Raw genomic sequence first — 72,089 nt, 5'->3', positions numbered from 1 at the left:
CAATGTAATTCGTATCTTTGAATAAAAGTGACATTTCTCTTCGACTCATTGCGTACTTAGTTAAAATGTGCACTGTACTGTAGCAGTTTTTTCTATGTGTGGTCCAGGTTTCGTCAGATATGTTATTTGGCAGTGACACATCACGCGAAAGTTACTTGTGTCCGTATAAGCTTCGCATACTAGTGTGCTCGTATTTATGTTGACGTCATAGCCCGAATGACGAGATGAAAGCTGCCATAACAGTTTTTTGAAACCGGATGATGAGTGTTCCGACTTAAATTGGTAGCAATGAGAGATCAGCTACCGCGTCTTATACATCATGACGCGGTACCATACCCAGAAAACTTTTATGTCGAAAGAGAGATTTGTCAGCGCAGCTGTTCGGACGTAAGTATGAATCTCTGTGAATTGATTGTATCCTTTGCCTTCACTGCGCTCAGATCTGGAATGTAAAAGGGCCTTTAAAGCAGTAACTGATGATCAGAAACAGTACTCAACAACTTCCCCTCCTCTTTTTCTGGAAAATAGTGGTGTTAAAAGTTAATTCCTCTTCTTCAAGTATTTAAACAGGCTACTTCTGAGTGGGAAACTACAGCCGGAATTTTTCCCGAGGGCATGCAGCTTTACTGTATGGTTAAATTAAGATGGCGACCTCTTGCCTAAAACATTCCGGAGGTAAAATAGTCCCCCATGCGGATCTCAGGGCGGGGAATATTCAAGAGGACGTCGTTATCAAGAGAAACAAAACTGGCGTTCAACGGATCGGAGCATGGAATGTCAGATCCCTTAATCGGGCAGGTAGGTTAGAAAATGTAAAAAGCGAAACGGATAGGTTAAAGTTAGATATTGTGGGAATTAGTGAAGTTCGGTGGCAGGAGGAACAAGACTTTTGGTCAAGTGAACACAGGGTTATAAATACAAAATCAAATAGAGGTAATGCAGGAGTAGGTTGAATAAAAAAAATAGGAGTGCGGGAAACCTGCTACAAACAGCATAGTGAACGCATTATTGTGGCCAAAATAGACACGAAGCCCACGCCTACTACAGTAGTACAAGTTTATATGCCAACTGCCGGCCGCGGTGGTCTAGCGGTTCTAGGCGCTCAGTCCGGAGCCGCGCGACTGCTACGGTCGCAGGTTCGAATCCTGCCTCGCGCATGGATGTGTGTGATGTCCTTAGGTTAGTTAGGTTTAAGTAGTTCTAAGTTCTAGGGGACTGATGACCGTAGATGTTAAGTCCCATAGTGCTCAGAGCCATTTTTTTTTTATATGCCAACTAGCTCTGCAGATGATGAAGAAATTGATGAAATGTTGTTGTTGTTGTGGTCTTCAGTCCTGAGACTGGTTTGATGCAGCTCTCCATGCTACTCTATCCTGTGCAAGCTTCTTCATCTCCCAGTACCTACTGCAACCTACATCCTTCTGAATCTGCTTGGTGTATTCATTTCTTGGTCTCCCTCTACGATTTCTACCCTCCACACTGCCCTCCAAATCTAAATTGGTGATCCCTTGATGCCTCGGAACATGTCCTACAAACCGATCCCTTCTTCTAGTCAAGTTGTGCCACACACTTCTCTTCTCCCCAATCCTATTCAACACCTCCTCATTAGTTATATGATCTACCCATCTAATCTTCAGCATTCTTCTGTAGCACCACATTTCGAAAGCTTCTATTCTCTTCTTGTCTAAACTGTTTGTCGTCGATGTTTTACTTCCATACATGGCTACACTCCATACAAATACTTTCAGAAACGACTTCCTAACACTTAAATAAATACTCGATGTTAACAAATTTCTCTTCTTCAGAAACGCTTTCCTTCCAATTGCCAGTCTACATTTTATGTCCTCTCTACTTCGACCATCATCAGTTATTTTGCCCCCAAATAGCAAAACTCCTTTACTACTTTAACTGTCTCGATTCCTAATCTATTTCCCTCAGCATCACCCGACTTAATTCGACTACATTCCATTATCCTCGTTTTGCTTTTGTTGATGTTCATCTTATATCCTCCCTTCGAGACACCATCCATTCCGTTCAACTGCTCTTCCAAGTCCTTTGCTGTCTCTGACAGAATTACAATGTCATCGGCGAACCTCAAAGTTTTTATTTCTGCACCATGGATTTTAATACCTACTCCGAATTTTTCTTTTGATTCCTTCACTGCTTGCTCAATATACAGATTCAATAACATCGGGGAGAGGCTACAACCCTGTCTCACTCCCTTCCCAATCACTGCTTCCCTTTCATGTCCCTCGACTCTTTTAACTGCCATCTGGTTTCTGTACAAATTGTAAATAGCCTTTCGCTCCCTGTATTTTACCCCTGCCACCTTCAGAATTTGAAAGAGAGTATTCCAGTGAACATTGTCAAAAGCTTTCTCTAAGTCTACAAATGCTAGAAACGTACGTTTGCCTTTCCTTAATCTAGTTTTTAAGATAAGCCGTAGGGTCAGTATTGCCTCACTTGTTCCAACATTTCTACGGAATCCAAACTGATCTTCCCCTACGTCGGCTTCTACCAGTTTTTCCATTCGTCTGTAAAGAATTCGCGTTAGTGTTTTGCAGCTGTGGCTCATTAAGCTGACAGTTCGGTAATTTTCACATCTGTCAACTTCTGCTTTCTTTGGGATTGGGATTATTACATTCTTCTTGAAGTCTGAGGGTATTTCGCCTGTCTCATACATCTGGCTCACCAGATGGTAGAGTTTTGTCAGGACTGGCTCTCCCAATGTCGTCAGTAGTTCTAATGGAATGTTGTCTACTCCCGGGGCCTTGTTTCGACTCAGGTCTTTCAGTGCTCTGTCGAACTCTTCACGCAGTATCATATCTCCCATTTCATCTTCATCTAAATCCTCTTCCATTTCCATAATATTGCCCTCAAGTACATCGCCCTTGTATAGACCCTCTATATACTCCTTCCACCTTTCTGCTTTCCCTTCTTTGCTTAGAACTGGGTTTCCATCTGAGCTCTTGATATTAATACAAGTGGTTTTCTTTTCTCATAAGGTCTCTTTAATTTTCCTGTAGGCAGTATCTATCTTACTCCTAGTGATATATGCCTCTACATCCTTACATTTATCCTCTAGCCACCCCTGCTTACCCATTTTGCACTTCCTGTCAATCTCATTTTTGAGACGTTTGTATTCCTTTTTGCCTGCTTCATTTACTACATTTTTATATTTTTCTCCTTTCATCAATTAAATTCAATATTTCTTCTGTTACCCAAGGATTTCTACTAGCCCTCGTTCTTTTACCTACTTGATCCTCTCCTGCCTTCACTACTTCATCCCTCAAAGTTACCCATTCTTCTTCTACAGTAGTTCTTTCCCCCATTCCGGTGAATTGTTCCTTTCTGCTCTCCCTGAAACTCTGTACAACCTCTGGTTCAGTCAGTTTATCCAGGTCCCATGTCCTGAAATTCCCACCTTTTTGCAGTTTCTTCAGTTTTAATCTAAGAATCATAACCAATAAATTGTGGTCAGAGTCCACATCTGCCCCTGGAAATGTCTTACATTTTAAGACCTGGATCCTAAATCTTTGTCTAACCATTATATAATCTATCTGATACCTTCTAGTATCTTTAGGCTTCTTCCATGTATACAAGCTTCTTTCATGATTATTGAACCAAGTGTTAGCTATGGTTAAGTTATGCTCTGCACAAAATTCTACCTGGCGGCTTCCTCTTTCATTTCGTACCCCCAATCCATATACACCTACTACGTTTCCTTCTCTCCCTTTTCCTACTACCGAATTCCAGTCACCCATGACTATTAAATTTTCGTCTCCCTTTACTATCTGAATAATTTCTTTTATTTCATCGTACGTTTCTTCAATTTCTTCGTCATCTTCTGAGCTAGTTGGCATATAAACTTGTTCTACTGTAGTAGGCGTGGGCTTCGTGTTTATCTTGACCACAATAATGCGTTCACTATGCTGTTTGTAGTAGCTTACCCGCATTCCTACTTTTTTTATTCATTATTAATCCTACTCCTGCATTACCACTATTTGACTTTGTATTTACAACCCTGTATTCGCCTGACCAAGAGTCTTGTTCCTCCTGCCACCGAACTTCACTAATTCCCACTATATCTAACTTTAACCTATCCATTTCCCTTTTTAAATTTTCTAACCTACCTGCCCGATTAAGGGATCTGACATTCCACTCTCCGATCCGTAGAACGCCAGTTTTCTTTTACCTGATAACGACGTCCTCTTGAGTAGTCCCCGCCCGGAGATCCGAATGAGGGACTATTTTACCTCCGGAATATTTTACCCAAGAGGACGCCATCATCATTAACCATACAGTAAAGCTGCATGCCATCGGAAAAAATTACGGCTGTAGTTTCCCCTTGCTTTCAACCGTTCGCAGTACCAGCACAGCAAGGCCGTTTTGGTTAATGTTGCAAGGCCAGATCAGTCAATCATCCAGACTGTTGTCCCTGCAACTACTGAAAAGGCTACTGCCCCTCTTCAGCAACCACGCGTTTGTCTGACCTCTCAACAGATACCCCTCCATTGTGGTTGCACCTACGGTACGGCTATCTGTATCACTGAGGCACGCAAGCCTCCCCACCAACGGCAAGATCCATGGTTCATGGAATGTATGATGAGATAAAAGACATTATTCAGGTAGTGAAGGAGACGAAAATTTAATAGTCATGGGTGACTGGAATTTGATTGTAGGGAAAGGAAGAGAATGAAATGTAGTAGGTGTATATGGATTGGGGGTACGAAATGAAAGAGGAAGCCACTTGGTAGAATTTTGCGCAGAGCATAATTTAATCATAGCTAACACATGGTTCAAGAATCATGAAAGAAGCTTGTATACATGGAAGAAGCCTAGAGATAGTAGAAGGTATCAGATAGATTATATAATGGTTAGACAACGATTTAGGAACCAGGTCTTAAATTGTAAGACATCTCCAGGGGCAGATGTGGACTCTGACCACAATTTATTGGCTATGAACTGTAGATTAAAACTGAAGAAACTGCAAAAAGGTGGGAATTTCAGGACATGGGACCTGGATAAACTGACTGAACCAGAGGTTGTACAGAGTTTCAGGGAGAGCAGAAGGGAACAATTCACAGGAATGTGGCAAAGAACTACTGTAGAAGAAGAATGGGTAGCTTTGAGGGATGAAGTAGTGACGGCAGGAGAGGATCAAGTAGGTAAAAGAACGAGGGCTAGTAGAAATCCTTGGGTAACAGAAGAAATATTGAATTTAATTGATGAAAGGAGAAAATATAAAAATGTAGTAAATGAAGCAGGCAAAAAGGAATACAAACGTCTCAAAAATGAGATTGACAGGAAGTGCAAAATGGGTAAGCAGGGATGGATAGAGGATAAATGTAAGGATGTAGAGGCATATATCACTAGGGGTAAGATAGATACTGCCTACAGGAAAATTAAAGAGACCTTAGGAGAAAAGAGAACCATTTGTATGAATATCAAGAGCTCAGATGGAAACCCAGTTCTAAGCAAAGAAGGGAAAGCAGAAAGGTGGAAGGAGTATATAGAGGGTCTATACAAGGGCGATGTACTTGAGGGCAATATTATGGAAATGGAAGAGGATTTAGATGAAGATGAAATGGGAGATATGATACTGCGTGAAGAGTTCGACAGAGCACTGAAAGACCTGAGTCGAAACAAGGCCCCGGGAGTAGACAACATTCCATTAGAACTACTGACGACATTGGGAGAGCCAGTCCTGACAAAACTCTACCATCTGGTGAGCCAGATGTATGAGACAGGCGAAATACCCTCAGACTTCAAGAAGAATGTAATAATCCCAATCCCAAAGAAAGCAGAAGTTGACAGATGTGAAAATTACCGAACTGTCAGCTTAATGAGCCACAGCTGCAAAACACTAACGCGAATTCTTTACAGACGAATGGAAAAACTGGTAGAAGCCGACGTAGGGGAAGATCAGTTTGGATTCCGTAGAAATGTTGGAACAAGTGAGGCAATACTGACCCTACGGCTTATCTTAAAAACTAGATTAAGGAAAGGCAAACGTACGTTTCTAGCATTTGTAGACTTAGAGAAAGCTTTTGACAATGTTCACTGGAATACTCTCTTTCAAATTCTGAAGGTGGCAGGGGTAAAATACAGGGAGCGAAAGGCTATTTACAATTTGTACAGACAGAGTCGAGGGACATGAAAGGGAAGCAGTGATTGGGAAGGGAGTGAGACAGGGTTGTAGCCCCTCGCCAATGTTATTCAATCTGTATATTGAGCAAGCAGTGAAGGAAACAAAAGGAAAATTTGGAGTAGGTATTAAAATCCATGGGGCCCGCATCTCGTGGTCGTGCGGTAGCGTTCTCGCTTCCCACGCCCGGCTTCCCGGGTTCGATTCCCGGCGGGGTCAGGGATTTTCTCTGCCTCGTGATGGCTGGGTGTTGTGTGATGTCCTTAGGTTAGTTAGGTTTAAGTAGTTCTAAGGTCTAGGGGACTGATGACCATAGATGTTAAGTCCCATAGTGCTCAGAGCCATTAAAATCCATGGAGAAGAAATAAAATCTATGAGGTTCGCCGATGACATTGTAATTCTGTCAGAGACAGCAAAGGACTTGGAAAAGTGGTTGAACAGAATGGACAGCGTCTTGAAAGGATGATATATGATGAACATCAACTAAAGCAAAACGAGGATAATGGAATGTAGTCGAATTAAGTCGGATGATGCTGAGGGGATTAGATTAGGAAATGAGACACTTAAAGTAGTAAAGGACTTTTGCTATTTCGGGAGCAAAATAACTGATGATGGTCGAATTAGAGAGTATATAAAACTTAGACTGGCGATGGCAAGGAAAGCGTTTCCGAAGAAGTGAAATTTGTTAGCAACGAGTATAGATTTAAATGTACGGAATTCGTTTCTGAAAGTATTTGTATGGAGTGTAGCCATGTATGGAAGTGAAACATGGACGATAAACAGTTTGGACAAGAAGAGAATAGAAGCTTTCGAAATGTGGTATACAGAAGGATGATGAAGATTCGATGGGTAGATCACATGACTAATGAGGAGATACTGAATAGAACTGGGGAGGAGTTTGTGGCACAACTTGACTAGAAGAAGTGAGGCATCAAGGGATCACCAGTTTTAGTATTGGAGGGCAGCGTTGAGGGTAAAAATCGTAGAGGGAGACCAAGAGATGACTACACTAAGCAGATTCAGAAGGATGTAGGTTGCAGTAGCTATTGGGAGATGAAGAAGTTTGCACAGGATAGAGTAGCATGGAGAACTGCATCAAACCAGTCTCAGGACTGACGACCACAACTACAACAACTTCTGAGTGAAGCATCACTACTTCAGTTGTTGTGGTTACCCACACGGACAGCTGCAACACACCAAAACTATACACATTGTTTCTAAACAACGTCCAATAATTGAAACAGAACGAAATCAGTTAGTTTGGTAATGAACGAGGACGTACTGAATCGAACTAGTGGGAACAGAAATTATGGCACAACTTAATTAAAGTTTGGTAAGGGAAGAAAGTGTGAAGGGTGTATATTGTAGAACGAGACCAAGGCTTCCCTACATAAGCAGGTTTCTATGGACGTAGGTTGCAATAATTGAAAGGATATGAAGAGACCTGCACAGGGTAACTAGGCTGGAGAACTGTACCAAACCGATGTTGATTGAAGGCCACAACAACAACAGTGAGATACGAGCTCTATTAAATCTATGCCAGTGCAGTTTTTGGAAGACCGATTATCGCTAATACGCATATGAGCATCGTTGTAACAGCAATAGATCTTCTGGTTACTTGATGAAAAGGTAGTGAGCTGTGGTACCACATCCGTTTCAGGCCGCGCCCATTGGCATACATCGCCATCATTGTGATCGACACCGTCCGTTTTCCACTTTCCGGGAAATAAAAGGTTGAAGTTCCCTTAACGCAGCTAAAAGTTGAAGGTCTGCCCCGACCCTGTTGTTTCTAAAGGAGTGATCACCACGGGATGGCCAGTGTTTTCCTGACGCCCACTGGAAATGAAACTCCTCAGAGGGTAAAAGGAGTGGCTTATTGAGAATGAAACACTCTATCCTGCGGCAGAACTGCCACGTAAAAGGGGTAGCTTTTTATGTTTTTAATCAGTTCTCTTTCTCGATAGGAACTACAAGTTTCTTTCCTGTATTTAACCCCTACCGATCCAATTCCTGAATTAACAGTATGCAAAGTCTTATTGCATCCCAGTTCCACCGTGTGCAATGTCATGAAAGGTCCCGATGAAAATTTACTTACATTTGTCAGAATAAGTTATTTAAGAAAATAATGTAACGGAAATTAATATTGAGACTACAGCATGACGATCCAGGTAATAGTTTTCAGCAAGCATTCATATTACTTGTCTCAAGCACGGCTCTTTCCGTCAGTCATTTCAGAGGGGAGGAACGAATATTGCGGAAATAAAATACAGGGAAGACGAAAAGTGGAATATATATTCATGAGACAGTAATTTATTAACTCGTAAGAATTCATGCATCGTATGTGAAAACAAGACAAACTTATTAATACAATTCCCTTAAGAGTGAGCTCGCTCTCCAACAGACCTTAGTAACATTTTTGTATCAGTAAGGGGCCCTTATATGAAGACGCCGGAATGCGGATACTCTTGTAAACGCAATAAGCTCCGAAACTCGCAGCACCGGACAGTCACACGAGCTAAGAGAAGGTAACACACGAATCACATAGCAGCATGCACAATTATTGCTGATGGATCCCACGTTGACCATTTTTCTAATGATTCCGGCCAATTCCAGCCCGTTAACACCTTCTCTGGCTTGTAAGTACCCATCTTGATCAGGAGCTTGACCATGGTATAGTTCCTCATCAATGCAATGGTATAGTTCTACTTTGGATGGACACTGCAGTTCGTCAGACACATGGTAAAGCTGATAAATTCGGCACACACACACACACACACACACACACACACACACACACACACACACACACACACATATATATATATATATATATATATATATATATATATATATATATATATCTTTACATAGATCTAGATATTCTTACTACTTAGAAAAGCTTTTATTGATTATTAGACTGGTTATTTGATCCAGAGATCGTATTCATGTCTCGAAAACAGGAAAACAACGAATCTAAGTGCCTATTCACTTGGGAAGACGCCAAATGGCGTTAGCTCTCTTGATTGTAAATTTAAGTAAACGTGGTGACCTTCAATGAAAAGTGAAATAACTACTGGATCCACCGGCCTCCGTGGCCGAGGTCCCTGACACACGCTTTTGCGGTGGTGCTTGACACATTAGTATATGTGGTTCGAATCCTGGTTGTGGAAGAAAAGTTCATTGCCAGTATTTGGCCGGCAAGGGGAAGAGAGGTGGTGGAGTGAAGTGCCTGATCAGCAGACTTTGTGATGATGTACTGGGTGGTGGTGGTGGTTGTAGTTAGTGTTTAACGTCCCGTCGACAACGAGGTCATTAGAGACGGAGCGCAAGCTCGGGTTAGGGAAGGATTGGGAAGGAAATCGACCGTGCCCTTTCAAAGGAACCATCCCGGCATTTGCCTGACACGATTTAGGGAAATCACGGAAAACCTAAATCAGGATGGCCGGAGACGGGATTGAACCGTCGTCCTCCCGAATGCGAGTCCAGTGTGATGATGTACTGGGTTCGATATCAAACCTCTCCGCAGTTTATCATGGAAGGAGGGCATGGTACACTGTTTATCGGATGGCGGCATTAAACTTGGCGGCCCCCTTGGTGGTATCAGCGAGGGTTAGGCTTCGTGCCCGCATCGGCTTTCACCTCTCCCTTCTCTCATGTTCATCATCGTCATCGTCATCATCATCATACAACAAAAACATTACACTACATTTGACAAGCATGAAAACACACACACACACACACACACACACAGTGCATACAGGTAGTATTATAAACACTTGCAATGGAGCATGCTGCACATTAACAAACAAGAAGCTGTGCCATGTGGCCGCGCGGTTTGAGGCGCCATGTCACGGACTGCGCGGCCCCTCGTGTCCGAGGTTCGAGTCCTCCCTCGGGGACGGGTGTGTGTGTGTTGTTCTTAGTATAAGTTAGTTTAAGTAGTGTGTAAGTCTAGTGACCGATGATCTCAGCAGTTTGGTCTCTTAGGAATTCACACACGAACAAACAAGTAAACAACCTAATGGATCTCAACCAAAACTGAACTTACATCAAGTGCACTTCTACGAGCACTCTCCACTCACCTCACCACCACTGGGAAGAGTGTATCTGTAAAATTTTTCGGACACACTCGTTGGACGCCTTTGGCTGGTGTGACTTTACAGGGTGTGTGTGGAGGCTGGCCAGTCGCTAAACTCCTTGGGAGGCGTCAGGCGCTTACCAAACAGTGAGGATTTTAACACATGGGCGGAAAGACCTGAACCCGCATGAGTGTACCAGAAATATTTTTGAACAGACTTCCGTGGAAATTTCCATGACTTGGCGCGTTGATTTGCTTGCCTAATCGCAAGGAGTCCTTTTTAAAACGAGCGAGACGTATTTGGCCCCCGACACCTCAGACCACAAGCCAGATTTGTAACATGATTCAACGGAAAGTTCTCACCACTCCACAAAGAGAAGAAGAAGAAGCTAACCTGATTATTAGTGGTTCGTGTGCACATCCAGTTTTACACACAAATCCACAAATTGCAGAGCGTATTCACTGTGGGGATTATGGAAAAGGAATAAGATAGGTTGCTGACATCAAAAACAAAAATCAATAAAGAGGTGGTTCCCTGCGCAATCCTTCCCTCAGCTAGGTAATATAAAGGTATCCCATAAATGTTGTGGCAGACTTCGAGGGACGGCAGTGGGTGCTCGAGGAACAAATTGAGAATAGGTTCAAATGGTTCAAATCGCTCCAAGCACTATGGTACTTAACATCTGACGTCACCAGTCCCCTAGACTTACAACTACTTAAGCCTAAATAAAGACACCACACACATCCATGCCCGAGGCAGGATTCGAACATGCGACCGTAACAGTCGCGCGGTTCCGGACTGAAGCGAATAGAACCGCTCGGCCACCGCGGCCGGCTGAGAATAGGAACCCGTGTCTAGGAACGTGAGCCATCGATGCTAGAGACAGTTGAAGTTACAGGTCCTGGTACCCGCCACTGGGCCACCCATACGGCAGCATACGTGACTTCGACACTGACGCACCATAGCTGGAATATCTAGCAATGTTCTCAGCTATTTGGTGATCGCGACTGATTCCTACTATCGCCAACGGGCAAAATGGAGCTAGCTGCTACATAGACAAGCCTTGTCTTCTATGAGTGCATTACTCTGTTGCCTCGGTGAATGGCGTTTCGGACCAGGGCTTCCATCCACATTTTATTTTTCTCCGGCAAGTCTCTAAAATCAGCAGTGTTTTTCGTTGAGGGAAAAATAAACTGCAGCTGGAATCCCGGTTCCAAAACCAAGGCAACAGAGCACCGCATTCATAGGAGTCAACGCGGTAGCTGACGCCAGCTTCTCCACTGGCGATCGTGGCAATTAGTCGCGATTGCTGAGTAACAAATAACATTGCGAGTCGTTCCACCTACTGTCCCTCAGCGTAAAAATCTGCTGCCGAAGGACGGTGTAGTGGCAGGAGCCGGTGTAGCTTCGACGCTCTGTAATGTGCAGAAACGGGTTTCTATACTCGATTTGTTGCTAAAGACGTGCCCTTCAACCTATCGAAGCTTGTCCTAACAGATGAGTGACGTGCTAGACTAACTGAAAGTAAGCTGGATGTTTGAGATAATTTACAAGAAAGGGTGCTGAAACAGCCTCCTTTCGAGGGTTAACAACATCTTACAGCAAGTACCATGAGACTTAGTAATAAATGGCCAGTTGAAGTGGCTACACTCAGCTGCGAATGTGGCCTGGCCAACAGGTCTGTGTCAGGTCGGTAGTGACTGATCCTAAATGACGAGTAGTGTTCTTCTGCTACGGAAAACTGAAAGAGCCGGCGAGTGCACTTCCTGTCGTGGGCATGAATGGCTCAGCTGTCTGCCGGTTTTTGTGAGAATGGGTGTGACGTAATATGCGAGCAGCAGAAAATTATAACTTAGAGACATCAGATAGCTAGAGGTAGTATTTGATAACAATGAGACGAATAACAATGAGACGAACTTAACGTGGTCTCAAAGAAGACAAATTCCATTTGTTCAAGTGGAAATGCGTGGAGATTTTGCGTGGGTTCTTCTTCTTCTTCTTCTTCTTCTCTCTCTCTCTCTCTCTCTCTCTCTCAATCTCTCTCTTTCTCCCTTCTCCGTTATTACGTACATGGAGGATGACAGAAAACGATTGGGCACGTTGAAGTGACTGTTTGCAGTGCTCGTTTTCCAATTGACCGGTCGGACCTGAGTGTCTTTTGAAACGGTGTTGATTAGTAGCAGGGAAGAGGTTACTATTTCAACCCTGTTTTGTAGGTAAAAGCAAAGATGATGACCATTATTTAGCAGGATAATTTGGAGACAGGAAGTAAAGCCGGGTATACAGATTAATAGAAACAAATACACAAACCGAAAAAAGTTTTGCATCACCACGGTTCCCAGAATTCCTGAAGACAGACGTTTATTGTGGATATTGTATCACAGACAGAGTCCCGTTGACTGTTCAGAGATGTCAGTAAACCCGCCCAAAGATGTAAACAACCATGCATGAGCAGCGCTTACTAAACGCAGGGGGTCCGACAGCCGGTCAGTTCCAGTCATTCCACCGCGAAGGAGGTTCACGGCTCGTGTTGTTTGCAGTTCATCCATGCCTAGACGGTCAATACCGTAGTACGATCAAGTCCACATTGTTACTTTCTGCCAGGAAGGGCTCTCAACAATGAAATGTCCAGGCGTCTTGGAGTGAACCAAAACCATGTTGTTCGGACATGGAGAAGATACAGAGAGACGAGGACTGTCGATGACATGCCTCGCTCAGGCCGCCCAAGGGCTACTACTGCAATGGATGACCGCTACCTGAGGATTATGGCTCGGAGGAAACCTGACAGCAACGCCACCATGTCGCATAATGCTTTTCGTGCAGCCACAGGACGTCGTGCTACGACTCAAACTGTGTGCAATACGTTGCATGATGCGCAACTTCACTCCCGACGTTCATGGCGGGATCCATCTTTGCAACCATGACACCATGCAGCGCAGTACAGATGCGCCCAAAAACATGCCGAATGGACGGCTCAGGATTGGCGTCAAGTTCTCTTCACCGATGAGTGTCGCATATGACGAAAATTCGCGTCCCCAACGTGCACATCTTGCGAATGACTTATTTCGGGATAACGACATCGCTCGACTAGAGTGGTCAGCATGTTCTCCAGTCATGAACCCTATTGAACATGCCTGGAATAGACTGACAAGGGCTGTTTATGGACGACGTGACGCACCAACCACTCTGAGGCATCTACGCCGAATCGCCGTTGAGGTGTGGGACAATCTGGACCAACAGTGCCTTGATGAACTTGTGGATAGTATGCCACGACGAATACAGACATGCATCAATCCAAGAGGACGTGCTACTGGGTATTATAGGTACCGGTGTGTACAGCAATCTGGACCACCACCTGTGAAGGTCTCGCTGTATGGTGGTACAACATGCAATGTGTGGTTTTCATGAGCAATAAAAAGGATGGAAATGATGTTTATGTTGATCCCTATTCCAATTTTCTGTATAGGTCCCGGAACTCTCGGAACCGAGGTGATGCAAAACTTTTTTTGATGTGTGTATATTAATATCCTTATACAAGGATATGACGTAACTGTTTTGGAAAAAATTTAATGTGAGCTACAAAAATTCAGTGTAAACTATATGAGTTAGGGAAATGAGAATTTAGCCTTCGTATATCAATGAGGAAATCTAAAATCACTGCCGATCATGGGAATACCCCAATCACTAGAAAACAAAGGTAGATTATACCGTACTGAGCAGATATCCAGCTTCAGTTTCTTGGGATATGATATAAGGTATGATGAGCACAGATCAGTGGCATTCATTCCTTATGCTGTGGGCATTTGGTTTAATATTGGAAGAATTTTAAAGAAGAGTGTGTTCCGTCCACCTTCCGAGATTAGCGCACTCCTCGGATATGTGAAAGATGACTCGGGGCTTAGGAAGACCCGTAGAGAATACAGAATTCCGTGTCAATGTGGGAAGGGTTACATCGGCCTTTCGATTCGCACATTCATAAAAGGTGCGTGATACATCGCCGTCATACGAGGCTACAATAACAGGAAAATTTGCGGTAGCAGAGCATTGCTTAAACGAGGGACACGGTATGAAATTTTACTAAACTGTGATACTTGCCAACACTTCCAGTTTTTGGAACAGCGTCAATGAAAAGGGAATTGAAATTAGGTTGGAGGGTAGTTTAATTAATAGAGCAATGGGTTTCCTCTTAGCAGGACGTGGAATCCTGTACTTTCCCATATCAATACGGGACATTCTTCGGTGCGCCCAGTCCGAGTGTTCCAAAATCGTCTCATAGTGCGGTATATCGTAGCCGCCGGTGTTCTACTAAGGACGGCAGACTTGGAGAGCAGCAACTATGAGGGGCGGCGCATGCGCCGTGTACGCTACGGAGGACTATATAGGACGTCGGTTTGCAGCCTGGCATCAGTTCTCAGCGTGACTCGTCAGGAGAAGCAGCGTTCTGCAGAAGATGACCAACAGTTGGATTGCCGAAATACTGTAGCGAGTTGACTCTAGGATCCGGCAGCAAATACGAAGAGACGTTCAAGGAGAAATAATACTTCCCTGGAAAGTTAGAGGTGTTACCAAGGAAGACCATGTACGTATAAAGAACGATCTAGATATTTATAATATGAACGGAAAGACAAAAGAAAACGAAACCTTTCAGAAACATCAGCTACAAAAAATGAGTGTAGAGAGAATGCCACGTCACATAATGTTTTACCAGCCAACAGGAAGACCTATAACGAGGTGGCGTGGAAAGTGAAGATGGAACAGATACAAGAGCCTTTAACTTGAAGTGCAGAAGAAGAAGAAGGCGTGTGTGCGTGTGTGTGTAGCAGTTAACAGAATAATCCGCAACTTCTCCGAGGAAGTCTACGGAGTAATACGTCGTGTGATTTGTCTCGAGCTCCGCGTGGCTCTGGCCCTGAATGCGAGTGTTTTCTTGCGACGCCACGGAAGCCTCGAGGCGCAAATGAAACCAACGTTTCACAGTATCACAATTTTAACTCGTAATTTTTATCAGGTGGGAACGTTACAACCTGCCGTGCGAGCCCTATGAAACGTCCTGGTGTATTTGGACTACGAGTTGGACCTGAATTCGTATACGCGACTTTATTTCCTCTTACTTACAGACCTATCCACTCACGGTTCCCGACTCTCCCTCACATCCGCCATTTTCTGTCTCTCGCTTTCTGAACGTCCTAGAAGCTCTTCTGCTTACCTTGCTGGCCTACCATTCCTGGAAAAAGTGTGTTTCAGAAGAATGGCTTAGCCACGGGATGAAGATTGTTAAGGGGCACTTCGGTATCAAGGACAAAGAAACTGTCGGCGCTGTAACTAGGAGTGCCATGAATCATAGGACAAAGACGTCTGTACACTTGACAGCAAAAAAAGTGGGTCACCCCTGAATTCCAACGTGTAGGCTGCACCTGAATGTATGCAACCAACATAGCATATCTGTGTTGCACATAGTCGCAACCCTCCACAGTACAGTCGTTGTAAGATACACAATGTGTACCGCTAGAGACTACTAGAGCACACCGGTCTTTATGACAGTCCGTCCAGATGTAAAGTAACACCACGATAGTACAGAAGAGATCAGACAGTTTGTAAACTAAACTTAATTACAATAAGTGACATTTCAAATGTTTTGGGACAACTAGTTTTGTCACATAAATCGTTCAGTAATCCTTATGCGCAATTAAATATTTGAGACAGTATATGGATTTATAAAGTTGTATGGCAATTGGTAACAAGTTCTTTGCTGTCTGAAAGGTTTACGCAACACATGCTGAACGTCGTTGAACGTTCAACGGGGAGTGGTTTCGCGTCAACTTTATGTAATACCAAGCAGTTAAAAGAAAACGTGATTAACGGCGGCAACCACTCTACGGAAATCCCAACATTAACAGCGAATCACAAGTAATATCATTGTTCACATTACTCATCAACAGTTACTTGTACACGAAGCTGTACTTTAAATGACATGACCAACGTCTTCGTTCTGGATCCGGATGCAAATCCAGAACGTAAAGCCATTGTTAACCAAGCAAAGCTTTGTGCCTTATCGAGACTCGATCACTAGGCAGAAAGAGACGTCAAATATTGACGTTTGCACCAGTATCAGTTATCAGTTCTCAACTTGAACGTAAATGACGATAATGTTTGTACGAAAGCAGAAACCCTAACATGACAGTTACCTTCTTGGTAATTAACCTCGAAAGACGTTGTATAGTGTTGCATTGTCAAGGAATAAAGGATGCACATGTTTAAAATTGAAAAGCCATCATGTAATTCTGGGGACAAGGATGCGAACCCAGCACCTAATCGTATTGTTGAATAAGTACGTAAAATCAGAATGTAGATATCACAGTTTGTCACCAGTAGTGGGGTTGAAACCTTAAATGACGGCTGAAGCTGCATTGCCTTACTCATCCCTAGTAACGTGTTGCCTAATATCTGCGATATCATGATGTTAATTTACGGGTGGATTGACTGCCGTAAAGAGCAATGTTCCCTAGTAGTCGTGTATCATTGAGATGTAAATGAAGTGCCTCAGCAGAAAGTAATTTCCGTCGTGCAGCACATATTGTTTCAGAGACACTGAGTACATGTTATAAGTGCACAAAACGTGTATTATATACTAAGTATATACTATTAATTGGAGAAGCTGCCTCCAAACCTGTTTACTTTTACATTCCGCTTAGTTGTCGTGGTTGAATACAGGTTTTCTTAGGGCTACATCTAATGCACAGCGCTTACAAAAAAGTATAGTTTCCTGCGTCATGCTATTGCTAGCTAGGTGAAATATTTTGTGGTAGCTATGTTTAAAATGAATGTATTTTTGAAAGTATTGTTCGTCAAATATTTGAATAAATCGTCAACTGTAGGTGTGCCTGCACATGTTATAGCATAATAGCTGTAGCTGCGTTAGTTTGTACTACAGACTTGGGTGGGTTAGGTGTAACTTTTGATCCTTCAAGGGGTGATCGTGGCCATGCGGCCCGGGTCTGTACTAGCCGCGGCTCGCAAACTACGGGCCAGCCAGGCTGGCCGAGGCGAGACGCAAGTGAGCGAGCTGGTGGGCCAACAGCCCGGGACGAGCGAGCACGGCTGCGCCGCATGCCTCTGCCTCTGCCGCTCCGTTTGACGTAAATATGTTTACCTCCTCTCCTGGAATCAGTATAAGAGCGGCAATCAGAAATACACATCAGGCTATCTGCCGTAATGGCTCACTGGGAGAGGTCTATTCGAGGTAGAGTCAAAAAATGGTTCAAATGGTTCTGAGCACTATAGGACTTGACATCTGAGGTAATCAGTCCCCTAGAACTTAGAACGCGGTTCCAGACCGAAGCGCCTAGAACCGCTCGGCCACTCCGGCCGGCCGAGGTAGAGTCGTCGCTCTCATTGAGGAAGGAGGATGTTCCATCAGAGAAGCTGGCAGACGGTAAGGCGTACCACATACCACTGCAACGAGATGGTGGACGATCTGCCTTGAAAGAGGCACCACCAACAGGGCTTCTGGCTCAGGCAGGAAGAGAGTGATCTCACAGCAGGAAGACAGGGACCTAGTGTCTAGGAGCAGAGAAAATCCCTTTCTGAACGGGAAGCAGTTGCGACGGGAGACCAACTTCCCCGGCTCCAGTGACACGATTCGCCGAAGGCTGAGGGACGCTGGACTGCATGTACGACGATCCGCCGTGAAACAAGAGCTCAGCGAAGACAACGTTTTATACCGGCTAACATTTTCGGAGCTCCATCTGAGAGCGTTGTGGGACAACGTCATTTCCACTGATGAGGAGGTGTTTTCCACCAATAACGACGGTCCACGAATCGTTTACAGGCCGCAAAGGGGCTCGCCATCGACGCGAATATGTAACCACGACGAGAAGAGGTGGCCGGCTATCTGTTACCTGCTGGGGTTGGAATTCTGCGAGAGGGGCGGGAATTATTCACAGGATAGAAGGAACTCTGGACAGCGCGCAGTATGCCCACATATTGGAAAATGTGATGCTTCCGTCAGTGTGAATGCTGTACGCAGAAGAGGACGTCACATTGGAAGAAGACCATTCTCCCATTCACAAGTCTGCATTTGTTCAGCAGCGGCTCTCCACGATGGGCGTCAACGTCATGGACTGGCCGCCACGGGCGGCTGATATGAACTCCATGGAAAACATGTGGGCTGAGGTCGCCAGAACATTAACAGAGAACTGGCCACAAAAGCAACCAACTACTGGGGACGCTCTTTGGGACTGCGTCCTGGAAGCCTGGGAGGAAGTTGCTTCTTCAGGCTTTTACGTCCGACGGCTTATACATTCTATGCCAAGACGCGTGATAGAAGTACAAAATAATGAAGGATTCTGGATAAAATATTAGCGTTCTTAAAATGTTTTGTTATGTCTTCTTTCTCGTCATTTTTCCTCATTGGGAGCCAGTGGAAGATCGCGTGGCAACAGAAAAGATACAATATGGGTTAGCTTTCCTTTGAGTTGCCCTTTTAATTCAAGTGGGTTTCTTTTGAATATACAGTTTGTTAAGTATTCTATTTTGATTTCATTTATACCCTGTCTACATACTTACAAACTAATCAGCGTAGATGGACTCCGTCACAGTAGTTTTTGTTATTTCAAATACGTCTCTCTCTTCCCCTCCATCCATAAATACTCCCTCCGTCCTCCACACAATACGCCAACGATTTCATATTATGTTTATTCGCCGCGCGGGATTAGCCGAGCGGTCTCGGGCGCTGCAGTCATGGACTGTGAGGCTGGTCCCGGCGGAGGTTCGAGACCTCCCTCGGGATGGGTGTGTATGTTTGTCCTTAGGATAATTTAGGTTAAGTAGTGTGTAAGATTAGGGACTGATGACCTTAGCAGTTAAGTCCCATAAGATTTCACACACATTTGAACATTTATGTTTACTCGTTGTTAATATCTCTTCTATTCTCTCTCACACTCTCTCTCTCTCTAACACTATCGCCGCAAGTGCCCTTCTATTACACTCCCCCAAAACTTTGTAAACAAATCTAGCGGTTTCCACTGACGCTACATTTTCTCTTTTAATTGCTGCTGTCTTTACTCTCTATCATTCCTCTCACCACCTATGAAATCGTATTCTTTGATCTCCCCTTCCCTATAACCCATTCTTCGTTCTGAGAACAGTCCTTCCTTACCTCTCGGTCCTAAGATAAAACGAATCGTAGCACACATCTAAGTAAGCGATACTTTGCAAGCATTTCACGCTTATATTTTGCACTTCTGCACTTCTATCCATTCCCGGATCCCGCCCTCCTTCCTGTTACGCGTCCCTTGACATCTGCATCTACATCTAAATGAATACTCTGCAATTCATAATTATGTGCTTGGCCGGGGGTTCTATGGTCTGGCGGATTAATCTTGTATCGATGTGTAAAACGTGTAGGTTCACGTCTCACGTCAGGCGTAGATTTTTAACAGACACAAGTAGCTCTCCTTCACCCCCAGTAATGCCAACTGCAGAACGCCAGTAAGCTCCGTAGTTCAATATCCGCAGTAAAGGTAACATCCTTCGCTGCCTACTGTGGCAGAGTGGCATTCGTTTGAGCTGTGACAGATGGAGAAACCCCGTAAGGCAAAGACTCTGTCACCATCAAGACCTCGTAAACTAGAAAACGTATTTCATTTAATGAACTAATGGCCACCTAAGCTCACAAGGCTCTTACTTTATTTGAAACTGAGACGTTGAAAATTGTGGTGCAGGACTGGGATTAGAATTCGATTTCACTGTGTTCCCGAATTTGCAAACTCTTCTAGGCGTCCTCGAAAGGCACCTATCTGGTTTCGAATCCCGATCAGCACAAAATATTCATTATTTCATTTCAAGCCCTAGCATGTGCACTCCGAACTACTGGTCGTGTGGCTAGGGCCTCCCGTCGGGTAGACCGTTCGCCTGGTGCAGGTCTTTCGATTTGACGCCACTTCGGCGACCTGCGCGTCGATGGGGATGAAATGATGGTGATTAGGACAACACAACACCCAATCCCTGCGCGGAGGAAATCTCCGATCCAGCCGGGAATCGAACCCGGGACCTTAGGATTGACAATCCGTCACGCTGACCACTCAGCTACCGGGGCCGGACCGAACTACTGGTGAAAAATAGTTGCAACTTCAACGTCTCTTCGTGCGTTGTCAGCTGTAACGTGTTCGTTTCAACTGACAGCCACATGATGAGCTTTTTATCACAACATTACAAGATCAAACTTTTCCTTACATCTTTCCACGTTTAAACATTCCTCTCCATCCTACTGGTGAAAACGGATTTGGGTTTAACGTTGTGTTCGTTGTGATCACCAACGACAACATGTTGTGGATTCAACTTCTAGCCAGCAGAGTATTTTCCATCACATCATTGAAAGTACAAACATGCCATTCCTAGCTATTATTGGAAAAGAATTTGATAGTTAAAGTTTCTTCATGACCACGTGTGCGGGGTTTGAATTCCATTCAGCACAGAACTTTTCGTCGCCTGATGTCTAGCTAAACATGCGCCCATCTCGCTACTGGTGAACCAACAATAGCTATTTATCGTCTGTTCCTGGCTAGAAAACTACGGAGCTAGATGCTGGGTTTCAATCCCAGTCAGGCAAAAACAATTCTATCGTCATTTAGGTACCAGCATTTCGCTATTGGTGAAAACATTTGAGTCCGCACCTCGTGGTCGTGCGGTAGCGTTCTCGCTTCCCACGCCCGGGTTCCCGAGTTCGATTCCCGGCGGGGTCAGGGATTCTTTCTGCCTCGTGGTGACTGGGTGTTGTGTGATATCCTTAGGTTAGTTAGGTTTAAGTAGTTTTAAGTTCTAGGGGACTGATAACCATAGATGTTAAGTCCCATAGCGCTCAGAGCCATTTGAACCATTTTTTTTTTAAACATTTGATATTTAACTTCTGATTTTATGTACAGTCGTGCTCAAAAGTATCCGAACGACCTGAATCGCATTTCACCTGATTCCCATGAGACCTACGTAACGCAGCTGTCTAGCAGGTCCTCCAATCGCTCCTTGGTACAGTCGTTTGACTATTGAAAATGATTCCAACAAATCACCACTAGAAAACACTGCTCTGTATCGCAATAACTCAAGATGTAAAGTAATACCACGATACTACAAATATCAGAGAACACGTCATCACAGATAAGACTGTCCTCAAGGCTTGTAAGCTCACATTTATTGCAATAAATGACATACCTGAAATGTTAGCACTCTCATTATTACGTCACATAGGTAATGCACGTAGTACGTTCGTCGTATTCATGATTTCCAATTCAAAGTAACATACCATACTTGTTATTTAATACAAAATGACATTAAAAAATTACGTTATTCACGAGCAGCTACTTGAGAGTATGTATGAACTTCAAATGACACGACGAACCGCCTCGTTCTGCATATGGATTCAAACCCAGGTCATGCAGGCCAGGCCGCGGTGGTCGTGCGGTTCTAGGCACTTCAGCCCGGAACCGCGTGACTGCTACGGTCGCAGGTTCAAATCCTGCCTCAGGAATGGATGTGTGTGATATCCTTAGGTTAGTTAGGTTTAAGTAGTTCTAGGTTCTAGGGGACTGATGACCTCAGATGTTGAGTCCCATAGTGCTCAGAGCCATTTGAATCAATCATGCAGGCTAAGATTTCGTGGCTGACGGAAATTAACAGTCATTCCTGACTAGGCATAAAGAGAGTGATATACCTCATTTTTGGAGAGTATCAGTTAGCAAATATCAACTTTAAATTACATAACGTAACATTTATAACGGACGCGAATTCCTACCCAGCATCTATTGTCCCTGTTGACGAACAACGAGAGATGTTAAATATTGCTACTTCAGAAGTAACTTACTTGAAATGCAGTGAGCTTTGTGTTGGACAGGGATTGTAACCCAGAAACTAATCGGATTGTTATCGAAGCACAATCAACTTTGACATATCGGATTTTCTCGGCAGTAGCTAGATGTGTTAAATGAAATGACGAGACGAAACATTAATTTTTCCTTCCGAGGACTCCAACCCGGCACGTATCGCTGTTATATTCTAGAGAAAAGGAACGTTAAGTATGGGTTTGTTAAACCAGCAGCGACATGTGACCATGTTTGAACTAAAAATAATATGACGAAGTGTTCAGTGCTGACTGAGAATCGTACCCCAAACATATCGTTGTTGACTACACACAAAGAGACGACACTTATCGAGTTTTTCTCCACCAGCAGCTCGGAATAACATCCTTGAACTTACAGTGATCTCGCAAATAATTCAGTGTCTCACTGGGAGTCAAAAACGTCAGATATCGTTAGTGTTGACAACGAATGAAAATGCATTAAAAATAAAAATTATTATCCACCAGCAGATGGGTGTTCTCATGCTAGAGCTTGATAATACATAGTGTAAAGTTTAGTGCTGTCCCCGGATTCCAACTCATTCATGCGCAATATGTGGAGATGTTGAGGAATCTGCAGTTTTGAACAAACAACAAGTTGAAGTCGAGCTGTATTGTCACGAAGGGATCAAATTCCGCGTTAAGGGCGGTCTGAGTTGCATTCCCAGTTCAGAACCAATTTTATCGGCATACAGAAGCTCAAATAAAAGATGGAATAAGTGTCCTGCGACCATACGCAGGGTTCGTTTCGTCACTAGAAATAAATAACTAGTATAAGAAAGGTTGTGCTGATAGAGTTTCTACATGTCGCCACTCCTCACTTTATTGTGGTTCCACCTAACGTCTACTTGGTAGAGAAGGAATGTGATTTTCAGATCACAATGCCATTATACCTTCTTCACTTGGCGTAGCCAGAAGAGAATAGAATCTGCCTCTCCCTATCAAAAAACTTCGGCAGAAGTTGGAATCGAACCGAGACCATCAGCATATGAAACTATCATCAGTCCAACAGGCCGCCAAACACTCTTCTCTAAGACTCATTTCTCTGTCATAACACCGTTGCGGCACACAAGATGAGAATTCTGACACACAGGCTCCCTGTAGTGGTTTGCAGAATGTTCAGTACATTCATTTACTTGGTTGACCGAATCGCCATGAACTAGCTGCCTTGGCTACCCAGTGCATACATTCGATTCTATTTTGTAATCACCGAAATAAAATAACGTAACTGTCACCTACACAGAACTGCCAACAGTGTAGGATGCAGAAATTTAAATAGGAAGTGTTCCTTTGCATTTGAGCTACTCTATTGCGCTATCTGTTTGTTGAAACCATCGTGCAGTGCAGAAGAAATGCTGTAACTGTCTGTCTCTCAGGAGTCTAGATCCTGCCACATGCATTATCTCACAGCACTGTGGAATGCCGAATTTCTGGAGGAACTGTTGTTCACTTCCAGAGGTGCTGGAGCTACGTCACAGCTAGTAGCGTAACGGTAAGCGTCGCGCACTGTTGATAAGACGTCGCGTGTTCTGTTACGTTCGCTACTACATTTTTTTGAAACGCAATTCTGCTGTCTGCTGAAGTTAACAATTTAATGGAACTTTGAACATAATTCTCTTCACTTCTCATCCCAAAATAGTCGCATGTGGAAAAAAGGCTAACTTCTGCGTCATTTTGTTCTTTTCAGGTTTAATAGACGGCCAGGCAGCAGATGCGCTCGAAGCTTTCGTATTATGTATGGGGAGAGCGCATCGTGCCAAAAAAGAAAAGTATTTTCTACATTAGCTGTCGACTGGTAGTGGCATTTTATTCTTCTTCAAACCTTGTTTGACAACTTTAACTCAGAACAAGTTTTCTACATGCATGTAATCAATAAACTGCATGTGCATTGTCAGACTGTTATAGATAACATCAGAGAATTCGCATATATCGTTGATGATTAATTTCTCTCTCATGTTTAGTATTGTTTTAACAACACTAAAAGAAACCTTACGAAAACCGTGCACTGTATTGTAAGAAATGAAATAAAACTACCCACGATAACCTTACGACGGAAGTCTGTTTTAACAAAACTGAGTGTCTGTACAGAAGCGTGCCTCTATTTGCACGAATTAGTAAAACACTACTCACTTAGATTGGGTCTGTGTTTAAATGGTATGCTGTGTCATACTCAACAGATATGCAAACATGGCATTTCATAAATACAGTTACGTATTCCTAGAAACCCAAAATTTGCTTGTCAGCAGCGGAAAGAGGCGTTACCTGTTGTGCAGCATTGTAAGTTTTTCACCATTGCACTATGAGCTGAAAGTATTTTCTTACGATTTGCTTATCGATGTTTGATCTGACTGCTTACAGCTCTTACACAGAAGGGATAAAAACGTTACATTTTGCGAGGCTGGAACCGCGAACCATAACGCTCGTGTTTCCACAGGTCAGCACGTCAACGCAGAGCTAGCGGACAGATATGGTTTGCGCCTTCCTCTTAAGAGGCCAATAGTGGCTAGAACTTGTAAACCGCTATTTACAGGACGAGATTCGTTGTGATTGCCACGTTCAATGACTTTGCTGGGCTGAAAACCGTAAATTTACAATCTTCTGTTACACACCATGCGTGTGCGCATGTGTATGATTGAATGTGTTCTGTATTTATTAAAATAAATGTTGCTATAATTTGTGCATCTCCGAAGACCACAAATAAAAATAAAAAAACAAATTGGCCAAGTGTGAGTATAACTCGCACTCTGAGGATTCCGTATAAATTTCTTTATGTACCTAGGAATCTCATCCAGCCCGGGAATCAAGAATCACGACGATTTTTGCCTGTTACTGACATTGGTAATGGCAAGATATCGGTCCAGGGAATTCCTAGACTGTCATGGATGTTTTAATTTCATAAGTTGCGATGAAAAACTTTCCGTCTGAGCACGTTGCTGCAGCGTATATGCAGCAATGCGCGACTCCGATGCGGGTGTACAAGCGCTGACACGTAGGCAAGGAATTAGTGTGGCATCAGCATCTTTCCGACGGGCGTGCGGGAAAAGCGGAAACGTGATCTATGGTAACGTTATCACTAGATGCATACAAGCACGCACAACCAACGTGCTATTATTTTTTCTTGGCTGCTGAAAGACAAAGACCGGTATGCATCCAACGGAAAGTCAAAACCGTGCAGTTAAGGCGAAATGTCTGGGAAAACTGCGATAGAAAATGCTGCTGCTTCGTGATAATGCACGTCCCCATACCGCAAAAGGCGTAACGCTGAGGAGACGCCAGCGCAAGTATGAGATTATGCGGCTACCAAGACTTCGATCCCATGAGAAACTCCTTGAAGAGTTGACGATTCCTGTTGGACGAGAATGTGGAACAGGCAGATACGGAATTCTTCCCGCAAGAGGACGCAGAGGTTTAGTAGACGGGTACCTTTAGCCTGGTGCGTTGGTGAGATTTTCCTGATAGTCGTATCGATTCTGGACCGCGCGGCCTTCTAACTGAAACTTTATAAATTTGAAGTTGGAAAACAAACGCAAATATAAATATTTTTTGCATGATATAATTACAAATTAACGATTTTCTGATTTTTGGTTTCCGTTATACTGTGAAATCTTGCTTCTTGACAAATTTCATGAGTCTAGGTCAACGGGAAGTACCATACAGGTTTTAATGAGTAAGTTTGCGAGTATCGAAATAAAAGACATAAATGGCCGTATTTTCTGATATCCTTGCCTCAGGCTTAAGTGTTTTGCACCACCAAGGAACCATAAGCCTTAGAATGTGACATAAATATCAAGTTGAGAAGAAAACGGTTTCAAACAGTCAGACTTACAGACACACACAAAGACGGACAACAAAGTGATCCTATATGGGTTCTGTTTTCACCTGATTGAAGTACGGAACCCAAAAAATAAAAATTGTTTCCACATGCAGCACTCAAAGAAAATGGTTCAAATGGCTCTGAGCACTATGGGACTTAACATCTATGGTCCTCAGTCCCCTAGAACTTAGAACTACTTAAACCTAACTAACCTAAGGACATCACACAACACCCAGCCATCACGAGGCAGAGAAAATCCCTGACCCCACCGGGAATCGAACCCGGGAATCCGGGCGTGGGAAGCGAGAACGCTACCGCACGACCACGAGCTGCGGGCATGCAGCACTCAAGTGCATGCTGTTTTGCAACAGCCTTCCACATTAAAACCAAATGCCAAACCGTGACTAGAATTTCTTTTTAATCCTACAGTAATTTTATAGTAACAATTCGGTGTTACATACCACACTTACGTCCATTTTCAGCTTTACATCATCAGTTTTTAATGATCAGTTGGGATACAATATCAATATACTCAGCTGAAAAAAAAAAAAAAAAACATTGGTAGGTCTAAACCCTTTCAGAGGTTTCCAATTCACTCACGAGTTATTGTTGCAACTGAGCGTGTGGGGTGTATTAAATGATTACAATTACAGAACAATAGTACAAGCAATTCTGAAGTACCAGGTATCGACCCATACTGAAACACCCATATTAGAACGTGATGCAGTCTCCACAGGCGGAAATGAAGGCACTGAGATTCTGTCATCCAGTCGACCACAGAGAGACAAATACTGTCCTGGGATACTTTATGCCATGTCTGCTCGTACTGTTCGTCTAGTTCTGTATGTATTGTTGGTTGTCGAGTAGCACGAGTCACTTCTCGTCACATCACATCCCACACATATTCGATTGAAGACAAATCTGAAGATCGTGCTGGCCAGGGAAGTTGCTGTGCGTTTTGCAGAGCACCGTTGAGTTTCACGTGCAGTGTGTGGGCGAGTTTTATCCTGTAGGAGCAACACATCATCCTCTCTTTTGCCAGAACGGCAAAAGAACAGGTCTAACAACGTTCTGCACGTACCGAGTGCTGGTTAGCGCCCCGTCCAGAAACATCAAAGGTGACAGTTAGAACTTATCTCACCTCAGACCGTTAGGCTTGGAGTGGGACTAGTACATCTTGGACTAGTGCATTCTACGGGACAGTGCTCACCAGGTCTATGTCGTATGCGCAGATGACCATCACTTGCTTGCAGGCAGAATTTACTTTAATCGCTGAAGACCTACTGCTCGCATCCCATCTTCCAAGTGATCCTATGATGGCACCAGTCAAGCCGTACATGCCGACGCTGTGGCGTATGTGGGAGACGGGGAGAGGTGTGTGTGTGCCCGCAGTCCCAATGGTAATAACTGGTTCGCAACAGTTCGTGTTGCCACGTATGGTCTCAGAAGCCCTCATGTTCTGCAGCAGCTCTACCATCTGCAACTACTACCCTTACAACACGACGGTCATTTGTGCTGTATGGACGTCCAGAACTTCATCTATGGGTGTGACAATATTCACGTGGCCACTGATACCAACATCGTTCCACAACTGACGCAGCACGTCCAACTTGTGAGGCAGTTCTACGAAAGGACCATCTCGCCACTAAGAAAGCCACAATTTGACTCCTTTCAGACTCGCTCAGTTTGCTGTAAGGTGCACGAGTGCGTCTCCGTGGTACGACTGCCTGCTTGCCTCACACGTCTACATCAAACTGAGCCTTCGCGCTGTGTGCATTCTTTGTTCAGGGGGAAGCACAGATGGCGCTCTGGTAGCTACGTCACTACACTATCTGTCGACTGACGACGCTGAAATCATTATCAGTACATCGGCTACCCCCCACGTAGAATATGCCGTCGTCAGATCAAAATTGACGTCGTCTTTCCTGGTGTATTAGTTCTTTCCGGCAGTGTATTTTAAGTAATATAAAGGGTCTTCCTAATTTGTTAATAACAATTGTGCTACAAAACTGGCAGACTACTATTTCTGTATTGTACGACTGCCTGCCTCCAGGAAAGGAACTCAAAAATGGTTCAAATGGCTCTGAGAACTAAGCGACTTAACTTCTGAAGACATCAGTCGCCTAGAACTTAGAACTAATTAAACCTAACTAACCTAAGGACGTCACACACATCCATACCCGAGGCAGGATTCGAACCTGCGACCGTAGCGGTCGCTCGGTTCCAGCCTGTAGCGCCTAGAACCGCACGGCCACTCCGGTCGTCCAGGAAAGGAACTGATGGAGTATGAGCTTGCAAGCACACATGCTATTGTGTGACAGCTAAAATACCCATAAGGCCATTTTTTCCTGTACAGGAATACATATAACTGCTAAAGTAAAACTGTCCATTAAATTTCATGAACCGATGATGCATTTTCGAAAATCGTCAGTGATTCCAAGATACATCAGGAAGGAAAACCACGTTATTTCCTTCCGTTCAAAGTTCAGTATTGAAGAGACTTTCCTATACCCAAGGATACTTATCTGAAGAATTCAAGGAAAGCATTGCAGCTAAGAAAGTTAACATCTGCTACAGGCTGATGAATAGTAATGAAGTCGTGGAAAAATTATCAGCTACTGACGATAAAGTCACAGGTGATCCCCACTTCAGAGATCCCCAAAACAATAAAAAATTTTATAGTAGGATCATTTGAATTATAGTTTTCAGTATCCTTTTGTTTGCAAACCGTGAATTTTATGGTTTTCAGGCTTGGCAAGTAATGCTTTTCTCAACCACCGGAAAACGTTTTCTCGCTGGTTACCTTGGAGATGAAGTACTTCGCCGCACTCTCGACATTCAGTTACTGTACCATAATAGGCAAACTCGTCTTTACACGTTCGGACAATCGTCTTCGAGTCATACTCTGATGGAATTCCTTGGACAGTAGTTATGGTTTTACGACAATTCCATTGCTGAATTCTTACATGCATGAGACTGTCATGGACATCATCATCTGAACTCTTGATTGCGTCAGCAAATTGGTAGAAAGTGTTAAGATTCTGGATATAATATATGACAAACAAAGGCTACAGCTGTGAAATATGCACCTGAAAACTGAAAAATACTATGTGTTTTGTACAAGCACGACAATTTATACTACGTACAAAACCTTCGACGCCCAATTCATTAGCTAAATACTATGTGTTTTGTACAAGCACGACAATTTATACTACGTACAAAACCTTCGACGCCCAATTCACTAGCTAAATACTATGTGTTTTGTACAAGCTCGACAATTTATAATACATACAAAACCTTCGACGCCCAATTCATTAGCTAAATACTATGTGTTTTGTACAAGCACGACAATTTATACTACATACAAAACCTTCGACGCCCAATTCATTAGATAAACTACCAACTGATGTATCCACTAGCGTCTCGGTATCCGCCGTCGTAGCTTCGATCTCTCCTAATTTCCAAACTTGACATTTCCCATGCTGGACAAGCACTCCTGGAGAAGAGTCTTGCGACAGGAGCGACTACCAGTGCAACTGCCTATCCTGTTCTGCAGGTTTGGAGAACTCGAGATGAGGGCGTCGGCCCAGCTGCAGCCGCCGCAGGCGCCGATCGCTCGCATAAAGCGGTGGCCGGCTATCCACGCGGGACACGCCTCTCCTCCGATACGGATCTGCACTATTGGTGGCACATCGTACATTGAATCTAGAGGCCGCGGGCAAATAAAATAAGCAGCCAAAGTAGTGTTCGTACAGACGTTGTCCAACACTTGAGGTGATAACTTGCACCGACATTTCGATTGAAGTGGTCGAGGGGGCGTGTGAAAGTTAATGCTCGAGTACCATTCAGATGGTTCCAGTATTGTATCGGCGTTTGGGTGTAGCCCCGAACTTCGATCCTGCCTGTGTATTTCAAGTGTGAATACTGAAAGAATGTATTCTCATGTTGCTATATCCTTTGTATGACAAAATAAATATAAAGCAGAGTAAGAAATGTGTGGTCCACACCCACACTACACTTTCTCTCTCTCTCTCTCTCTCTCTCTCTCTCCCTCTCCCTCTCTCTTCACACACACACACACACACACACACACACACACACACACACACAGTGTAATTTTTACACAAGTTCCAGTCACTCATTTCCAATCAATGATGTTTCCGAGAGGTTATTCTCAATGGAAAACCATTGCACCCCGCTACCAGCTCGTCTCGTAGTTGGCTGATGAGAACCGCGTCTCTATAATGGACTGGATCTCATGTAATCCGTTTTACATCTTTATTAGAAATAAAAATACAAGAATAAATAAATAGAAAAGGGTCCATTACAGTTCCAAACAGCTTTATGGAGATTGCAATATATAATGATAACTATGTATAAGTCTTAACATGAATTTCATGCTCGAAATTCGTATCCCCCTTCCTTCCCTTGGAAATCAGGAGACGAGAAAAAGTAGTCTATAGAAACGCGAAAAAAATCTGCTTACTCTTTTGCCAAAGGGCTTGCCGCGTTGAATACACCTGTTCTTGTCAAATCTCCGAATAGTATACCGAGGGATAACAGCTGGGTACGCCAGTTGTTATTGGCTGCTTTCTCTTTGCCTCTAAGACAAAGGGGAAGGAGGGTGGTAGCGAAAAGTCCCTCATCACCAGTCTTTGCGCGATGTCCTGGATTAAAATCCGAACCTCTCCGCTGTGTGAACTGTCTGTCCGATGGGGACGAGAAATTCATCTGCCCTCATAGTGCAATTCGAGAGGAGTAAGTACGCTATCTATAAGCTCCATGTTTCTCCCTCTCTCCTCTCTCATCATCACGCAACACAAACATGAGACCACCCTAGAAACACACCCATTACAGTCACATGCAGTAACTAGGTACAGCTAAACACACAACTCTCAGACTTCGTGAGGGAAGGGCGCCATCATGAGCGTTGTCGGGTTTCTTGATCTTAGAACCTCTACTGATCGCTCGAGTAGTTCGTCATTTGGCCTCACGAGGCTGAGGGCATCCCCTAACAGTCCTTCCACCAAAGGAAAATTCCTGACAGTACCGGTAATTGAACCCATTTTCTCCAGATGGCGCTCAGCCACCCTGACCACTCAGCTACCGAGGAAGGAAGGCTCCAAGGTAGTTGTCTACATCACTGAAGCCTAAACCATATATGTCGCGTAATGTTCATGATCTAACGTAAGATTTGATGAGTGCAGAGGCTGTGTGAATAGTGTCAACATTAGGTTCAGGAAAGTGATGGCTGTTCAGCGCCTTTTGTGACAGGGTGTCCCAGGAGGAATGTTCAGTATTCAGGGATATGGCAAGAACGATTATTAGAAGCAAAAAAGTCTAGTAAATATGTGCTCTAAACCCCATACCTTAAGAGCTGTCAGCGCCTCGTAAACTTCGATCTGTTAAACAAATCTCTTCTACTGAAAGCTCTTTTCTTTCCATATTTTTGGGGGAGGTGGTACGGATCAAAATAGGAAAAAAGTATCTAGAAAACAGGACCCCAAAAATGCATACTTTAAGAGCTATTCAGTAGAAGAGATGTGTTTCACAGTAGAAATGGTGAACAAATGCCTGTACCTCTTAAGATATGCAACAGCCTATGATTACTAGGCATTTTTGTATATTTTACACATGTTATTGGGGCGATCTAATGTTTAAGTTTATAACACTGAAAGTGAAGATCGCTTGATGTGAAATAGTTTATTTCATGACGATTTTCGACACTAACTAGCTGTCATTCTCAGATTCTGAGATCTCCCAGAAATGTTATTATACATGCTCATGTGGGTTTATCTTAGAACTGGAACATGTTGTCAGTATGTCGTCGAGACTTTTGTATAATTATATTTCTGGGAGATCTGAGAATCTGAGGATGATAGTTACTGTCCAAACAGGGTATGAAATAAACTATTTTACATCAATCGATCTTGGTTTCTAATATTGTAAATTAGATACTATTGCTTCGAATAATCCCTTACAATTAAGCATTCTTCTTCGTAAGCCCTGTAAAGGATATATAACAATTTTGAATTATCTCATCTAGAGAACGAAGGCACTCAGCAACACTCTCTGTTTTAAGACTCTTGTCTTTTCAGCAGATGATGTATTAAGGGAGAAAAATGAGGCTGCGATTGAACGGCTGGAGAGTAAGTTTCTAACAATATAGAAGGTAAGCAAGTTCAGGAGGTAGTTTCATCTGTTAGTCGACGGAACGACCCTAAATGGTTCAAATGGTTCTGAGCACTATGGGATTTAACATCTGAGGTCATCAGTCCCCTAGAACTTAGAACTACTTAAACCTAACTAACCTAAATACATCACACACATACATGCCCTGGCAGGATTAGAACCTGTGACCGTAGCGGTCGCGCAGTTCCAGACCAAAGCGTTTCGAACCGCTCGGCCACAACGACCGGCTGGAACGTCCCTACAAACAAAGTAATAACAAGAACACCAATTCAGTTATCTTGGCGGGCAAACAGTAGATAATTAAACATCTGCAGAAATCACTAGTAGAATCTGGCGCACAGTTTTATCCGATTTTATATACGAGATTTGTTCGAAAAAATTCCGGAACATTCATAATTTCGCATCAATGGTGTGTTGGAGCGTAATCCGGTTGGCATTCCTGCACACGCCTGTGTTTAAAGTATAACCTTCGGAAGTTTCATTGTTCTATGTTAGTTATTGTTCAGTGCTGTAGAGAGGAGAATATTGTGTCCCACAGTTCGCAATTTCGATATGGCGGAGTTAGAGGAATAAATTTTGCGTGTAATTCAAGAAAACCTTTACAGAGACACACCAAATGATGCAGGAAGCCTACGGTGATGAATGCTACTCGGTGTTAGGAATGGTTCACACGGTTTAAAAATGGCTGGATGGAAGTTAATGACGACTCTCGTTTAGGACGCCCACAGACGTCTACCGACGACGTTCATGTCAGGAACGTCAACGAAATTGAGCGTGCCAGTCGAAGACTGTCTGTGCGAAAGATTGCACAAGAATGTAACATTTTCAGCTGGATTATGTCATGAAATCCTAACACAGGATCTTGGAATCCACCGTGTTGCCGCCAAGTTCGTCCCACGACTCATGAGTCAAGACCAGAAACACCCTTGCCTCGCTGTCTGTTAAGAGCTTTTGGATAGTGCAAATGAGAACGAGGTGTTGCTTAAAAGAATCATAAATGGTAAAGAGACGTGGGCCTACGGCTGTGATGTTGAGACCAAGGGCCTGTCTTCACAGTGGGTCGGGAGCGGTTCTCCAAGACCAAAAAAAGCTCTTCAGGTCGGTTTGATGTATTAGTTCATCGTGAATTCGTAGCACAGGGACAAACTTTTAATCGTTGGTACTCTCGGCAGGTGTTGCGACGCCTGCGAGAAAATGTGAGAAGGAAACGGGCTGATATGTGGCGGGACAATTAATGGCTCTTGCATCACAATTCCTGTTGGTGCGTGACTATTGCACAAAAACGAAAACACTGTGGTGCTTCATCCTCTGTACTCTCCAGGCCTCGCCCCTGCGGACTTTACCTAATTTCCAAAGTTGCAAACCCCGTTGCAAGGACGCACATTTGCAACGATGGACGAGATAAATGAAAATTCGCAGACGGTGCTTCGCGCGATCTAGCAAGAGGCGTACCAAGACTGCTTCCGGAAGTGAAAACGGCGTTGGAAGCGGTGTATCAAATGTGGAGGAGAGTATTTCGAAGGAGACCGTGCACAACAAGTAAAAGGCAAGGGTAGAAAAATTTTGTGGACAAAGTTCCGGAATTTTTTTTGAACAGACAGTCTTTTATCAGTCGACAATAAACTGCGATTCGTAGCTTTTTAAACTTACATTTGTGTCGACTCTCCTAGTTCTGTGCTTGCTGTATGTTCCCTGCCGCCGATTTCGACAGCATTTCTCGGAAGGTGCTCATGAAATCGCTAAGGCAATTGGACTTTGTTGCGAATAGTAGAGCCGGCCGCTGGTGGCCGAGCGGTTCTGGCGCTACAGTCTGGAACCGCGCGACCGCTACGGTCGCAGGTTCGAATCCTGCCTCGGGCATGGATGTATGTGTTGTCCTTAGGTTAGTTAGGTTTAAGTAGTTCTAAGTTCTAGGGGACTTATGACCTCAGCAGTTGAGTCCCATAGTGCTCAGAGCCATTTGAACCATTTTGCGAATAGTAGAGACGCAGGAGCAGTGCACAGGACAGAGCTGTTATTTACAGCGTAGCAGCGAGGGACGTCTTCCCGCTTCTCGTACCAGCGAAAGCTGCTCACAGCCCGTAGCGCTGCGTGCCTGAGTTTATCCTGCAGGGGCGCGGCTCGCCGAATGACAAGCAGGGACGGCGACAGCGGCCAACTCGGCGAGTGAGCTATTTGACTTTGTCTGCAGTTATTGCCTGCTACACAGCGTGGGTGGTGCTAGAGAGGCAGAGGGACGCAGTGCGACGAAAGCACAGCTCGGCTGCCGTCTCCGCATCCACGGAGATGACGACTGCGGCGAAGACACCGGCGTCGCCCCGAGGCGAACAATAATAATTACAGCGGCGGCGGGCGCGCGCTGCCTGCGGCGCGCGCGGCGCGGCGTAAACCACGCGCGCCGACTGTCACCGCCGTGTTTGTGTTTGTTTTGTTGCGGCTGAGTTACGGCGTCGTTAAGACGGCCGTTGTGTGTCGCTGTAGAACACCAGCGTGGGGCCACACATGACGCTGACTGCCAGCTTCGATTATCTTCGGTTCAGCACTGTCATCACAAAAGGCTTTAAAGCAAGCGCTGGTACGTCCCTTCTCTGGCAGTTTTGTGCCAGTTGTGCCCCACTGCAATTCGCAAATGGTGCGGCAATAATTGCACCTTGACTAAAGTGCCAATAACATACAGTCATGGAAAAAGCTATTCGTACACCTATGTTCATGTACGAGTAGAACAACTGTGTTTATCGAACTAAAGATCAAAACCAGTCCAGTTGTTTGGTAAACTAACAGTATGGGGTTTTCTTTCTAACCTCTAGAGATAAAACTATTAACTAAATTAGTCATCTGCAAAAGTAATTACATTTCTGTACCTTGTGGCGTCACACAGTGGGGAAAAAAGTGTTCATATATGCAAGGAAAACTACGATGTAAATAATTATAATGACAATTTCAGTAATTTTCAGTTCTTCCACTCGTATTTATCACTTCCGTTGTCCTCTTTGGCATACAATGAACCTGTTTTAGTAGTGTATGAGGGAATATTTTGCCATTCATGGTGCAGACATTGTTCCAGAGCAGTCTTACTTCGTATTTCATGTTTCTTGGCCATTCTTTCAAGCTTACGGCCAAGATTTTCAAGTGGATTGGGATCTGCTCTATGATAGAAACGTGAAAACGTGGGGGGTATGGTACAACAACCACAAACAAACGATTTCCGCTGTATGCTTAGCGTCCGTGTCTTGTTGAAAGTAGTAATCTGTGCAACAGATTTTTGCGAATTTTTCTTTAGGATATTTTAATACCAGCGTGTGTCCATGTTATCTTCAACAAAAGCAGGTCGCTCTACGTAAGATGTAGTCATACATCTCCATATCATAATTCCTCCACGCCGGCCGAAGTGGCCGTGCGGTTAAAGGCGCTGCAGTCTGGAACCGCAAGACCGCTACGGTCGCAGGTTCGAATCCTGCCTCGGGCATGGATGTTTGTGACGTCCTTAGGTTAGTTCGGTTTAACTAGTTCTAAGTTCTAGGGGACTAATGACCTCAGCAGTTGAGTCCCATAGTGCTCAGAGCCATTTGAACCATTTTGAATTCCTCCACCACAGCGTTTTACTGTGCGGTCAATATGTCTGGGATCTAACTAAATATTTAGTCGTCTCCTCACCAAAAATCTGCCATCACCTATTAATACGTAGTAGTAAATGACTGCACGCGTTTGGCGTGGAGGTGAGCATTTCCTGTGCTTGATCCCACACACATTCACTCTACAATAACGCATGGTCGTGGAAGAATTATGGTATGTGAATGTATAGTTACATCTGGTGTGGGATGGAGTGCTTTTGTTGAACATAACATCGACAGATGTCAGTATTTAAATATCATAAAGGCAAATCTGCAAAAAAAGTGTTGCTACCTTGGGTTTAGGAAAAGATTACTACTTTCAACAAGACAGGGACCCTCAGCACACAGAGAAAATTGTTTTGCTGTAGTTTTTGTTCCATACACCCCACGTTTTCACCTTTCTATTAGCTGTACGCTTGGAAGAATGGTCAGAAAGCAAGAAACACGAAGTACGACTGCTATGATGCAATGTCTACCCCATGAATGGTAAAATATTACCTCAGTGACTACCAAAATAGGTAAAGTCCATGCCAAACGGTACAACAGAAGTCATAAATACAAGAGAAACGCCTACGAAGTACTAACATTGTCATTATATTTATTTACACTGAAGTTTTCTTTGCATGTATGAAAGCTCTTTTCTCCCACTGTGTGACGCCAACCGGTGCAGAATATATAATTACCTTTTACAGAATGCCAATTTAGTTAATTCTATTGTACCTACAGATTAGGAAGGAAATCCCATACTGTTAGTTTACCAACCAACGTCTCTGGCTATGATCTTTAATTCTGATAAACACAGTTATTCTACATGGGCAACGGTGTATGGATATTTTTATACCTGACTGCTTAATTCGCCTCCAAAGACAAAATAACAAGACTGTCAATGGCGCAAGACGAAAAAATTGCACTACACGCTTCAAGATCAAGTGCAATGCATTTTACGAACAAGAGACCGATTTTGATACTACCTACATTTGTTTTAACAGGGAGTTAAGCTATAACCCAAAATTAAAAGAAGAAAAACATGTCCCCGATTTTTCTATGGGTCTCTGTGACTAGCGTACACCGGAATTAGAGAACATTATATCCTCTGTACAGCAGGAAGTTTGGTGAAGGTTAATTTTAAGATAGAGCCTTTCAGTTACCAAGATGGCAGCAACTGTTAGAGAAGATCTTTGGTGTGAATAAGGACGTCAGTAGCGCAAGGATAAATTCGTGGCAGACTGGGACTTATAGTCTAGGACATTTGTGGATTCATTTCAGGGGGCACGGACAGGCAATCCAGTAAATAGCTTTTGAACATATTTTCCGGAAACTGTATTGAACAGATAGTTAAACAACCAATACGCAATGAAAATATTTTAGACCTTGTAGCAACAAACAGGTCGAGTCGATATTATTGACAGTATCAGTATAGAGACACGGGTTAGTGATCATGATTTCTTCACAGCAACGATGGTTACTAAACTTAGAAAATCAATCAAAAAGGCTAGGAGAATATTTTTGCTAAAAAAAGCAGATAATCACTTGTTAGCATCGTACTTAGTTCCAGTAAGACAAATGAGGAATTATGGGCAAAGTTTAAACTGAGTGTAAGTCACGATCTGGAGAGGTATGTGCCGCTTAAGTAGATTAATGAGAAAAAGACCCAGCGCAGTTTAATAACAAAATTAGGAAACGCTGAGGAAGCAAATACGGTTGCACTGTGACTTCAAAAGAAAACACGCAAATAACGCAAATCGAAGGGATTCGTGCGCCAGTAAAAAGAGCGATGCGCGAAACGTACAACAACCTCCACCGTCATACCTTAGCCACAGATTTTGCCGGGAACCCAAGGAAATTCTGGTCACGCGTAAAATCACTAAGCGAGGCGAAGGCTTCTTTCCAAACGCTGATGAACAGCCTGGTGTGACAACAGAAGATAATAAAAGGAAAACTGAAGGTTTAAATTTCGCTTTTTAAGAAATCGTTAACGGAGGAGGATCGTACAAATATGCCGTCGTTTTACCATCCCACAGACTCCCGTAATACAAGCATCTTTAAGATTTGAAAACAGGTAAGTCGCCAGGACCAGATGAAATCCCAGTTCTGTTTTACAAAGAGTACTTACTTAGCTTGCATTTATCCCAAGTGAATGGAAAAAAGCGCAGGTGACCCCTACATTTTTAAGAACAATAAAAGGACGGACCCGAAAATTCACAGACCAACGTCCTTAACATCGGTTTGCCGCAGAATTCTTGAAAATATTCTAAGTTCAAATATAATACATTTCCTTGAGAGGGAAAAGCATCTGTCCACATATCAACACGGATTTGGAAGCATCGCTCATGCGAAACTCATATTACCCATTTCTCGCATGACATCCTGCGAACTCAACAGGCAGACTCCATGTTCCCTGATTTCCGAAAAGCGTTTGACACTGCGCACAGCTGCAGACTGTTAACGTCGGTTCCCTGATACGTGATTGGCTGCTCGAAGACTTCTTCAGTAATCGACGGCGAGTGTTAATGCTGGACAAGGGTATCATCAGTCGTGGCCCAGGGAAGTGTGATAGGACCGCTACGATCGCCTATATACATAAATGATGTCACACACAAGGTGAGCACAATCTGCAGCTGTTTGCTGATGATGCTGTGATGTATGGAGCGGTGTCGTTATTGAGTGACTATAGAAGCATACATGATGACCATAACATATGTTAAAAGGTTGAGAAAACTGCAATTAGTCTCGTTTTTATTATAATTTATTTTGCCAGCTATAAGTAAGTTTATCCATCTTCAGACGAGGTTGGAATATCACAGTTTGGTTGTGGGACGGCAAAGCCAACGAATGTGAAAGCAAAAATCTGCATGTAGTGACAAACTGATCCCAAACTTAGCTCGAGTTCTATGTTTGTTTGGAGTGAGATAGTTTGACTGTGAGTTGGAGAGGCCAACAAATGTGAAAGGAGAAAACTGTCTTAAGTGCATTCGGGTCGACAGAAATGCCAACACATCTCCACTTGACACTCCGCACACTATGTACGAGTACTGATTTTGTCAAGGCTGTACTAAGTGAGAGGCATGGAAGGGCAGATCTAACTCTAGTAAAAGATACTTGAAAACTGAACTGACATCCTTCCACACAGAAGATGTGTCATTATAGTAACAATGGGACTGATGACTAGGAATTCGGGTGGGAAGATTTAGGATTGGGTCACCCTAATGAAAGGGCTGGGGTCCCCCAATAACTGCGTCAGCGATCATCATTGTTAATACATAACTGGGCGTTATTAAAGTCAAACGAGTGTTGAAAATAATCAACAGGAAACTGACTGAGCAGACTTCAGAAAACTGGTTTTTAAATAGCTGCCACTAATTATGAGTCACCAGCCATTAACTATACACCAAACATACAGAGTTTTAGAAACAACTAACTACAATTAGCAAGCCTACACTCTACAATTAGCAAAATTCATTGTGCGGTTTTAGTTAACTAAATGACCTTTAAATAACTGCCGTTAATTATGAACCCACTGTCACTCAGTAGCCAGCAAATGTCCAGAAATTTTTTAAAAAATAGCAGCCACTGAATAGTTAACACACAGTTAACCGAAATTCCCTTATCAGATTTCAATAATATAATTTCTGAACAACTGTACTAATTATGAATCCAATGTAACTGAAGAACAGCAGAATGCAGAATTAATAAATCACTAATAAGCAGCTACAGTCAGCCAAAATTCACGTATCAGATCTTAAGCAAATGAATTATAGACAGCTTCCATTAACTGACCCACTGTCATTCAGGACACACACAAGGAACAGAATTTTAAAACAATTGACAGTCACTGAATAGGCAGCTATGCTTAATCCAGATTCAAATGGTTCAAATGGCTCTGAGCACTATGTGCCTTAACTTCTGAGGTCATCAGTCGCCTAGAACTTAGAACTAATGAAACCTAACTAACCTAAGGACATCACACACATCCGTGCCCGAGGCAGGATTCGAACCTGCGACCGCAGCGGTCGCTCGGATCCACACTGTAGCGCCTAGAACCGCATGGCCACTCCGGCCGGCAATCCCGATTCACTGACCACTTTTTAACTAAATGACTTTTAAACATCTGCTATTAATTAATTAGTGGAGGTTGCATAAGCCCCAGCGGGGGCGAAAGAGGGGGGGGGGGGGCAAATACAAATAAGCTCCAAGCGCCTTGTGTGTTTTCCAAAATATCATGCCCACTTGCGGAAAACACTTCGCAGGGCAGACAACGATCGACAGCCAAAATCAGACCCGGCACCTTCACAGAAACCGACCCTCTCATCTACCACCCAGAATTCCAACCCCCGGTTGACTCGTTCCGTACACCACACACTTACTCCCAAAACCTACCTGATTCGCGGCTTTTATCCGCACCAATGGTGCCGCCAGCATACCACTAGAGTTGTCCCGATGTAGATCGTCAAAAGCGGACAAATCGATAGAAGCGAGCTTGCACATCTCAACCTCCTTCATTGAAACTCAAACACGCCCTATCAGTGTTCGGCGCGAAGGGCACCAAGGGCTAGCTGCCCTCCTTAACCTGAATAACATGTACTCTAGAGTTCTTCCCTTTCAGTTAATTACAGACCAAGATATTAAATGAACTCAGAAATCTTAAAATTTTACATGAGCCTATAACACGGTGAGCAAGTTTGTTAGAAGGTGTTGGTCCACTCTAGGCTCTGACGTTAAGCCTATGCACGAATTTACGGTCTCCGACCTTCCCCTTCAACTCGCACCTCCCACAATTGTATCAGCACGCCTCACGCCTAAGCACAAGCTCTATATTACCCCTCGCTCTCTCCCAGTTACGTTGGGCGTTTAAGCGATTACACGCTCAGGGAGCAGCTCGTCATTGATTACTTTACATCAACATCTACATCGATACTCTACAATCCACCTTACGGCGCCTGGCGGAGGACGCCCTGTACTGGTACTAGTAATTTCTTTTCAGTCCCACTTGCAAATAGAACGATGGAAAAACGACTATCTGCATGCCTACATATGAGCTCTAATTTCTCGTACCTTATGTTCGTAGTCCTCATGCGCAATGTATATTGGAGGAAACAGAATCGTTCTGCAGTCAACTCCAATCCTGGTTCTCTAAATTTTTTCAGTAATGTACCTCTACCGAGATTTAATCAGATAGGCCAGGATTAATGAGGTCAGTGACCTATATGGCCTCTTAGTGAGCAGTGTTACAAGCCAGATTTAACCGTGGGCTAGAAAGATCCCAGTGTTTTTGGGCTCTAGCATGAAATATTATCAACAAAATCTCCAGAATTCCTGTGAATTAAATGCCAGAGAAGCGTCAGTTACGTGAGTGTTCGGTAGTCCACAGACGGTAAAGATTTGGTAAAATGCTGCACAGATTGACCACTAGTGGCCCCATGGCTGGGCATTAACCAGCTAAAACGGGAAAACCAGTCCACCTCCTCCCCCTGGGTACATGGAAGGGGCTCTACGTAGTCCACAGAGAGGCAGTCCATGGCTCCCCTCTCACGAGTAGACTCGAGAAGACCCTTTCATGAGTTACAACGGCTTTCCTTTGTTTGCAAAACTGGTGCCTCCCACAAACCGACGTATATCCTTACATAGACAAGCAAACCACATGTTGTCTCATTTTGGCCAAGTTCTTATGGAAACCTAGATGACCGCCTACCATGGAACTATTAAAATACTTAAAACTAGTATGAACCAATATCTGAGGCAAACAAATTTTGAATGTGCGATCGTTCTTCCCCTTTTGAGACACAATGCCCTTATTAAGAACATACCTGTCTATGCGCTTTCCATTTTAAAGCCTTTTTTATCTGGAAAATAGGGAAATCTTCTTCCTGTCTCTCCTTGAGATCTCAAAAGAATTTAGAAACTTCAGTCGACACAGTGCTGCCCAAGGCAAGTTGGCCACCATCCTCTGCATATTGGAGGTAGTCGCATATATGCGACTTAAAGTGTAGACCACACTGTTGTCTGGACCACTGACATTATGAACATTAAAGTGAAATGCGAAGATGTGGACTCCCCGACAGCAACCCTACCAGTTTTCCTGGGGTGGTCCAATACCCAATTCCGATTATCAGTCTCGAGCACAAACTCCCTATGCTCTAGGTAGAACTTAAACTTTCCCAAGGCGAAGAGAACTGCTACAGTTTCCCACTCATATACTGTATATTTTAATTCACCAGGAGATAAGCAGCCTGATGTGTAGGCGATGAGATGCCGCTGCTCCTGATGCTCTTGGATGCTTCGGTCTGGACAATAAAGGGCTTGCGAAAATCCAGGCTAAAGCAGAAGGGTTGCCAACGAAGGCTTTAATCGTCTCAAAGGAAGCTAAATGACTCTCTGCTCAAAAGAAAAGGTCTACTTTCTTGCGCAGGTTATTCAAGTGCCCAACCAATTGGGCGATTAGGAACAAACTTCCGAAAGAAATTCGCCATTCCAATTAATCTAGCTGCTCCCTTCTTGCTCACGGGTTGGGGTGGGGGTAAGGGATGTCACGCAAGGATCGTGTCTGCTCCTGCTCAGTGGTGAACCACTGAGCCGAAGCCAGGTGACCCAAAACATGATATCCTCGAGATGGTCCAAATGCTCCGCGAACGTGCCGCTATAAACCACCTCATCTTCAAGATTATAAAAGAGCTCGTAAAACATGGTCCAAAAAATGAGACAACACGGCCGCGCCTGGAGACAGTCCGAAAGAAACCCGGTTAAACTCGTAAGGGTTAGAATCAGTACAAAAGGTTTGGAGTCTTCTGTCAAGGGTATCTGATGGTAGGCTCGATTGAGGTCCAGTACAGAGAACCCATGGGCGCCTGCAAATCACATGAATCAGTGGTGAAGATCAGGCAACGGCTGATTCCAAGACGGCCTTGTGCTGGTATTGCACAAGCCAAAAATGCTTGGGCTCCATTTCATGCATGATCCGGGGTGACAATTTCAGCAGAATAATGCGCTGTCTCAGATCGACGATTGACAGACATTCGTCACTCTGCCCTTTAAGAACAAGAAGGCAGCTGAAGCGTAGTTAGAAGTCGGTGGTCTAATGATGGGGATAATCTGTAAGTCTCCTGACGAACAGGAATATAGTCAACCAAATGAACCTTATATCGGATCTTCTTAGTGACGCTTAATGTTATTAGTGAGGACATTGAGAAATAGGGATAACATGCCCAACACTTACCTAGCCTCTCCTGGTTCCAAATGATCAGTGACAAAGTCAGGCGATCCTGACTGCACATTTCTGACCGGTTGAGAACACCGAACACAATGCCATCCTTTCATCAGGGCAAACCATGAAGTAAGAGGTGCAAGCTTGACGAACAGAACCAGACTATTACGGTCAATAAAATCGCAGCCCAGCATCAAGTTAACTGACAGCAGTAACAAAGTTCACGGCCATGTAAACTCCAGTATGCCCAACTTTCCTCGAAACTCCCCTACCAGGGTTAAGTTTTGTCCGTTAACCACATGACATCTCTGAGATGGTGAGCACAGAAGAGTCATTGTACATAAATTCTCAAATTGGAGGTACCATTTGTAATCAAATAGTGAAACAGAACTCCCATAATATAAAACAACAAGTACAGGCTTATTTTTCAAGTGTGCAAACACATAAGGAAGAGTCATATTTCGCGCTACTCCAATGTGGGAGCAGTTGTTGACAGGCTGACGGGTATCTCTTCCCGCTGGTGTTCTATGGCGTCAGATGTTTGGACAAACGGCCCGGCTTCACCAGACATAACTGCACAAAATGTCTACCATTACCACACCTGATTAAACAGACCTCAGGTTTAACCTCACCGAGCACAAAGCCTGCAGCCTCCTGTTGGTTCTCCTCAGATGGAGTAACGGGGCGACCGCCCGCCTGCCGTTACTCATCAACAAATCATAGCTCGTCCATCTCGGCAACGAATGCTTCCAGGAAGAAGGTAGGTTTCCTAGAAAAAAATCACACTTAACCGTTCCTCAGGCTTCATGCATTCTAGTATGGTCATAACTACATCACCTTCAGCTATTTGCAACGCCAGAGCTATCACAGCAGCGGAGATCTCATCAATGTATTTAGGCTAGGCCTTGTGCTGGTATTGCACAACCCAAAAATGCTCCAATTCATGCACGATCCGGGGTGACAATTTCAGCAGAATAATGCGCTGTCTCAGATCATGACGGGATCCTCCACTCTGAGTAATTCCATAGAAGATCTTGCTTAAAACCCTGCGGCTTAATGAATAAAGAAATTGAAGAACAACGGCTAGTGAAATGCACAACGCATCAGCATGAAAGTTGAAACGTCCCCTTAAAAAAATTAATAAATGACTGTGCTGGTAAACCTCTAATGTTTTTTGATTTTGAAACAGCTGAGCAAAACTGAACGTGCTCAGACATGTCTCTCTTTACTTATTCTGATCATAAATAAACTGACACACAATATTTTTAGCGCAACGCAGTCTGGCTTTCAATAATCCCTACAAAAGAATGGCCCTGACTAACAATAACCTATACCTTTCATGAATCACTTACAAAAATCTTCGTTACTCGAACTACTGCAATACAGCGAGCGCTGTTACTGCCAGCTAAATAAAAGATTCTAACTATGGAAGGCACTAACTACTGATACCCATAGTCAGCAAACGAAAGGTTTTGATGGAGAACAAACAATGCATTTACCTTAATAATGTTCAAAAGTCACAATATATATATCAGTTCATGACATCCAGTCTTACAAATTTCCTTTTTCTGACGGACACACATCCAGATCGTCCGCTCTCAAAATTCTGCCATCTCTCTCTCGACATCCAGCACTGCTGGCGGCTCATCTCCAACTGCGCAACGCTATGCACTGTTCACATCAAACTGCCCAACACTAACCAACATAAAAACCTAAACAGCCTACTTACAAAGTCAATCCAAAGTGTTAACTGTAACACAGATTCAACCTGTTCAACCTACTGGATAGAAAGCCAGTTAATCCCTTGCAGTAGGTGCAAAATGTGGTTTTGCAACCTAGCAAAAGCATAAGAGATGATTGGATTTACTGGACTCTCAGGTTCCTGCCCATTCTCCTGATGGCACAGACTACACGATCCATCACGCTTACACTAGTTAGGTCATCTAATGGGAGAAGACTCATATCTACCTGTAGCTCCCTAATGTGACTAATTCAGCTGTCAACGACAGCACTTTCGTCAGCTCCAGGAATGCCTACTTTACATCGCCAAGATGATTCACCCATTGCGTGGCTTGCACTTAAATCTTATACACTTATTCCCGCGTGGACTGACTGTCTCGTATGACGTTCTGATTTCCCCGCAGTCCTGCCAACACCACCCAATCGATCACTAACCACAGTACCTACCTCCCCAGCGTAGCCGAGGCTGATGTCCAAGGCATTACCACGGTGTCGCGCAAACCAGCAACCAACTCAGGCAATGCGCCCTTACCTAACTGCTGCCCAATTCGTAACTAGTACAAAAGGTGGTCTTTCTTGAGGTAGTCTATCCCTGTGCGCAGCCTGGCTTCCATGTTGACGGCCGGCCGCGGTGGCCGGGCGGCTGTAGGCCCTTCAGTCCGGAACCGCGCGACTACTACTGTAGCAGGTTCGAATCCTGCCTCGGACATGGATGTGTGTGATGTCCTTAGGTTAGTTAGGTTTAAGTAGTTCTGTGTTCAAGGGGACTGATGACCTCATATGTTAAGTCCCATAGTGCTCAGAGCCATTTGCACCATGTTGACGATTATTACCTGGAAAACAGTATGTAATTAACACGAGGTAGTAACTGAGAAACCCCATTGTAAGAAGGGAAAGGATGACCATTTCCCCCAACTGGGTCCTTCTTGAAAAGGAAAATAACCGCACTCTGCTACCAGTTGCTAACTAGGAATTCGGTTGGGAAGATCTTTGGATCGGGTCACCCTAATGGAAGGACTGAAGTCCCCACATAACTGCTTCATAGCTCATCACCTTTAATACGTAAGTTGCCTTTATTAAAGTCAATGAGTTTTAAAAACACTCAACAGTAAAACTGACTGAGCAGACTTTAGAAAAAAGATTCTTCAACAGCTGCCACTAATTACGAGCAACTAGTCATTAATTGTATAAAAAAGTACATAATTTAGAAAACAGTCAACCAATGTTAAGAAAACCAAGTGAGTAGTTTTTTAACCAAATAAACTTTAAACAACAGGCGTTAAATAGGAAGCCACTGTCACTCAGTAGGCAGCTGGACCACTTTTTTAGTTTTGTGATGGATGGCGCTGTAATAGTCACAAACGTATAAGTACGTGGTATCACGTAACATTCCGCCAGTGCGGACGGTATTTGCTTCGTGATACGTTACCCGTGTTAAAATAGACCGTTCGGTTGATATAGTGTTGATATCGTGTTGATGTATGGCTATTGTGATCAAAATGCCCAACGGGCGTTTGCTATCTATGCTACTCGGTATCCTGGATGACATCATTCAAGTGTTACATTATTTAAGGAAACAGGATCTGTTCAGCCACATGTGAAACGTCAACCACGACCTGCAACAATTGATGATGCCCAAGTAGGAGTTTTTAGCTGCTGTCGCGGCTAATCCGCACATCAGTAGCAGACAAATTGCGCGAGAATCGGGAATCTAAAAAACGTCGGTGTTGAGAATGCTACATCAACATCGATTGCACCCGTACCATATTTCTATGCACCACGAAGTGTATGGCGACGACTTTGAACGTCGTGTACAGTTCTGCCACCGGGCACAAGAGAAATTACGGGACAATGACAGATTTTTTGCGCGCATTCTATTTAGCGACGAAGCGTCATTCACCAACAGCGGTAACGTAAACCAGCATAATATGCACTATTGGTCAACGGAAAATCCACGATGGTTGCGACAAGTGGAACATCAGCGACCTTGGAGGGTTAGTGAATGGTGCGGCATTATGCGAGGAAGGATAATTGGCCCCCCATTTTATCGATGGCAATCTAAATGGTGCAATGTATGCTGATTTCCTACGTAATGTTCTACCGAAGTTACTACAAGATGTTTCACTGCATGACAGAATGGCGATGTACTTCCAACATGATGGATGTCCGGCACATAGCTCGCGTGCCGTTGAAGCGGTACTGAACATCAAATTTCATGACCGGTTGGTCGTCGAAGCACCACACCATGGCCCGCACGTTCACCGGATCTGACGTCCCTGGATTTCCTTCTGTGTGGAATGCCGAAGGATATTTGCTATCGTGATCCACCGACAACGCCGTCTATCACAAAGAGAAAAGAGTGGTCCAACTAAAACATTCATATTTCTTTACGTACTACACGAGTAATAAATAATGGTGGTTCCTATTAAAAAAACGCAGTTGATATCCGTTTGACCTATGGTAGCGCCATCTAGTGGGTCAACCATAGCGCCGGTCACGATCAATGGACCACCCTATATATACATAAAAAATCAAAAAGTGAAATATATATTCCTATTGTTTTGAACACTCAAAGAATTTTCTCCCTTTCCTTTACTTTGTAATCGTCTGCCACTGAAGATCAAATTCCAACTATCAAGATCTCGAAACATAGCTCTAATCTTAATCTTGTGTACTTTCAACAACACTACGTGTGTGAAAGTCGACGTAAGAAAGCAAGCCGTTCAGTTTTTGAGTCCCTCGAGGCGGCTCCTTTGGGTTCCCGGCGACCACCACCACCACCAGCTGCCTCGGCAGCGGCGACTGCAGCAGCAGCATACCTCACCAAGCCGGGAGGTCACGTTCGGCGGAGCCTTCTTTTTGCTGCCGCCTCTCGAAGCGCAATTTCTGGCCGCGGCGGCGATTAATGAGTGATCTGGAGGCCGCGCAGCTCACGCCGGCGGTGAGTTATGGCCGAGCAGCATTCAAATGAAACGCCGCGCGGGCCGGCCAGCTGGCCAGCTGGCCCCTGCCACTGCCGCACCGATTGATTCGTCTGCGGACGTCTCAGCAGGCAACACTAATTACATCCGGGGCCCGCCGAAAGTTAATAGTTACAAGATTACGCCTGTCTCGCTCCCCGATTTGTAAACTTTAATCCAGGCAGCGAGTTTTATTGATAGGTTATGGATGGCTGCTTTATGCTCATAGCTCGACAGCGCCTTGGGTTATCAGCAAGATAACAGACTCGAATTACTCCACTGGTAAAAGTACACTGTCCTCTTTGTAACTGTCTTAACCAAAATATTCATCGAGAAAAACTGAGGTTTAATGGAAACGATGGTTCATCCCAGGAGAGATTCTTCAGACTGGGGAGAAATCAGTTACACGGTTCCACAAGGCTCATCCTTGTTCTTATTCTTCTTCTTCTTCAGCACTTCAAGATTAAGCACTTCTGCATGTTCTGTCTTCACTAAAACTTTGCCATTTCGTTTGGGTTTTTCCAACGTCCCTTATTCCCTTTGGCAATATAGTGTGGCCTGACGTGGAATTTGCTCTACATTAATTCTTTGTAGGTGGGGCTTCCATAGCGCTTTATTTTTGTCAGTCTCTTAATATTGTAAATGTATACTTCTGTCCTAACATACTCATTTCTTATACGTTCTTCCCTATCATTAATATTATAAATAGTTGATTCCCGCAATTTCTTATATGATTTTCCCTGGTAACACCACGACTTGCCTGATAAACGTCATTTACGCTGCTTGTATTTCATTTTTACCACTTTTTAGCGTACCTTGATTCACATCCACACGTCAATTGACTACAAGATGCAGTCGCGGTTTTACAAAATTTTCATTTGGTTTCCTTCCTGTTTATTTTAAAATGTTTTCCCATGCCAGTTATCGTCTGATAAGTCCTTTTCCATACCAGGTAGTTTGCATGTCACTTCTTTTCTGTTCAGAGGCTGACAACGCCTTGGGTTATGAGGAAAATAACAGACACTGATTTCTCTGTTTATGTCATGAAATAAAAAAATTAAGTTGGTGACTAGTTCATGTGGAATGTTCTCTGTGTTTGTTTTTGAGCAGGTGGGGTATTACTCATGACGATCCACGATTTTACTTTTCATTACCGACATACGGAGATTCTATTTCATTTTCCTTAATGGATGTAGTTTACACTCAGCTTTTTGTAACTCATCAACACATTTTTAGAAAACTGTTGTATCGGCTGCAGTCATAAGAATATTAATACCTTTATTGTTGTTTATTTGTATACTTGAATGTATTACCTGTCTCCAGTTGTTAACTACATTTATATCCATACCTGGCATTGCCTGGGTGTCAATTTATTCCAGTCTTCTATTACTCTCCACCACCAACGCCCACCACCCTCTTCCTATCTCCTCTCGCCATTCTTTCTGTCAATTCGCTCCTCTCCAACTCCAACTGCTCCTTCCGTCTCTATCCATCTCCTCCCCTCCTATAATTCCATCTTCTCCTCCCTGCCTCTTTGTCAACCTCCTCCTTCGCCTCTCTCTTTTCTTCCCCTCTTGCGCCTCACCTTGCCATCATCTCCTCCCCATCTATTTGTCAACCTCCTCCTTCCCCTCTCTCTCTTTTCATCCCCTCTTGCCTCTCCCCTTGAAATATTCTCCTCCACATCTCTTTGTCAACCGCCTCCTTCCCCTCTCTCTTTTCATCCCCTCTTTCCCCTCCCCATGACATCTTCTCCTCCCTGTCTCTTTGTCAACCTCCTCCTTCCCCTCTCTCTTTTGATCCCCTCTTGCCCCTCCCCTTGCCATCTTCTCCTTCCTGTCTCTTTGTCAACCTCCTTCCCCTCTCTCTCTTCATCTCCTCATGCCCCTCCCCTTGCCATCTTCTCCTCCCCATCTCTTTGTCAACTACCTCCTTCCCCTCTCTAGTTTCATCCCCTTTTACCCCTCCCCTTGCCATCTTCTTCTCCCCATCTCTTTGTCAATCTCCTCCTTCCCCTCTCTCTTTTCATTCACTCTTGCCCCTCCCCTTGCCAATTTCCGCCTCCCACTCTGTCAATTTGCTCCTCCGCCCTCTGTCCACTTGTTCTTTCCCCCTCTGTCCATCTTCTTCTCCCCATTCTCTCTCTTTATCTCCTGCCCTTTCCTTTCTGTGTCCTCCCTCCTCTCTCCACGTTATGACACTCACCCAAACAGGAGGTTGGTAGCCCTTACCCCAACAGTCTTTCTTTCCACATTGTAATTCATATGAGTTCCAGAGGTTTAGGGTGAGCTTTCTCCCCGTGGCTTTGCCTGCATACACAGTGTCAAATATATTTCACACAAATTTAACATATTTCACGCTTGTTTGTTCACATATTTCACTTCTAGGTCTGGCGAAATTCGACTTTCAGTTTCATTTTCACGCAGTTCAATGTTTATCGTATCTCCTGAACTTTCTGTCGTACAGTGATGTAATTTTGAAGTACAACCTGTGGTATATCTATCTGCTCTCTGCGAAATCCGTTTTGAATATAGTTAGTGGTAAATAAGTAATAAATTAAAAAGTCACGCATGATGCGGCAGTTTCTCACACAGTTCAGTGTTTATGACGTCATATTTTCTGAACTATGTGTCATACAGTGTCGCGAGGTTCATTTCGAAAGAAAAAAAAAATTTACAAAATACCCTTACAGGTCATCAATATAATCGCCATTCTTGCTTGTCACTGCTTCCCAACATTTTGGCAACTTCTGTATTCCGGATAGGGTATATTCACTGTTGAGCTAGCTGATTACTCGTGTCACGCCACTAAAAGCTTCATCAGCTGTGTCTATACGGTTTCCACGCAGCTGTTCCTTCAATTTGGGAAACAATTCTAGATCTGAGAGCTCATATCAGGACTGTACGGCGGGTGGCGAAATATTTGCCATCTACATTTGTTGAGCGTTTCTCTCACTGGGAGGGCAATATACGCTGCATCATGGTGCAGAATGAGGACACCCGCTGAAAGCATGTCAGGCCTCCTTTGACAACTTTTCAGGCGCAAAATATTTTGCAGAAATAGACTGCAGCACGTGCGTATTAAAGACGTGCCCTGGCCCATTCTATTTGTAGCTATGGCTCCATTCATGCCATACGCAAAAATCAACATCAATTTCTTCTTTGATCCTTGGCTGCGGATTTTTTTTTCGGGCGTGGAGAGTCGGATCTTTTCCATTGTGACAACTGACAATTCAGTTCCGGCCCAAAATCTCGTAACCAGGTTTCAAGTGCAACAAAACTTTTCAGAAACTGTTCTCTTTCTATTCGATAAAGTTGTATGAAGCAATTCTTCAGCAATTCTTTTTGAGCCTGCTTTCAGTTCTTCACTCAGATCATACGAAACTCATCTGGCAGCAACTTTTCTTACCTTTAACTTTTTAGTTATGATTCTATAAACTGAAGTGACAGACTTTCTGGCATCAACAGCAATTTCTGCATATGTTTTTATTCGATCATCTCTCGAAATGTCATTAACAATATCTGAGAGGTGTAGTTTGTTGCAGCTGATGGCTCTTTACATCTTGCGTTGTCCTCGCTGCTTACCCGGCCTTCCCGGAAACGAGCTGACCACTGCGATTCTATGTTACGATCTTCTACACTATTCCCAAACACCTCTCTCAAAACGTTGTGAATTTTCGTTGGTTCTTTCCACGTAGGGATTCAATTTTGGTGTAAGAACGCTGGTTACTATGTTTAATCCGACCTGACTCGGTCGGTTCCAGCTTCCTTTTAAAACTGAATTACTCACGACACAGCACACGAACCACGGAACGCATGTACGAACATTACGCCTAAAGCTTCTCTCACAACTGACACGAATTTCAGCTGGATGAAACTACCGCAATGGTCGCGCATGCGCAGTGTGCAGGACTTTTGAAATGACAGTCGTATATTTTACTCGTATATTTAGCGGAATATGTAAATACTAGCTGCGAAATTTGTTGGAGATAGAACTAGTAGTAAAGAAATAACAAATTAAAACGTCGTGCATGGTTCAGCAGTTTCTTATGCAATCTCAGTATTTATGAAGTCATATTTCTTGAACTATGTATCGAACGGTATTCTTTTAGGTACACTCAGAGGTGTATGTGGATACTGTCTGCGAAACGTGTTGCGAATAGACTTCTTACCACAGAAGTAATATATTAAAACGTAATGCAGTTTTCCATGCATCAGTATGTGATGTTATATCTCCTAAACTATGTGTCGTATTATGATATGTTTTCGTAGGTACATTCAGCGGAAGATGTGGATACACTCTTCCAAAATTGTTTCGTGTACAGTTAGTAGCAACGAAGTAATAAATTCAAAAGTCGGGCATGATGCGGTAGTGTTACTCCCATCTCAGTGTTTATGACGTCATATCTCCTGAACTAAGCGTCGTACAAAATATGTAATTTTTCTGGTACATTCAGTAGTTTATGTAAATACTGTCTGCAAAATACTTTACGAATACAGTAGTAGGAAAGAAGTAATAAATTAAAATATTATGCTGCATGTGGCAATTTTACTGCATGAACAGCAAAAATATAGTAAGAAATAAACTTTTTCCCTTCCCTCATTCTGTGGGGTTCGTCAGCGAGAAGTTCCGTAAAGGTTTAAAATTATGTATAAAGTTTGTTGCAACTCTCTAAGTGTTTTTATTCGGAAATACCGATTGACTGAAATATGGGTGTTCTCACGTCGTAGTCTATCTTATTTTTCACTCCCATCCCCAGCCCTGTCTTTCCAGACAGCAAATTTTATGTGTACTAAGTTTCTTTGGAGCCGGTCCAGATGTTTAGAAGGAGATGTGAAATACACATACATTCGTATATACATGCATGCGTATCAAGATATGTACATCCATTTTAATAACTTGTATGGATTAAACAAGGTTACTTACGAATAGGGCTGTTGCAGTTTGCAGTGCATGGGGACCACGAAGTCCTCACCAGGGAAGAAAAATAATATATTGTAATGTTGTTGCATTAATTGCGGTGCTGATAGACAAGACCATAAAAGTGGGTTAAAAGCTGTGAGCTGTCTTAGGAAGTTAACCTTGCATTACTGCGCAACTGTTTCACCAGGTATCCAGTCTAGCTTACCAAATTCCCAACCAGTCTAACATTAATTATAATCTTTTAATAGTCATACGACAACCGGTGATATATATATATATATTAAACTTGATTCATAACTAAACTGGTGCCTTATTTAGGATTGTGAAAATGTGAGATTGTAATCTTACGAAACACATCAAATATGGAGCCAAGATTGGGAGACTGCATACAACACTGCATTCATAAAATAACACACGAAGAACGTTGAAATATATGCAAGAGGAAATTAACCACAACCAACCGATTCAATTTTCACCCTAAGAAGTTACGTTCGTAGCGCAATCCTGTTCGTCATGTAATTACCACACACTGGTTATACTCCGTGTCAAATCTTCCCGAAAAGAATAGCTGAGGGCTACTTTGATGATTACACCACATGCTTCACGTGGTCAACTTGGTTTACACAAGAGTGTAACTCCACAATAATTTTGATAATTAAAATAAATTGGACCGAAAAGCTATTTACAAAAGAAAAACCTCGAACTGGTTACTATCGTCTTACTATTAACCTGATGGGTCAAACAACAGTATAAGCACGTGGTACTGGTCTCACAAAGTACACCCCACGTGGGTTGAACATAAATAAAAGTTGCTATATTGAAAAATATTGTCAAGACGAGACGCTATAATCTCACGCACATTCTCATTTAAGATTGATGATCTTAGTTAGAGTTACTGATCAATACGTGGTTCCACTTTACTCACAAAGTAGTGACAAAGCAACTACCGGAATATATTCTGAACTTCACACTCGAATTACACTGCGTTGCAATTTCAGATAACATTAGATATTTTAGAACTAAACCTGAAATAAAGGTGATTAAATTTTCAGTTAGGCTGATCTTAAGAAATCCATTGTCCTACGGACTTAGCAGACACGCGCTTAGCCGGAGATCTTACCACTTCAGACGCTCGCCGCGGACAGACTGACCTGCGTTCCTACCGAGCGTGCTTCCCAGATACAAACGGAAGTGACTAGAGAGACAGCTTCCTATGCCAACATGACAAGGGACGGACAGGAACATACTAACAATGGATACCCCTCTGCTTTTAGAAAGCGTAGCTACCTGTTCCGACGTTGGTCCTACTGTTCTCTAGCAGACAGGCTTGTCTGCTACCAACAAGCATGCAACTAGAAATACATTTGCTCATTCATCCTCTCAAACAGAAGGGAAGGGGGATGACAATATCTTATCATATACAGTATATAAAAGAAAGCGGATGTAGGTTCCGTATGAGACTGTGTGACGTGAATTACACATAAACTGTGTTTATAGTGTGGTAGCGTGACAGATCGTTCTTGTTTATGTGTAAAAGTAACACGTTTCACTGCTCAGTCTCCTCCCAGATAGTCAGAAACACCAAGGTAAATTTAGAAGAGGAATTTATGCCGTAAATGACAACATATTTAAGAAATTAACATGAAAGGAATCCCACAGAGACCTTTCAATATGATGGATGAAGCAAGAGGATGGCAGACTTGCACTTGGATTTCTGGTAAAAAGGTCTACACATGTTTCAAGCATTGGCTTTCATTAGAGGAAGAATACGTGTGGAGCACAGCATTTTAAGGAGGTAAACCATGGACTGTGGAATAACCACAGAAGAGGAAAATCTTTGCGTTTGAGATATGGTGCTATAGGAGGACGTTGAACATTTAGTGGACTTATAAGATAAGAAATAAATATGTTCTCCGCACAGCCTACGATGAAGGGAACTTGTGGAAAACGTTTACAAGAGGAAGAACCAACATGATGGGACGTATATTGAGATGTCAGGAAATAATGTCCAAGGTCGTTGTGGGAGCTACAGAGGTAAATGCTGTAGACCAAGACAGTAATTGGAATACATGCATCGTCGGAGGTCCGAGTCCTCCCTCTGGCATGGGTGCGTGTGTTGTCGTTAGCGTAAGTTAGATTAAGTAGCGTGTAAGCCTAGGGACCGATGACCTCTTAGTTTGGTCCCATAGAACTTACCTCAAATTTCCAATCGGAATACATGGCGTCCCGGGAGGAAAGGTATGTATTCAGGGATGTAACAGGAAGCATCATTCGAAGCAAAACAGTGGTATGCAGGGGCTCCAAAATCCATATCTCAAGAGCTGTCTGCCCTTCATCTTCGATACTGTAAAACAAATCTCTTCTACTTCAAGCTCTTCGCTTTTCATATTCTGATGGATTAGTAGTATGGACCAAAACAAGATAGAAAATATCCAGTAAAAATAGTCTCTAAAGTGTATACCTTAAGAGCCATGGGGACTTGTTCATCTTCGCTACCGTAAAACACATCTCTTCTACGAGCAAATGTCCATAGTTCTTAAGTTATGCGTTTTAGATCACATGTTTACTAGACTTTTTGGTTTCGACTGATCGTTCCTATCATATCCCTAAATATTCCCTAAATATTGTCCATTCCTGCTTCTATACCCTGTATATCCATCAAGTAATTTAGGGTGCTGTATGCAAGTGCTACTGTAAGACGAAAAGTTTGGCACGGGAGTTGAATTTGTGAGGCGCCACATCAAACTATTAAGAAATTTAACGACTCAAAAAAATAAGTAAAAGTAATATGTTTGGTAAGGGCTAGATTCAGTGGCACCAATGATGTAATCAACCACGTTAGATTACACCCGTTCTCAGAAAATGTTTACTTCTGTGAATATGGTCTTCACGTCGAAGCTTACCATGAGGTCACTATATGGCATGCTTTTTTCTCTGTACGAGTGCAGCAAATTCGGCGATGTCCTTGACATACAACTATGTCTGCCAATACTAGCCTTTTTTTAAATACATATGTCGTTAGTTCTGAGGTTTTCTTCTTAGCAAGGCAATAAGCGAATTACTAGATTGGGAACCATTTCCTTATGTACCTTTGGTACTCCCATAAGCTATGGATGCCTTCGATACCTGAGAGATGAATCTCCGTCAGAGATAAATCTCCTTACAGTGTGTAAGTGCAGTCTGGATTTTATAAACAGATAGTGTGTGTGTGGCGAAATAAATAAAAAAATTACTTTTTTTTATTTTTTGAAAGGAAAAAAATATGGATATAAAAATTAAACTTTAGAATTTTTGGAAGGTTTTGAAGGACTGTAATGACTGGCTTTTAATGCGGACAAATTCAGTGCTGATTGAACTTTACCTGAAATAGTGTACATTTCCGATTAACAATATTTTGGAATTTTACGTTGTTGTCTATTTATTCAGAGTTCTCACCTTAAACGTGAAATTAATTCTTCTGCCACAATATTAATTCATTGGTCGTCATAAATGTTCTTCTTCTTGTTGACCGTGCGTATCTTCCTAAGGCTACGTCGACTTCTTTAGCGAAGACGGTGGAACAAAGTTCTACAATGCTACGTCGATTGAAATAATTCACGTAAGACTGGAATATTTTTCACAATTTCATTCACGAGACAATAAGACTTTTCTTACGCTCGTCGCAGAAATCATTAATACTGACAATATGGCTGCCTTGCAGCACACTTAAAAAAAAAAAAAAAAAAAAAAACGCGTCCGTCACGTACAAGGTAACAAGCTAGAGTTTTGCTCCTTCTTGGAGTACGAAATAAAAGTGAATCAAATATGGACATTACAGAGATTATTTTCTACATTCCCTCAATTTATCTTGGGCGCAGAATTTAAAGTAGTGTATCTCTCTGCGTCGTAATGTGTCATTACATGTGTCTCTCTGATTAAGATCATCAGTGCCTCAGCGCAACATGAACTGAAAAGACCATTCATCTTATTAAATAGATCTGTACCCATGGAAGACAATATCTATGGTCATAATTCCGGAAATATCCGATCAGCAGTATTCAGACGCGTATTAGTGAACATCAGTATGTCATGTATCAACCCTTCGCTTTTGTGATGGCTCTACTAGGAACACTTGCATTACGCCTGAATTTCTGTTGAGGAATGGCAGCCCATACTACCTCAAGAGGTGAAACCAGAGAAGGCAGTAATATTGAGCGCCAAGTTCTGGAGAGAAGTCGACGTTGTAACTTATGGTACAGGTATTTCATTGGTTTCAGGCAGGGACTCAGGGGAGGCCAGTTCATCTCACGAATGTAATGGCACACAAACCACTGCATGACAGATGATGCTTTATGGCAGCGAGCGGTGACAAGCTGAGACAATCGTCGTCTCCGAACTGTTCCCCTACTTTACGAAGTACACTACGCTGTAAAACGTGTTCATATCCTTCCGTATTTAGCATTTTCTTGAGTGAAATAAGGGGATACCAGCCAAAAAAATAAAAAAACGCACCACACCGCAACACCACTTCCTCCGCACTTCACTATTGGCACTACACCATGATGGCAGTTAATATTATCCAGGCAATTCCCAGGCCTTTACATCGGATCTCCACAGAGTATAGCGTGATTCATCACTTCATATCACCCGTTTCCAATTATCCAGTGCCCAATGACCTTTCTCTTTATACCGCCTCAAGCGTCGCTTAGCTCTGTGTACAGAAATATATGGTTTATGAAGAGCCGCTCGACCTCTGTATCCCATTCTTTTTAAATCCTTACGCACTGTGACTGTGCTAGCTGGACTTCTGTTTGCACTTAGTAGCTCACGAGTGATTTCATTCGCTGATTTCAAGCAATTTTTGGCAAATACCTCCGAAATGTTCAACGCTTCCTATCTGTCAGCGATTGCGGTCTACCTCGTCTTGGTTTAGCTCTTGTTTTTCCTTCGCGTTTGCGCATTAGAATCACATTAACATCAGTCTATTTTGGCTGCTGTATAAATGTTCATATGTCCCCGATGGATTTGTTAGGCCTAATCAGTGACTAGTCTACATCTGAAGTCACCTAAATCTCCAGACCGACCAAATCTGCTGTTACTGTTTCTCTACTGACAGCATAATACTCCTCTCCAGTTTCATACCGGCGAGTCCATCTCTAGTGACGTCTAGCGGTCAATTACGTGTTACGTATGGGTGTCGAGATATGTTCATATAGTGTACGCCAGAGTATGTAGCAAAAGATATCTTAGCAAACTGTGTAAACGAGCATTTTTCAAGTATTCCAGAGAAGAAAACTGTTCAAAAACTAAAAATAAAAAGTCAGTAGGCTTAGCTGAAGTACTAATGTGTGTACTGAAACAATGCATAGGGACTATGCAAGGCCCCTTAACAAATATAATAAATGAATCCTTCACATCAGGAACATTTCCAGAGCAGTTAAAACAGGCAAGAGTTGTACCTTTGCTTAAGAAAGGTAATGCAGAAGACAGAAAACTACCGCCCCATTTCCCTGCTGTCACCATTCTCAAAAGTAATAGAAGCAATTATGAAAGATAGATTAATGAATTACCTGAATAAATACAATCTTTTAAGCGAATCACAGTTTGGTTTCCGAAGTGGCAAAAATACGGAGTCAGCCATAGTAGAATTCACAAAAGTTGTACCTGATGCTCTTGATAAAGATCATGTGTCAGAGGCATATTTTTGGTTCTTTCTATGGCGTTTGATACAGTCGACCACAAAATTCTATTAAATAAATTAGAAGCATTAGGAACAAGATGGTTAGCTAATGACTGGTTTCGATCATACCTAACAGATAGGGTACAAAGAGTACAGATAGCACATAGTTCAAACAAATCCAAACACTTAGTAAAACACTTATCAGAAGCAAAACACATTAATATAGGGGTTCCGCAAGGTAGCATATTAGGGCCAATATTGTTCCTAATATACATTAATTACTTTCCCAGTAGTCTCACTCATGGTGAAAAAAGTCTCTTCCCTGATGACAGCAATATTATAGTCACTGAGAAAACAAGATAACTTCTTGCCGAGAAAGCAAATGAAACGCTCAAGGAAGTTTGTGATTGGTCAATAAGCAATAAAGTGACAGTGAACATAAAGACAACAAATGCCATGGATTTCTTTGAAGAGGAAAAATGACAATGTTAAATCAAATGTAGATGGTACCTCTATAGACAGTGTAACACATGCAAAATTTCTAGGAATGTATATTGATCTCAGTTGAAGTGGTGTGAACACACAAAGGTACTTGTAAACAGAATGTCATCAGCATGTTATGCCCTTAGAATCCTATCATCAGTGTGTAACATACAGTATCTTTTAGTTACATATTATTCATATGTACACTCAGTTCTTAGCTATGGCATTCTTTTTTGGGGAACAAATGCACAAAATATGAACACAATTTTCAATCTCCAGAAAAGAGCTATAAGAATAATAACAAAAAAAAGTAGTTGAGCTCATTGTAAAGATCTGTTCAAAACACTGTGGATTTTAACTGCTCCATGTGAATACATTTACCAATCAGTTGTACACATCAAAAATTACATTGGTAATTACTTCACAAACAGCTCTGTCCTAGACAATGCAACAAGAGACAGACTCAACTTACATTTACCAAGAAAAAATAAACATAAAACTCAAAACAGAATTTCTTCCAAGGAATAAACCTGTACAATAAATTACCGAAAGAGATTAAAGAAATTGCAAAAATACACTTATTTAAAAAGGCAGCTAAGAAGTACCTGTTGTGCAATACATTTTATACATTGCAGGATTACTTAGCTAAAACAAATAAATAATAATAACTATTATTATAAAATATCCAATATTCCACAAATCACATTCATATTATGGTTTTTGCCTCTTTTTTTGCTTTCTAGAAATACTTACCCCCAAGCTATGCATAGGACAATACTAACACCTCTTCCTCTTTCTGACCTCAACATCTCACTCATTATGGAGGGATGCTGACTCAGTTTTTCAGGATAGCAAATGGGAAGTTGCGGTACATAAAATGGCCCATAGATCACCAGTGTGTGTGTGTGTGTGTGGCTCTATGTGTGTGTAGTGAGTGAAGTGTTACGAAACAATGTGTGTATAGTGTGTGCAGTGACTGATAGTGAGATATGAGTGAACAGTATGGCACTACATTATTTAATAAGTTATTTGTAATAAAAAACATTGTATACCAGAAGTAAATCTGTGTAAATATATGTATATACGAATTAGCTTATTTTAAATTGATCTGAATTTGTAAATGCTTTGCATGTCCTATATCCTTGTAAAAAGAGATTTATGGATGAATAAAGCTACTACTACTACTAAAAGCAGCGCCGCCGGTGGTGTAGGCAAACAAAAATGTGATACCCTTGCAATAAGTAATTGTCAAACTCTACCGAGTGAATAAGATCATTTTTTAGTGGAGGTTAGACTTGACTAACTGATAATCTTTTTATTGGGGGGCAATGATTACCTTCTGAGCAGGTCGTGGAAGTCGACGCTGACCTGCATTAAAACACGACCTTTTCAAGCAGCAGATTTTGACGATTAGTCAAGTCAACGATACATCCTTTTGATTTGTTTTCAGCAACAGTTGCTCTGCTAGTATGTTTTGCAGTGGAGGAAACACTCACGGTATTTGGTGTATGCACTGACGGCCTATATAGGGGTGTCGGCTCTAGAGTAGCATCAGTTCGAAGAGACTCAACAAAAGCACTATGTCACCTGATGATGACCCTCGAATTATTGTGTCAACTTGACTTCAAGATTCGGCACCCAAAACGAAACAACATCGAAAGTCGTGAAATTTATATAGTAATTAACAGTGATTTACTTTTTGCGACCATTATACATTGAATCTTCCCATAATAGTATTCAGCAGCTTTTGCAGTGTTGTTCATTGGTAAAACTTAGTCTTGCAAATTCACTGCTTCGTCCAAGATAGTGCAAAGAAGAAGGGGACGTGTTTAGGCTTCCCCACATTCGCATTAGTCTTTCCCTCCATATCCCCTTTTCTTAAGGTTACGTTCATATCTGGAGACTCTTGACCTTAGACGGTTGGGTGATCTCTAGGTCAGGTATGTGACCGTGTAAATCTCTCCCTTCGATTCCTAAATAGGAATGATTCCTGTCTCCTGCTATAAATTTAGTAGTCTGGTCTCAGGTGGAACTTTCAAGTGGGTACTTCACTTGAGGAAACTCTTTCTGGAGCTCAGGTTTAGCTTAAAAATGATGTGGTTATATAGCTTACGTATCGGTTCTTTTGTTTGCATCTTCCTCTCTTTTTTGTTCTAATTTCGGGTGGAACCATCCTCGCGAGGGGGTACATAGCTATCAAAGGCGTAGGTCTCAAGCATCTAGTAAAAATTCTTGCTGCCTCATTGGGGTGTGGGGGGGGGGGGGTTACGTTCACTTGCTTCAGTGAGTTGACGCTTTCCACACCGGCGATGCAAGCCTTCTTGCTGTAAAAACGTAGAGCCATAGCAGTCGTCTTCAGTATCTCGTGTTGAGGTCCCTATCATGTGCCCTGTAGTTTCTACAGTAGACAGTTCCTTCAGCTTATTCTGCCTTTCATTCACTGCAAATTTTTATTTCTTTGAAAGATAGAGTACCATCCAATCTGACTCTCAAATATTTGCGATAGGTTTCATGCTCTAGGGGCGCGTCAACCCTCTCGCCCCCCCCCTCCTCCCCCATCCCAACTGATGTTAAGGTTTCTCCCGATCTCATTAGTGCGGAGATGGAAACTGCAGACATGGATCTTGTTAGGATTCAGCTTCAGGATTCAGTTTCAGAGAGTCTCACTGTTACGGAAATGGAAACTCCAGACTTGGATCTTGCTAGGATTTAGTGTCAGAGACTCTTCTGCGCAAAGCATATTGTGAGGTTTTCCAAGGCTTTCGAGAGTTTTGCTTCTACCTCTTCCAATGTTTTTGCCTCGATGTGTGATAACCATGTCATCCACGTAGATGAAGGCCGGTGGATCCTATGGTCGCGGTATGTCGTTGTTACAAATGTTGTATAACCGAGGGGCCAATACTCACTCCTCCTGGATGTACTCCTATTTTTTTCTCTCTCTCTCTCTGCCCTTTTTTGTTGCAGACATAGAACATCCTATCCCGTGGGTTCGCTTTATCACGCTAGTGAGTCTGAAAACTTTAACTTATACAATTTCCAGATCCAGCCGGATTGCAGTGCATGTTGAAGCGCCGCTTCGCAGATGGGAGAGATGTGCTGAAGCCGGATCGAATCCGCTCGGCGGATTAACGACGAGGGTCAGTGTGCTGGCTAGCCTGGATGTGTTTTTAGGCGGTTTTCCAAATCCAGCTAGGTGAATACTGGGCGGGTATCCAAGTCCCTCCATAGTCTTTTTTACATGAACATCACAGGCATACCTTTTGGGCACGGAGGGGCAGGGGGGGGGGGGGGGGAGTGGAGGTGACGGGGTGACAACCTGAAGGAATCCGGTCACCCCTTAAATTAACCGTGCCAAATCAGTTCATAGCTTTACTGACCCTGTTCAGATGCGGAACAAAGGCGAAAGAACAACAAGAAGAATTTATACAGTTTCCACAGTAATATTTTGAAGTTGGCCGTCTAATGCCCTGCATTTAAATCAATGAAAACGGCTCGTGTCACAAATCCTTCTTCATAAAGGCCGACTGATGTGTTGCGTCATTTATGTTTTTGCCTAGTGCGTTCTGGTGGTAGAAAGCTTAGTCGTGTATCACGGTCGCCCGACTGACCTTGTTTAACACAATCTTTGTGGAAGCTCCTTCTTTGTAGCCTATTTAGATTGTAAGAGAGAGCTAGTTGCAGAGCTGAAGCCGTAAGGGTGTGCCATAAGCTGCTGGATAGCTCAGTAGGTTTACCTTTCAAGTGATAGTCAAGGTTCTGGAGACGAGTCCTTATCCAACATACAGTGTTAACCTGTGCGTGGATGAAAATTCTCAATTCTTGCTGCGTGTCACAGAACAATGTGTATTAAGAGTACCGTAAGATTATCGGCATATGGTGAAACTAATGTAAATCAAGAGTAAATGTAAAGAAACTGTTTGGCAGACATCTGCTTCGTACAGTGGACAAAGTTTACCGTATCCCGTGCACGTCTCTGCCCTCGAGACGTCCCTAAAGACTCTACAGTAAGAAAGTACCTGCTTTGTGAAAACAGTCCGCCCCGGTACACTCTTTCCCGTATCATACGCTCGCGAGTCGGCGCAAGGAACTCGCGTTTTTCCTCTTTTCATCCTTCCACAGAAGGCGGTGCAGCGCAGTAGACTCCGCCGAGTTACACAAAAGCAGATCGGAGCCGGGGAGCAGAATATCCCGCTTAGCCCCCAGAGGGGTTCGGCGAGCTCTCGCAATCGGTGCGGGACCTCATCGCGAATTCAGCGGCGTATTTCTTGCCGCCTCCGCGTCCTCCGTCCTGCGGGTTCCGCCGCCGCCGCTGCCGCCTTCTTTCGCGGTCTCCGTCTGCTCCCCTCGGTGCGTTCTTTAATCTCGGGATCCGCTTCTCTTTTTCCCGCTGAATACATACGGCCGGCGGCCCCTTTAGCATGCGTCGCTGGACGGCAAAGCGCGCCGGGCCGCCTCCTCGCGGCGCGTCACTCACACGGCTTCTGCTCTGCGCGGCACGACTGGAGGAAACCACTTGCCGCTGCCTCCGTCTGCGCGTGCGCCCTCAGGCCCGCGGGGTCGGGACCCGCCGTCCCAGTGACGTCAGCGCCGTCAGGCTGTCCGCTGCGAGCAGATGCCGCCCCGATACAGGTACGCAGATTTATGTCAGCGACCAATCGCGATCGGGTAGGCAGCTGGAAGACATCCTCCATGTCGCACTGATCCGAACCTAACAAAGCTTCGTCTTGGGTTCTCGTGGTCATTTACACAGAGTACGCGAAGGAACTTGCCCCCCTTCTTGCAGCGGTGTACCGTAGGTATCTAGAAGAGCGTAGCGTTCCAAAGAATTGGAAAAGGGCACAGGTCATCCCCGTTTTCAAGAAGGGACGTCGAAAAGATGTGCAGAACTATAGACCTATGTCTCTAACGTCGATCAGTTGTAGAATTTTGCAACACGTATTATGTTCGAGTATAATGACTTTTCTGGAGACTAGAAATCTACTCTGTAGGAATCACCATGGGTTTCGAAAAAGACGGTCGTGTGAAACCCAGCTCGCGCTATTCGTCCACCAGACTCAGAGGGCCATAGACACGGGTTCACAGGTAGATGCCGTTGTTTCTTGACTTCCGCAAGGCGTTCGATACAGTTCCCCACAGTCGTTTAATGATCAAAGTAAGAGCATATGGACTATCAGACCAATTGTGTGATTGGATTGAAGAGTTCCTAGATAACAGAACGCAGCATCTCATTCTCAATGGAGAGAAGTCTTCTGAAGTAAGAGTGATTTCAGGTGTGCCGCAGGGGAGTGTCGTAGGACCGTTGCTATTCACAATATACATAAATGACCTTGTGGATGACATCGGAGTTCACTGGGGCTTTTTGCGCATGATGCTGTGGTATATTGAGAGGTTGTAACATTGGAAAATTGTACTGAAATGCAGGAGGATCTGCAACGAATTGGCGCATGGTGCAGGGACTGGCAATTGAATCTCAATGTAGACAAGTGTAATGTGCTGCGAATACATAGAAAGATAGATCCCTTATCATTTAGGTACAATATAGCAGGTCAGCAACTGGAAGCAGTTAATTCCATAAATTATCTGGGAGTACGCATTAGCAGTGATTTAAAATGGAATGATCATATAAAGTTGATCGTTGGTAAAGCGGATGCCAGACTGAGATTCATTGGAAGAATCCTAAGGAAATGCAATCCGAAAACAAAGGAAGTAGGTTACAGTACGCTCGTTCGCCCACTGCTTGAATACTGCTCAGCAGTGTGGGATCCGTACTAGATAGGGTTGATAGAAGAGATAGAGAAGATCCAACGGAGAGCAGCGCGCTTCGTTACAGGATCATTTAGTAATCGCGAAAGCGTTACGGAGATGATAGATAAACTCCAGTGGAAGACTCTGCAGGAGAGACGATCAGTAGGTCGGTACGGGCTTTTGTTGAAGTTTCGAGACATACCTTCACCGAAGAGTCAAGCAGTATACTGCTGCCTCCTACGTATATCTCCCGAAGAGACCATGAGGATAAAATCAGATAGATTAGAGCCCACACAGAAGCATACCGACAATCCTTCTTTCCACGAACAATACGAGACTGGAATAGAAGGGAGAACCGATAGAGGTACTCAAGGTACCCTCCGCCACACACCGTCAGGTGGCTTGCGTAGTATGGATATAGATGTAGATGTAGAGATGCAGAAAGAGAAGTACAACTGCGAACAGTCAAGTTCGCTATTGGAAAGCTGATAACATTTCTGGTCACATTTTATTATTAAATTAGTAAACGTATAACAATATTCAACATTACGGCACAGCAATTTTTGGGACTGTGCTACTTGTTCCAATTGTCCCTAACAGTTTCTGTTCCACGCTATAGCTCGAGGTATGGGTTGTTAGCTTAATATAGTGTGAATTGTGTACAGCAAGCTACGTGGCCCTATTTGTTTAGATTTGATGACCATGTGTAAGTAGGCTGTTTAGGTTTTTATATTGGTAACGTCACGTAGCGCTCTGTATGAAAATCACTGGCTGTGCTGTGTGCAGTCTGTGGCTGGTTGGCATTGTTGTAATATTCGCTATTGTAGTGTTGGGCAATTGGGTGTGAACAGTGCGTAGCGTTGCGCAGTTGGAAGTGAGCCGCCAGCAGTGGTGGATGTGGGGAGTGAAATGGCGGAGTTTTGAGAGCGGATGATCTGGACGTGTGTCCATCAGAGAGAGTAAATTTGTAAGACTGGATGTCATGAACTGATATATATATATATATATATATATATATATATATATATATATATATATATATATATATATGACTTTTGAACAATATTAAGGTAAATACATTGTTTGTTCTCTATCGAAATCTTTCATTTGCTAACTATGTCTATCAGTAATTAGTAACTTCAGTAGTTAGAATATTTTATTTAGCTGGCAGCATTGGCATTCGTTATATTGCAGTAGTTCGAGTAACGAAGATTTTTGTGAGGTAAGTGATTCATGAAAGGTATAGGTTATTGTTAGTCAGGGCCATTCTTTTGTAGCGATTATTGAAAGTCAGATTGGGTTGCGCTAAAAATATTGTGTGTCAGTTCAGTGATGATCAGAGTAAGTAAAGAGAGAAATGTCTGAGTACGTTCGGTTTTGCTCAGCTGTTTGAAAATCAAATAACGTAAGGGGTTTACCAGCACAGTAATTCTTAAATTTTTCTAAGGGGAGGTTTCACATGTTATATAGCAAGTTTATTTATATTATATTAAATAACAAGTTGGAGGATTGCGCTGTTTATTCCTGTGATCTTTTTGAACGCCATCCCATTACCTAAACGTCGAGCTACATGTTGATAGCGTAAATATTGTGATTTGAAAGAAGCTAGCTAAGTGATTTCATTGTATGGTTTATGTACTTGTAATTACGTGTTTGTGATAGTTATGAGTGGAACACTTGATGTTTCCTTTGTAGCTCCTTCATGTGCGCTTCATGTGTGTTACCGAACAACAGTGTATGGTTGTCGAAACAACCTGCATATTATGATATGTAAATTCTTATTGTATTTCTTTTTATAAGACAATGATGCAGATATAACTAGCTTCACATGTGAATTAAACGATATATTGAAGGTATAGCGCATCCTGTTATGTTTTTTTGAAGAGGTTTTAAATTTTGTATAATAATGATTTAAAATATTATAATAAAACAATTTATTGAATGCCTGCAGTGTAACATCCTTAGATCTTTGGTTTGTTGTTATACTTTACACGACACCACGTATTTTTGTTTGTAATTATTACCACAGTGCCCGCAGCTGGCTGGCTGTAAAGTCTATGACGTTACTTGAGAATCTCAGTCTTCATTCTGCTAATGTACGAACATGAGCTTGTATAATCAGTGCAGTATGCACGTTGTTTTATGTAACAGGTACTTTATGCTTGACTTTCTGATATAATAATATTCCCATGTTCATGAAATATCGTTCTATGGTACGATGCGATCAATATGCATTTGATCAAGATCCAGTGAAATTTACTGCAGAAGATATGTTATATTCCATGGTATAGTCCATGTTTATGTATAATTATGGCTCTGAGCACTATGGGACTTAACTTCTTTGGTCATCAGTCCCCTACACTTAGAACCGCTTAATCCTAACTAACCTAAGGACATCACACACATCCATGCCCGAGGCAGGATTCGAACCTGCAACCGTAGCGGTCACGCGGTTCCAGACTGTAGCACCTAGAACCACTCGGCCACTCTGGCCGGCATATATAATTGTATTACATCCCTTTACATATGATCCAAGTGTGCCTGAAGATGTTGATCTATGCTTTCCAGGTTTGATGATGGCAACGTAGTTTGCTGAAACCGGTCATCAATAGCGATCTCGACTGTTTGAAGTTATACTTCTGATTCCGTGTTTACCTAGATCGTCCCCTTACTTGACAATGTCAATCATACACTCCTGGAAATTGAAATAAGAACACCGTGAATTCATTGTCCCAGGAAGGGGAAACTTTATTGACACATTCCTGGGGTCAGATACATCACATGATCACACTGACAGAACCACAGGCACATAGACACAGGCAACAGAGCATGCACAATGTCGGCACTAGTACAGTGTATATCCACCTTTCGCAGCAATGCAGGCTGCTATTCTCCCATGGAGACGATCGTAGAGATGCTGGATGTAGTCCTGTGGAACGGCTTGCCATGCCATTTCCACCTGGCGCCTCAGTTGGACCAGCGTTCGTGCTGGACGTGCAGACCGCGTGAGACGACGCTTCATCCAGTCCCAAACATGCTCAATGGGGGACAGATCCGGAGATCTTGCTGGCCAGGGTAGTTGACTTACACCTTCTAGAGCACGTTGGGTGGCACGGGATACATGCGGACGTGCATTGTCCTGTTGGAACAGCAAGTTCCCTTGCCGGTCTAGGAATGGTAGAACGATGGGTTCGATGACGGTTTGGATGTACCGTGCACTATTCAGTGTCCCCTAGACGATCACCAGTGGTGTACGGCCAGTGTAGGAGATCGCTCCCCACACCATGATGCCGGGTGTTGGCCCTGTGTGCCTCGGTCGTATGCAGTCCTGATTGTGGCGCTCACCTGCACGGCGCCAAACACGCATACGACCGTCATTGGCACCAAGGCAGAAGCGACTCTCATCGCAGAAGACGACACGTCTCCATTCGTCCCTCCATTCACGCCTGTCGCGACACCACTGGAGGCGGGCTGCACGATGTTGGGGCGTGAGCGGAAGACGGCCTAACGGTGTGCGGGACCGTAGCCCAGCTTCATGGACACGGTTGCGAATGGTCCTCGCCGATACCCCAGGAGCAGCAGTGTCCCTAATTTGCTGAGAAGTGGCGGTGCGGTCCCCTACGGCACTGCGTAGGATCCTACGGTCTTGGCGTGCATCCGTGCGTCGCTGCGGTCCGGTCCCAGGTCGACGGGCACGTGCTCCTTCCGCCGACCACTGGCGACAACATCGATGTACTGTGGAGACCTCACGCCCCACGTGTTGAGCAATTCGGCGGTACGTCCACCCGGCCTCCCGCATGCCCACTATACGCCCTCGCTCAAAGTCCGTCAACTGCACATACGGTTCACGTCCACGCTGTCGCGGCATGCTACCAGTGTTAAAGACTGCGATGGAGCTCCGTATGCCACGGCAAACTGGCTGACACTGACGGCGGCGGTGCACAAATGCTGCGCAGCTAGCGCCATTCGACGGCCAACACCGCGGTTCCTGGTGTGTCCGCTGTGCCGTGCGTGTGATCATTGCTTGTACAGCCCTCTCGCAGTGTCCGGAGCAAGTATGGTGGGTCTGACACACCGGTGTCAATGTGTTCTTTTTTCCATTTCCAGAAGTGTATATGATTTGGAGCGGGTTGTAGTGCGGAGTGTCCCAGAAGTCTCTCTTTTATTACAAACATGCATAAGGCAAAGTAAGAGACATAGGCACAAATCTTTCATCTTGAATTGCAGGTAACATATTCAAGTTTTTGTGTATACACACACAGCACACATATATATGAACAATAAATAAACTTGGACGTGCGCTCCTTTCCTTGCCCGAAGGATATCAAGGCAGATGTTCCCGATCCACCCACGTTTTGGGCAACATTTCGTGAGGGATGGATTTTATGACGTCAGTAATTCTGCGCCGTAATGCTGCGAGATCGTTCAGTGGTGTTTGGTAAACCTGGTGCTCGATATAATCCCAAAAGAAGAAATCCAGTGGTCTTACCTCCGGTGATCAACGAGGCCAGCTGATGGGACTACCACGCCCAACCCATCTTCAAGGAAATGTACACAAATAGGCACGAACATCTAACATCCAATGAAATGGCGCCTCATCTTGTTGGAAAATTAGGTTTGGAATGTTCTGAACCTGTGGCACAAGAAATAAGTGCAACAAATCAAGACAGTTATTGACTGCGATTGTCATTTCACTGAGGAAATAAGTCCTACGATTTTATTGTGCCTAACACAGCAACACACATTCAGCTGTCAGACATTGTAAGTATGTATGTAAACAAAAATTGAAGTATGTCACACTGAATTTGAGATAAAAAGTATTTGTCTGAGTCTCATATTTTCGGCCTTATGAATATTTGTAATAAGGGAAAGGCTTCTGGGACAAATCGTCCAGCTACGGTCGCAGGTTCGAATCCTGCCTCGGGCATGGATGTGTGTGATGTCCTTAGGTTAGTTAGGTTTAATTAGTTCTAAGTTCTAGGCGACTGATGACCTCAGAAGTTAAGTCGCATAGTGCTCAGAGCCATTTGAACAAATCGTACAAATACCCACAACGCTCTCTCTCTCTCTTTCTCTCTCTCTCTCCCCAACCCCAAGTCGCCATGCCTGCATCCGAGTGGTCACATCTGGTATGTGAGTGAACGTGGCGTCAGAGCTCATCACTCACCTCCCAGGAATCAGGTGACTTGTGTGTGCAGACGTGGTGCCAAATCCCCGCAGCGACCTACCAAGTCCTCAATGCTTTCATGCCATAAGAGGTTCAAATGGCTCTGAGCACTATGGGACTCAACTGCTGAGGTCATTAGTCCCCTAGAACTTAGAACTAGTTAAACCTAACTAACCTAAGGACATCACACACATCCATGCCCGAGGCAGGATTCGAACCTGCGACCGTAGCGGTCTTGCGGTTCCAGACTGCAGCGCCTTTAACCGCACGGCCACTTCGGCCGGCGCCATAAGAGGTCGCCGCCGTTATCCGTGCCGTAGGTGGAAATACCGGCTTATAGGAAGGTAGTCAAAATGTTCTGACTGATCAGTGTATCTAGCGTGGACCTTCAGAAATAATTTTTTGTCATTATCATCATCATCATCATCATCATTTAAGACTGATTATGCCTTTCAGCGTTCTGTCTGGAGCATAGTCCCCCTTATGAAATTCCTCCATGATCCCCTATTCAGTGCTAACATTGGTGCTTCTTCTGATGTTAAGCCTATTACTTCAAAATCATTCTTAACCGAATCCAGGTACCTTCTCCTTGGTCTACCCCGACTCCTCCCACCCTCTACTGTTGAACCCATGAGTCTCTTGGGTAACCTTGCTTCTGCCATGCGTGTAACATGACCCCACCATCTAAGCCTGTTCGCCCTGACTGCTACATCTATAGAGTTCATTTCCAGTTTTTCTTTGATTTCTTCATTGTGCACACCCTCCTGCCATTGTTCCCATCTACTAGTACCTGCAATCATCCTAGCTACTTTCATATCCGTAACCTCAGCCTTATTAATAAGGTAACCTGAATCCACCCAGCTTTCGCTCCCATACAACAAAGTTGGTCGAAAGATTGAACGGTGCACAGATAACTAAGTCTTGGTACTGACTTCCTTCTTGCAGAAGAGAGTAGATCGTAGCTAAGCGCTCACTGCATTAGCTTTGCTACACCTCGCTTCCAGTTCTTTCACTATGTTGCCATCCTGTGAGAATATGCATCCTAAGTACTTGAAACCGTCCACCTGTTCTAACTTTGTTCCTCCATTTGGCACTCAATCCGTTTATAATTTTTTGTAACCAGGGAAATTTTTTATGCTCACTCTTCGTATTTTTGATGTTGTTGTTATTTAGTAGTTACCTTCCCCAGCATGTTTCCAGTAATGGTACTGTCGTCGAGAAAAATATCTCAATACTGGTTTCGAAAGGCTCTAAGCGATAGCGGTAAAGAGGTTTTTAGCATTCCACACCCCGAAATTCTTACACCATCACTTTGTTGTCAGTATGCCAGTCTATCTGTTTGTGTGTCCGATTACTGTAAAAGCCCTTTTCTCAGGAGCGGGTAGAAGTATCAAGTTGAAATTTATGCCACATACAAAGATGTATGGCCCCTTGGCGATGTACAAAACAGAAGCTTCCAAGTCAATGAAATCAAAAGGTACGGCCATTTATATCAAGTATTTCGGTATCGCATACTCGTTCATCCAAGTCTATGGTGCTCTTCCCGTTGACCTGCAATCATGAAATCTGGCAAGAAGCAAGTTTTCACAGTAAACCTAAAGGAAAATTCTATAATTTTTAATTTGTGATTACATCATACGAAAAAAATTTTCGTTTGTTATCCGACCGACTGTCCGCCCCTTATTTGAGATCCTTTTTTCTCAGGAAAGTTTGGACCTATCATGACGAAATTCACGTCATATACTAAAGTCTAAGGTAATAAATGAAAGCTTTTGTAATAAATGTAGGCTTTTTAAGTCAATGCGTTCTAAAGACACGGCCATTGGTGTCAAACATTTTGATACAGACAAAGTCACTCGTCAAAACCTATGAGGTACTTCCTATTGGCCTAGAATCTTGAAATTTGGCAAGTAATGGAAAAATCAGTAAATTATTAATCTGTAATCATGCCACACTAAAATATTTCTTTTGTAATTTGTTAATCGACTTCAGAATTAAAATTAAAAGTTCTCTGAAGTCTTGGAATTAGCGGGGGCGATATCTTGGCAGTATCAGTATCGATAAAGGAAAGAACTTCGATATTCTCAATTCCTACCATCAAATGGTTCAAATGGCTCTGAGCACTATGTGACTTAACATTGGAGGTCATCAGTCCCGTACAACTTAGAACTACTTAAACCTAACTAACGTAAGAACATCACACACATCCATAACCGAGGCAGGATTCGAACCTGCGACCGTAGCGGTCGCGCGGTTCCAGACTAAAGCGCCTAGACCCGCTCGGCCACATCGGCCGGCAATTCCTACGATCGATGAACTGTCTGTCTACGTAGTTAAGTTTGAACGCTAGTCCCTGTTGTGGATAGTAATAAAGGTGGCCAACATTGTTGGAGTTAGAGTCCTCACGTAGACACACGGTGAGGAAGTGCCCTTCCTCCCTCCTCCAACCCGTCTCCTCTCCTTCTCATTCCGTTAATAGCGTC

Source organism: Schistocerca nitens, chromosome 5, assembly GCF_023898315.1.
Source record: "Schistocerca nitens isolate TAMUIC-IGC-003100 chromosome 5, iqSchNite1.1, whole genome shotgun sequence".
In the NCBI taxonomy this organism is placed as follows: Eukaryota; Metazoa; Arthropoda; class Insecta; order Orthoptera; family Acrididae; genus Schistocerca; species Schistocerca nitens.
The sequence above is the reverse complement of the archived record's forward strand: the minus strand, read 5'-3'. Positions refer to the sequence as shown.